Source organism: Lissotriton helveticus, chromosome 6 (genome assembly GCF_964261635.1).
Source record: "Lissotriton helveticus chromosome 6, aLisHel1.1, whole genome shotgun sequence".
Lineage (NCBI taxonomy): Eukaryota > Metazoa > Chordata > Amphibia > Caudata > Salamandridae > Lissotriton > Lissotriton helveticus.
Genome location: NC_136067.1, coordinates 721,581,162 through 721,653,250, shown reverse-complemented (window position 1 = coordinate 721,653,250; position 72,089 = coordinate 721,581,162). Strand labels below are relative to the sequence as shown.

The 72,089-nt window shown below is 44.8% G+C and overlaps 1 protein-coding gene across 1 annotated transcript; it reads left to right on the top strand.

Annotated features, from left to right (window-relative positions):
- The first annotated feature begins 37,581 nt into the window (after positions 1–37,581).
- POU3F2 (POU class 3 homeobox 2) lies at positions 37,582–38,751 on the top strand. The gene has a single exon (XM_078646841.1). It carries the CDS (start codon positions 37,597–37,599, stop codon positions 38,749–38,751), a length of 1,155 nt encoding a protein of 384 aa, XP_078502967.1. The 5' UTR covers positions 37,582–37,596.
- The last annotated feature ends 33,338 nt before the right edge of the window (positions 38,752–72,089 follow it).

Genomic DNA, 72,089 nt, shown 5'->3' with positions numbered 1-72,089 from the left:
ATTATAATTAAATTGCCTCGCACCCTATTCCCTAATAAACAAACAACCAGCTCAGGAACTAAAAAACACAAAATGTTATTAAAATAAAATTGATAACTACTAAAAATGTAAGTCATATATAAAAAAAACTTAAACAATTATTATACACAAATTTACATCACATACATTTAAAATATATACGTAACTACATAGCACTAATTACAAAATCGATATTTTAAACAACTATATTTTTGCAAAAGATAATAATGACTTCTATATTTTTTAATTCGATATTACTTACCTTCAAATCGATATTCCGGACAACGATATTCTTGCACTCCATATTTCCTCTCCATGATATTTCCAACTCGATATTCATGAAGTTTGAATTTTTGGGTCTCGATATTCTGTCTCATTACCAGCTTGAATGACGTCAGAGCTTCAAGCCAGTCATCAGGAAGTACTTCAAAGGGTGAAGAACGCCCATCCTAATGAGCATTTTGCAGCATGGGCATTGAATTGCCCAGCAATACTAGTTTGACTGCAGTGGTTGCAGGAGCCATTTCACATCTTGGAAAGCCCCTGGGGGTTGCTCCAGATGTAACCCCAGGGTGTTTTCAAATGTGTAGTTTGTACACCAATGCACTGGTGTTACTTGCATAACATACATTTTACAAAAGGACAAGATTCAGCTCTCACGTATTTCAAAAAGCCATGTATGTCCAAAATGGTGTGCTAAGGTTTTTCGGACACTTTTGCTCAGCTGGATATGTGTACTCCATGTTGTCTAGGAGATTGATACCCTCATTTGGTTAGAAGACAGATGCCAACATCACAGCATATTATTAGAAGGATGGTGGGAAATCCACCAAAAAGACTTAGGAACAGAGAGTGGTAAAACAAGGGGATCAGTCCAAACACATCTTTAAACCAAGTTACCAGGACAGATCCAATGTTCTTGAAAAAAGTGCACTGACAGGACTACAATCTCTTTAGTTCCCGAAACTGCACAGGAGCAGAACAACACAAAATTCCCAATGCCATTTTCAGAACGTTCCTGCTAGGTTATTAGTTTTCCTTCTCAGCTACAAATGAAATTGAGTTGCCCGTCTTATAGTCATCTTTTAAAAACAATGGCAGCACAATTACTTCCAGCACTGGCATACGGTTTGGAAATATGGCATGGTCGGGAATTCAGAATTTTAAATGATTTACAGACGAAAGTGTATAAAGCAGTGTCACCAGCACATATTTGCCTGGAATTTGGGCTATGAATGACTGAATGAATTTGGATTTATATTGCGCAACTTAACCCGAAGGCATCAAGGCGCATCTGATGGAAGCAGCTGAGAGACAGGTGAGACCCGACAGAGGGGGATTACAGATAGGACTGTGCGAAAAGCCATGTTTTGAGACCTTTACGAAAAAGGGTAAGGGACGGCTGGCCCTTAAGGTCAGCTGGAAGCGTGTTCCACAGTCTAGGTGCAAGGGAGAAAAAGGCCCTCCCACCCCACCTAGCCTTGACGGTTCGGGGAATGGACAGAAGGTTTTTATGGGCCGATCGCAGGGCCCTACCCGGGGTGTAAAAGGACACAAGAGCCGCAATGTCCTCGGCACCCTGGCCGTGTAGAGCACGGTAGGTAAGGACAAGAACCTTAAAATTAACAGGCTGCTGTGTTTTGGACTACTTGGAGGCGATGGATGAGTCTCCTACTTATGCCAAGGTAGAGGGCATTACAGTAGTCCAAACGAGGAGAGATGAGGGCCCCCGAGACCTGTTTCCGGGCGTCAGGGGAGAGATAGTGTACGAGTTTCCTAAGGGTCCTCAGTACACCACAGCAGGTGGAGACAATCCTATTAACTTGTTTATCAAAAGCAAGTGAGGTGTCGATGATGACTCCAAGATTCCGGACAGCCGGAGATGGTATAGGGCATGTTCCAAGGGCGGGCGGCCACCAGTCCTCCGACCAAAGATCTTGTTTGCCACCAAAAATGAGGACCTCAGTCTTATCCCCATTATGTTTGAGGAAATTTGAGGTCATCCAGCCTGCAACGGCTTCCATGCAGTTCTTAAAGTTTAAAGCCGTGGACTCCACAGATTGAGATAGGGAGACCATTATCTGGGTGTCGTCAGCGTACGACAAAACTTCCAGTCCATAAGATCTAATAAGTCTTGCAAGTGGGGCCACATATATGTTGAAAAGTGTGGGGCTCAAGGATGAGCCCTGTGGAACCCCACATTGCAGAGGCTTGGAGGAGGAGAGGAAGTCGCCCAGTTTGACCTTTTGAGCATGCTGGTTGAGGAAGGATGTTAGAAGATCCAGAACCGGTCATTCCACTCCAATCTCACCGAGACGCCTGGCCAAGATTGAGGGAGACAGGGTGCCAAAGGCGGCTGTAAGGTCGAGCAGGATCAGAAGGGTAGTCTGACCACTGTCGACCTTAGAACGGATGTTGTTGACCACCACTTTGAGGGCTGACTCTGTGTTGTGCGCCTTCCAAAAGCCATGCTGGGAGGAATCTAGCAGGCTAGCATTGTCCAGGAAGGCGCTAAGGTGGTGATTGAGGTGGGCCTCAAGCATCTTGGAAGGGGCAGGGAGAAGGGATATGGGACGGAGGTTTTTTAGGATCCCGGGATCCAGAGTTGGCTTTTTCAATAGGGGCTTGACAATGGCCAACTTCCAAGTTGCGGGAAAGACGCCATTCGAGATTGCCAAGTTCATTACTTCAAGATAGGGGGGGAGCAGGACCTCTCTGCAGTTTTCCAGAATTTTGAGGGGGCAGGGGTACAAGGGGGATCCCGATTTGAGGTTGTTGAGAAGCTTGTTTAGGACTTCATAGGTCAGTAGAGGAAAGTTGGACAGGTATCCTCAGGGGGCCGGGGGCAGACTAAGCCGAGAACGGGAGACCGATGGCAGGACGGGGTCCTGAATGGAGTTGAGGGCTTCTAGGGCGGTATAGATGTCCACGATTTTGGTGTGGAAGAACGTGGAGATCTGGTCGCAGAGAATTTGAGATGCGACAATAGGATCTGGTTGCTGAATGAGAGACAGAGAATCCACAATGTTAAAACGGTCTCTAGGGGAACTAAGGGAGGTGGTCAGCTTGGTAAAATATGACTGTTTGGCGGCTAAAAGTTTGGCCTTGTATCTTGTAATAAGGATTTTATGTTTGGTCCTTTCATCTGGATCAAGGTGGGCTCTCCAGAGTCTTTCTTGCCTCCTGCACTCCTGTCTACGTAGTCTGAGGGAATCTGAAAACCACGGAGCCGACGGACGTTTTCTGGCGCAATAGTGGGGCTTGGCGGGGGCAAAGCTGTTAACTGCCACTGAGATGGTTTTAAAAAGTTCCCGAGCTGCAGTATCCGTGTCAGTTACAAGAGAGGGCTTGAGGTTAGCGATGAAAGGGTTAAAGGCCTCGTTATTCAGTCCTCTGTAATTCCTTTTGAGATTCCAGATGTTATTGTCATTTGCAGGCGGGTCCCGAAGTCCAAATGTGAACTCAAAGGGGACTGCATTATGATCAGAGCATGAGAGGGGGATGGGGAGGCCTACTTCCAATCTACGATCATTAGTGAAGACCCCATCTAGTGTATGGCCCGCGGAGTGGGTGGAGCTTCCCACTTTTTGTGAAAGCCCACAGGAGGCCAGAGAATCCACCAGGGATATAGTGTCGGGCGAATTAAAATTTTCAAGATGAAAATTGAAGTCGCCAAGAATGGTAAAATTGGGTTTATCGATGAATGGTCCAAGAATTTCTAAGAGAGCAGCGGTAAAGGCCGGCCTGGGGCCAGGGGGTCTGTAAATTAAAATGCCCGTAAATGACACCGTGGGAGAGGGGCTAAGAGAGAAAATAGCGGCCTGGAAGGAGTTCTGAGGGGCAGGGAGGCATTCAACACGACAGGTAGATGAGGTCTTATGGAGAATGCCTATTCCCCAGAATTTCCAGAGGCAATCGGTTTTTGTGAAACTATGTTGAAAACTTCGCTTTTCGGAACCCGGCACCCTGAACAATCTATGCTGGACAGAAATAAGGGCCCAGTTTGAACCAAAAAAACAGAATCATGGGGTGAACATCTAAGATCAGCCCTGGTGGAGTTGGAAATACAAGAGGCATGGGACAGTAAGATGAAGTGGATGGCGTTCAATAGATTGTGCAATGGCGCAGCAAACAAATTATCTTTCTTAGACGACAAAAACACAGTGGCAAAAAGACGACATTCCTAGACAGTAATAAATTCCTATGTAAAACTAAAACCTCAAGATTATCTAGCAGCGCACTTTAGATTGTTTCTAATAGCAAAGTATATGCTGTATCAGTTTGGAGTATACGAAACCAAGGATTTGCAATCAAGTTGGATAGGGAAATATCATAACACAACTTGTAAACTATGTGGATGTCATAATAAATCCCTATGCCACGTGATGTGTTTCTGTACTACAGTCAGCGAAGCAAGAAGAAGCTTCTAAAACCAATCTTAAAAGTCCTTAACATTTGTACTTGTAGGCAGACTATTAGCCACTGGGCGGGTAGTTCATCAAATATTCTAATTTGTCGAGGGGTAACGTTTTAAACTTTGATTGACTCACTCTTTAAAAAAGCGGATTTTGAACCTGTGAACTTGGCTATTAATGAGTTGGAAAATCCTGCACATATCCAGACATAATGATGTACTTATCGTGAATTTGTTTTAACTTTACATTTTTATAATTTTGAGTGTTATATTTTATGGTTGTAAAAAACCAACAAAAGAATTCTTCTATTAGTTTCCTTCTCAAGTAAGTACCAAGGGGGAAAGGGATGAGGATGAGAAGAGACTGCCAAATCTCTCGTATTCTGCGTGTTCTTGTTTTTGCTTTCTTCTTCCTTCTAAGGTAGCTGAATTAAATCACACTTCTCAAAATACGTTCTTATATCATTATTAGCTCCTTAGGTATGAGCTCTAAAATAACTTGGTCTTACCAGAATAGTCTTTGGCCTTTGCCTCTCTTCTAAATCTTCTCTTGTATATACTAGGAATTTGTGTAGCTTGTAAAGTGAGATGAATAAGTAATTTAATCAACTCTTGTCTCTTGCAGGTCAAGCTATAAGCTGGAGCCCTTCAGCACGATTCTCTTCTCCAGGGAGATACTCAGGTAAGTGTCAGGATTTGCCTACTAAATTAGAATCATATTAGAGTGTGGAATTTTCTATGAGGGAGGGGCCTGAGGAAAGATTTAACTCCTGCAGAACTCTCTCCTGAAGAATATTGTATTTATTACCAACTAATCAGTAATAAGGCAGAAAATAGTACTCTAATTTTTGAATGGGATAGACTTTATTTCTTTTTCTAACAAGACTACTTATTGTGGTTCTATAGATTAAGCGTAAGCCAATTTAATCTTATAGATACTTATTACAGACCAATTGTGAAGAAAATACGATGTGAGGAAGCTTTCACGTCCGCACCCTCATCACCCAAGAATTTGCTCAGAACTAGGAACATTGCTCCTTAAACGAGCATGCGCTGAACTCAACAAGAAATGTTGGTTGTAGGCATGCGCAAACAGTAACCTCTAAAAAACAAGGAGTTCTGTGGAAACAGGATACCGGTGAAGCGAGACGTCGCCTGCCGACACTACCCTCACTGGCTGACACGATGGAGAAGGGAAGGTGAGCTCCTGACAGGGAAGAATCTCCGGTGTAGTGCGGAGTAAAATGTTGGCGCACGCTTCCCCAAACGGAAGATTCTAACAGAAACTAGGCTGCTGCTCAGCGATCGGGTTGGCGGCCATCTTGGAGTTCCAGTGACGCCAACTCATTAGCCAACTTGAACCACGCTGAGCTTTAGGGCTTGCCCTGTGGAGTCTTAAGGTGGAAATGCTGGCAACAATGGGTTCACAAGGAGGAAACCTCCTGGGATCCTTGACATGAACAATACCAATTTTACTGGATGCATTGAAGATTTTTTGCACAAAGTCTGTGCAATGAGTATGAAATAAATTGTGTTTGCACCAACCTTTGCACTTCAAAGGATGTTTATGCTGTTTGCAAGTCACACATTTCAGTCGCATATGTTAAAGACACCTCCTTTTGTAGTAAGAATGCAACAAGTTTACAAGCTTGTTAAAACAAATGCCCATTGTATCAATTCCTAAGCCTAGTGACACCGTTAATTACATGTTGAGACAAGGGATACAAGGTCATACCACAACATTGTATTGTTTTAGAAACTATAATCAAAGGTGGTTGGCCGAGTTTCCAACCCACAACAGTTGGTATTGTTTAACATTAAATACGCTGGACAGTGTTAGATAAACCTACAGCGCCCGCCTCTGTCCAAAACGTCTCAAAATCCCTCTTTGTCAAAGAACAACATTGGATTTTAAGATTACGGATCCATGTACATGGCTCAATGATGAGATACCATTGACTTCTATCCCCTGACATGTGTGTATAGATGTGTTGTGAATACAAATTATTAATGTATGTCTAAGCCAAATACCCACCTTTTGTCAGTTGCTTTCCTATCGACTGCACATCGCAACCCCCATTTTGATCCTTTGGACCATATCTTCAACATTACTAAACAGGTCCTGACTTACTTTCTATATTGTTCAATATTTCTTTATATTTGGTTAATTGTACTATACTTTGGTTGTTCCTGAATGTCTCGATGTGGCCAGTGGTTCCTCAATTTCTATCCCAAAGTCACACTGCCTAAATCCACTGACTATGGATTGCTGTAGCCATAGGGCTACTGCTCTTCAGAATTTCACAGATAATTGATTACTGATTGTTTTAATCACAGGGCTACTCTCTTTGATTGCAGTCTGGTGAGGACTACATTTTCCACGCTCCTTGCCAGACACACTGACTTTTATGTCACCCCCTGCTTTCCATTTCACATAAATTAACTGATCCTAGCCTCTACCAGCATCCTCAAACCACTCGAAGAGTTTGTAACGCCCAATGTATTTGTACTATGGTTTTTAATTGTGCCTAGACATGTTGTAAAAATCCTAAGGGCCCGATTACGACTTTGGAAGTGCAGTCCTGATTCTCCATTGGCACAGCACCACAAAAGCCACACAAGAACTGCCCGCCTGATCACGAGTTCAACTCATGCAGGAAGACGGTCCTTTTGCCTTTCCCCTGGCAGTGCCCTGAAAAAGGGCATCGCAATGGTAATGCCAAAAATGTTCCCCTTAGGAATAGAGTCCAGACTGATTTGCCCATGGCTGGGTCCAAACTGGGGTGGCATGGTGAGCAAAAGAACAATGGATTCAATCCAGATCTTTGTGACTGGGTGTGAATGTTTGCATTGTTCAGCATTCCATCCATCATTGGTTCCTTTTGCAAAAATGTTCCAGCACAGCATGGACTGTGAAACCAATTCCATGCTGGAACTGGGGGTGCAATACCCACCCTTAAGGCATCCCCATGGAGGGGGGCATGGAGGCCCTGTAGGGCACCCTTTGTTTCCCCACAGCTAGCCTTTTCATGGTGGGCTCCCTGCCATGAAAAGGCTGGTGATGGTAAAACTTTTAATATGCTCGGAGGGACTGCACCAGTCCCGCTCAGCATACCATTTTGCCCCTCCAGCGGCACTTACCCGGCGCAACCCGCGGTCCACTGCTGGATCGGCTCTGAGAGTTGTAATCCAGCAGACAGACCACCGCCAACATGACTCTAGCAGTCTATGGACTTCCAGACTCGTAATCAGGCCCCAAGACTTTATATTATTTAAAGAATACTTGCTTTTAGAGTATGTGTAAATGCCATTTTCTATAACATTCAAAACGGATTCCATATTTTCTATGCTCAATTGTTGAGTTCTTTCAGCAGCTTATTTTTCAAAATGTTTATTCAATTAATTGTAAATGGTTTATGTTTCTGTCACTTTAAACCATTTAGTTCCAGAGTGCATGACCCCAGGAGGAAATCTGAAAAATCTATATGCCTTTAGTTAGGGACAAATGCTCCTTCATGGCCGGTGCCAACCAACGTTGCCACAGCTTACCCATACTATAGATAGTAATGACTACAGGTATGCGTCTTTCATATCAGGTACCAGGTTGATTAGCTTTTTGACTGCAAGTGCTGGAAAGAAAACAGGGCATACATGTATTAGTGTCATGAGCCATAGGGCTAAACCTTTAGGAGATAAAAATTTAAGACATGTAAGTTCCATTTTGCATCATGTTATTTAACTAAGCATCTGGTATGTTTATTTTCAGTTGTCTATTGGTGAATTATGTTGAGTCAACCTTCAGTATAGAGCTCTTTCTTAGTTCCAAACCCCAAATAGATAGTCTGCTGGGTTGTTCCATTCAGAAAAAATCAATTTTCCTGGACTAATCCATGCTTGGAACAGGGTACCTTTACCTTGAACTTGACAATAGTTGTTTTCCACAAAATACTTTTTTCGTCAATATTTTTTTTCCAATACTCAAATCCTTGACTGCCCAGATGCTGATTTAAATCCTCTGAATAGATTAGTTCATTAGTAATAGTTATGTTTTTTAGCAGTTGTTTGGGATGTTGAGTAAAGTAGAAAGCTGAAGGATGGGACCTGACTTCACTGTGAAAATAAGGGAATTTCTGTGAGAAATTGTGATGTCTATTAAGGGGGGTGGTCAAAATGCTCCCACTGTGTATCATTGTATATCTCTCAGGGATAGCTAGGTTGATATATGTAAAAGTGTGCATAATGATGAAAACAAAACATATCTTTGTAGTTAAGAGAAATTAAACAGGGATCCTCATTATCAAGTATTGTAAATGCCTCTAAATTAGACATTGTGTGTTTGACAGTCTCAGTATCCCAGTCATCTGAAATACAACCAGGAACAACCATATAATTCATTGAAACTTTCAACACATATGGCAATTGCAATGTCTCAGTAGGTCCTATGAGCTGATGAGTAACCCTTTCCCAAACCATGCCCTCAAGGAAAGAATAAGTCATAATGTTTGCAGCAAAGATGTTAGAAATTGGGTTTCTGGTTGACAGAGGTATGCACCTTGCCCAAGCACAATCCTAGTCACAGGCAGTCAGAAAAACACTTTAGATTAACCTGTACTCACCTTCTGATAGCTTGTTACAGAACAGTCAGGCTTAATTTAAGAGGCAATGTGTAAAGTATTTGTGCAACACTTCAAGCAGTAACACAGTGAAAATACCAAAGAAAGATTCCTCACCAATTTAGAAAAACAGATAATAATTTTATAAATAAAAAAAGACCAAACCTACAAAAATCCAATCAGTGGAAGTCGAGAAGTGAATTTTTAAAGATTGAATACAAAAATAGTGCTTAGAAGCAGTAAGAGCTTAAAGATTTAATTGGTCGCACTGGACCGGGACGAAGTCAAGACTTCAGGCTGACCGTGATGGACCACTGGATACAGGACCACACAGGGCCCGCTGAACAAAAGTACCTTAATCCTGCTCACAAGCAACAAGATACATCAGTGATCACCATGCAGTTGGGGTGATGCACCGGATTTCCCCATGCAACAGCGGTGATGCACTGGGTGTGGGAGCAATGCGCCGGTTCCGAGGTGCGGTGGTTCTGAATGCGATACATCAGGTTTCTCCATGTTGTAGAGGCAATGCATTCATTTTCTCCATGCAGTGGCAGTGATGCAGTGGTTCCGGAGTTAATGCGGTGGTCCCAAGAGCGATGCATCGATCTGGTTCCCGCAACGGCGGGGATGTGTTGGTTCCGATCAAGGCAACAAGGTTGATGCATGAGTTCTGGCAGATATAGCACTTTGAGCTCACTTAGAAGGGCCCAGGACTGGATTGGCACTACTTGACAGAGCAGAATGTACAGCAGACTGAGTCCAAGTGCTGTTTGAGGTTGAAGAGAGAAGTACTTTATATCCCTGAGACTTTAGAAACAGGAGGCAAGCAAATAGGCCCCTGGAGATACTTTGGTTTTGGAATGTAGAGCTGCAGGTTCAGTCCATATCACTTCCAGGCAAGAAGAAGCAGGCAGCTGACCAATGCAGAAAGGAAGTTCAGCAAAGTGGCAGTCCCTTCAACAGCTCAGCAGTCCTTCTTCCTGGTAGAATGTCCTCTCTTCCAGAAGTGTTCTGATTTGGTGGTGTCAGAGGCCCAGTGCGTATACCCAGTTGGGCCTTTAAGTGGGGAGACTTTAAACAGGTGCTTTGAAGTGCATAGAGTCCCTTTCTTTCCTGCCGGTTTCAGACTCACTACAGGGTGGACAGAACACAGCCCTTTCAGGTGTAAGCTTCAACTCCTCCGCCCATACTGTTCAGGATGGCCCATCCACATGCAGATGACCACTCACTTACACATACCTTCCGTTGGGTGTGGCTGTCTAGAGATAATGAAGGAAGTCAGCTGCCACCCACCACAGACGTGTATTTCACAGACAGGCAGAAGGCACCAAATGGTTACTGTAAGAAAATACCAACTTTCTAAAAAGTTTTTTAACAAAGAGTGGGAAATCCAATTAACCCTTGACAGCTTGGGCAACAAATATTGGAGGGTAAACGAGCCTACAAGGGATTTATTTAATCAGATGTTTGTATACTTATTGCATTCAATGTTGGCAAGCTCTATCAAAGTAATTTGCACTTCAAATTTTCATAAACAAATTAAACGTATTTACATATGAACAAATCAAAGAACGGTTTGTCACACGGGGGTATATATTAAAAAATACATATTTTATATTAATCAAATTTAAAAATTAAAAAAGTGTACAAAGTCATAGAAGACACAAAGTAACCAGAAGTCACAATCATATATATCCTTCTTTGTTACAATTGTGGGCACCTTTTCACACACAATTATAAGGCAATATGGGTAACTTATTCAAACAACTTTGCCTTTGATACAATATTCAATCAAAATGGTGAAGTTGTTGACGTTTCAGTCTATCACTTTTTGCATCCACTAGACCATCTTCAGGACTTATTTTTTTTTAATTGCAGATGAATGACCCTTCAATAATGTTTATTATAATATCCAATCCCTCCATGAAATCTGTTGTTTGGTGTAAAGCTGGAACACAACAGGCTTGAATATACCCAGCTTGTGACTTAAGCTTTCAATGTTACTGCAATCTTCATGCAGCGTAGGGAGAGGCTGTGAGGCTCAACCCTGAAGTAACTTTGGTGTCGAAGAGGGTCTGCTGTGCAGGATGCGCTACATGGTGCTTCCTAATGTGTTCAATGGACACCTCTCCATTTTTCTTTGATTTTCTGTTCTTCAATGGAGGCAGGATTACAGTGTGTGTGCCTTTTAGCCTAGGATCTGGAACAGATGGTCTGTAGGATAACCCAAACACTTGTTTATAGGCGATCTTCTCTTGGACTGCTGGCAATACCTTTTCTTTGCCAGCGGTGGTTTCAGAACACTTAAAGTTAGTTAGCTTGTCTCTGACCTCTCAGACATTCTGTAAAGTCTTTACATTTTGGTCCACATCAAATATTTTTCTCTGCCACCTTCCCAGGATTATCTAGGTCAGGTGCATACATAGGTTCTCCAAAGAAAACCTTGTAAGGCTGGCCAATACTCTTCTAGGCACATTATGTAATGCTCTCTGATACCCATTCAGGTATGGTACCAAATATGTCCTGTAGTGAGCACCCTAGTGGTCAGGGCTTGCTTAATTGTGCCTTTACCTTGCTCTATTAACCCATTACTCTTTGCTCAAAATGGATTGCTGAATTTCAGACATACTCACCATGCTGACATAGCATTCCAATTAGCCTTTGAGATTAACATAGGACCCTCGTCTGAATGAAATGTATGAACTGTTCCCATGGCTATAAGGCACCTTTATGAATACTTGAGCATCAGCATTTCTGTGTGTCCAAACCCACGGGAATCAAGAGCATTAATCAATTACTACCAATTTGTACTACTGAATCAAAGAATGTATTGACCCAAAATGGACCAATTATAAAATTCTAAAGCGTAGTTTGGAGACAGTAAAAGGGCTGCTTTGGTTTTCTAACATTAGATACTTTAATCTGTTGCCAAACATTACATTTTCGAACATAATCTTTGATTTACTTAGGTAAAAGTGACCACCAGCAGCGTTGCTGTAGCATTGCAACTGTGGCACTCATCCCAGCATGAGCAGACACTAGACCTTCATGAGCTGGTTTCATTAAATCTAACAGCTTATTAGGTATAACCATATCTCTCACTCTGGATATTGAAACTACTCATAGTACCATCTGAATTGAGGCTGTAGGAGAATATGTGAGGAAAGACAGCTTGAGGTGTATCTCTCTTCCCTGTTGCCTGTATTGCTGATTGTATATTTGGGCTGATCTTTCTTTGAGATCTGGATATGACTGCTAATTTAACAATCTGCACTGCTGCCTTTGTGGCTTAGTTAGCTGCACAGTTCCCTTTGGCATATATCCCTTCACACTGATGGCCCACAGTGTGTGTCACATGAACCAGTGGAAGGTTGTCTTGTTAGACAGCTACTTTTCCCCGGTCTGTCTATTTTTTATTTGGTTTCCCTTTTTATTCTTTGAATCTGCTCATATGCCAATATTTTAAATCTACATTGTATCCTTGCGTGCAGAAGGATGAACTGGGCATTATCAGTGTGGGAACTGATGGATCAGCCTTCTGAAGGCTGTGTTGTGCTGTCACCTAAAATCTTTGTGTATGTATGTTGCAGGTGGCATTTTCTTTCTTTATTCACACCTTGCACTGCTACACAGGCTTTTGAGTATTTTTGTTTAGTAACAATCACAGGTTGTGTAGAACCACATGTACAAAACAAGATCTGATAAGACTCAGTGAGTAATACTTGCAGAGTCTGAGGTACATTTTGTTCATCTTGGAGAAATTCTGGAGTCCAGAAGGCCAGATCATACTCAGAGTTTACATCAACTGTACTTGATGAAGAGGCCCACTGCACCCATTTTGGGTGGGATGCATGACATTAGAAATGCTTGATTTAGTGACCGTTTCTAGTGTAGCAATGAGAGAAGCCACAATTAATAGTTTTCGCTGCACCAAAGTGTGCTTTCTTAAAATTGCTGTTTGCACAGCTGCTTTGAGTTTTCACTAAAGAAGCAAAGAATGCTTCAGCAGTAGATCACAAGTGTAACTTGAATACCATAAGAATTGTGTGTCTCCTCATTGTAGACTGCATAATTATAACCAGATGTGTGTGATACAATTCTAAGTCCTAGGTTCAGCTTGGTATCATTTGACTGTAAATAATTTGTCTCTAGCTTGTCTGCTTGTAGCACACGCAAGATATTACCGTGTTTTTCCATCCATTGTTTTGAAGGAAACATGGGAGAAATCAATTTGTACAAACAGCTTCACGTGCTCAGCATAATATGGCAAGTAAGTCAACCCAAAATCATATAATCCTTCTAGGGCTTGTTACTTCTTCCGTGTGTTTTGGGGCTACAAGGTAGCACATTTCTGAAGGGAATCTGGTAGCAGTTCCTTTCCTTCATTGGATAATTGATTCCCAAGATAAAGATAAATCACAGCTAGGTGAGCAATTCTACATTTTTTTAAGTTAATTTTGTAACCTTGTGATGTCAGTATTTTTGCTTTCTGGTCCACCCTAGTCAGGTGTGTGTTTGAGTCATTGCCTGTGCGGTAAATGTCATCAATGCAAGATAATGCCTCGGGTCTGGTAATACTTGCTGAAAGTAAACCAGAATTATTCTTATTCCTAATGGGTAGGCTCTTAAAGGAATGTTGAATTCCGCCTAATCTGAAGGTGGTTAGGTAATCGTTTTCAGGTACTATGCTTTGACTAAAAAAAATCATGCCCATAGCTGTTTTGTATTTTTTCTGTACCAGGTTTGTCATTAAACCAGTGCTGCATTTTTAACTGCATCTGTCCATGTATGGGAGGTCAGATTTCTAGTATCTAAAACGATTCTAATGGATCTATCTGGTTTTGTAACAAGAAAAAGAAGAGTATTCATTGGTAATTTACAAAGTGCAATAATCCCTAGATACTGTAGTTGATTTAATATTGCTTTTATTTTGTTCTTTGCTTCTGGCTTTATAGGATATGGGTCTCACTGGGGAAAGAAATAGTACTTGGAATAGAGTACTTATTCCACCCTACTTGGTTTCTGTATGAGGTTTGGGCTTGTTTTGGATCCCACTGTATTGAATACATTTTCCTAATATTCTCAGGTAGTTTGGAGGAAAAGGCTACTCGTATCACCTCCTTTCCTTGGGGTCTTTCTCTAATAAAGAACTGTCATCCTCTGCTAAAATAATGGCATAGGCTTCAGATAAATGTGGCCAGAAGACTGCATTAATTGTGCGCAGTATATGACCCTCAATTTCTAAGTCTAAACTATAAATCCCATCCACAGGACTTAAGTTTTTATCTGAAGGTTCATTTTGTGTGAGTTCATCATTTGGAAGCACCACCAGAAACTCCTGTAGAGTCTGATGCACTATTGTCACTTCCTCTGCATTGTCTGCCAGTTCTCTTGTCCAAGTCTTGTTCTGCAGAAGTATCCATAGCTGGCATGCCATGCGTCTTAAAACGTCCTGCCACTTTATTTATTTTTTAATGCGTCTTATGGTCAGACCCTTCTATTCTATATTCCCACTAACCGTATTCTCTCATCCTAATTCACTTTTCGGTTTGTTATATTTGTTTCTTCCTTGGTACTCAGTCCGACCAACTCTCGCAGTAAATTTATCGTCTGAGTGCAGAAAAGAACAGGAATAGAGGCTATTAGAATACTAATACCATTCTGGCCTTTTAATCTTATTGCGTTCCCTCAAATTGTAACTGCCTCACTGGATTCCTGGACTACCGGAGATCTAGTCTGTTTCTCTCTCACCTCTGTTTCTTCTTACCTTTAGTTGCAGGTTTTCTTTCTTTCTTTATTTATTTATAAAGTTTTATATAGCGTGAACTTAATGCCGAAGGATATCAGAGCGCTTTACAACTTAAGGGAATGAGGTAACATCAGTACGAGAGTCAAATAAGGAATATACATAGGCAATGCAAAAATCATGCACAAGAAAAGACCCGATATAGGCCTTGGCTAGGTGTATGAAGTGTTAGGCATTGAAAACATAACGGCAAGTGGAGCAAAAACAATAGAAAAATGCCAGAATGACATCCATTCTTGAAGTGTATCTGATGCGCTAAGAGCTGACAATCGCTCATCTTATGAAGGCAGGAATTTGTTCATGAGGAATCTTTTTGCTTCCAGTTTGAAAGCGACCTCGGAGGACATTCTCTGGATTTCCGGTGGAAGAGAGTTCCAAATTTTTGGAGCAGATCCCGAGAACGCTTGTTGACAAGTTTTCTTTTTGCGGAAGATCTGGGGTTTCAGGAGGAAGGAATTAGCACTCCTTGACGGTCTTCCCCCTCCGGATAGTTTTAATTTCTGCACCAGGTAATTTGGGGTTTTAAAGTGGAGGGCTTTGTGCGATGAGCAAGCAATCTTTAGTTGAATTCTAGCTTTGTAGGGCAGCCAGTTTAGAGAATTTAGGACCAGGGAGATGTGGGCATTTCGCTTGGTGCCCGTAATCAGTCTGGCCACAGCGTTCAATGAAGCCTTAAGCTGAGCCAGAGTGTATTTGGGGAGGCCACATAGCGGAGCACTGCCTTAGTCAAGCCTCGGTAGAACAAGCGCTTGGACCACCTGCTTGAAGTTGGCTTTAGGTTAGAAAGGTTTGAGGTTCCTGAGAGTAATCAGAAGGTGGTTAGCTCCCTTGGTTACGTTGCTGATATGGGTCTTCATATTCAGATGTTTGTCCAATGTGATTCCTAGCGATTTAGCTGAGTCAATAATGCGGGGGGAGCAGTTGAAGGCTGTGAGTTGGTTCATCCAGAGGTCAATATTAGGAGTGTGTTTCTGGGGAGAGATAAGGAGGAAATCTGTTTTGGTGGTGTTTAGCAGGAGGTGGTTCTCAGTTAGCCAAGTTTGAGTAGTCAGTAGGGTGGAGTTGAGTGATGTGATGTTGTCTGGGGAGGAGATTTTCAGGTAGAGTTGGGTGTCGTCTGCATACCTATGGAATCGAATGTCCAAGTATTTTAGTACATCAGTTAATGGTTCCAGAAACAAATTGAAGAGAATGGTATATAAGGAGGATCCTTGGGGAACCCCCATGGTGACTGGAGATGGGTGGGAGAGAGAGTGGTTCGCCTTAACTCTCTGGGATCTGTGCTGGAGGATGGACGAGAACTATTGCAACATCTGCCCAGAGAGGCCCATCCTATGCTCCAGGATATCTAGGAGGTTGTCGTGGTTGACAGTGTCAAAGGCAGAGGAAAGGTTGAGTAGGATAAGGAGGCAAGATTTATTTATGTCAAGCATTATTAGGATGTCATCCATGACATGAGTGAGAGCCGATTCAGTGCTGTGCCCACTATGAAAGCCCGATTGGTGTAGGTCCAGGAGGTGGAAGTTATTGACATGTGCGCATAGTTGAGACTGGGCGTATTTTCCCAAGAGTTTGGCTAGTGTGGGGATGCTGGAGATGGGGCGGAAGTTGTTGAGATCTGTACTGTCTGCTGTTGTTTTTTTTAGAATAGGTGTTACCTGGGCCTCTTTTAGAGAGAGAAGCAGTGACAATCTTTGTCCAGATGGGGGAGATAGCATATTTAATAGCTTTGTAGATGGTGGGTGGTAAAGGGTCATTGAAGTGATTAGATGGGTTGATACTCCTGAGGTCCTTATTGATTTCATTTTCATTTAGGATGGTAAAGGTGTCCAGAAAGCGTTGTGCTTGATACTTCTGCTAAGTGGAGCAGCCTTGTCTCGTGTGGCCAGGGAGGGTGCCGGTCCGTTGGATGTTAGTAGAGACCTCCTGGTTTCTAGATCAATGTTAATAAGTCTAGTTTTCTCAGTAAAAAAGTCCGCCAACTCAAAACATGAGGGAGGACTCACATCTGGACAGATCGGTTGAGGCTATGACAGATTGTTGTTTAACCAGTTCGAACAGTTTCTTGGGTCGATTGGCGGCGTGGTTAAGTTGGGATCTGATATATTCTTCCTTGGCTGTCTTGATTTGTTTGTTATAAGAGCTTCTAGCTGATCTAAGGTTTTTTAGATGATCCGCTGAAAGGGTGGATCTCCAGGAGCGCTCTAAGGCCCTAAGATTGCGATGTTACAAATTTAGGTTGCTATTGAACCAAGGTTTAGATATTTTTGAGGGTGCATTTTTTTGCTGGAGTGGAGCAATATTGTCCATGAAGCTAGAGCTAGAAGAGTTGTAGAAATCTGTGAGTGCATGTGCTTTGACTAAGTCTCTTTGAAGGGACAGGGCACGCTTACATTGGGTTGCTAGGTCAGCTGTGTTGATGTCTCTGAGGTCTCTTCTCCATATCTTTGGTTTAGTAGTTTGGAGTTTATTCTGAGATACCTTCAAGTTGATATGGAAGGAAATGACATGATGGTCAGACCAATCGCAGGGTATGATGGAGTTCAAAGTGATAGAATGACATTTGGAGATGATGAGGTCAGGAATTTCCCCATTCCTGTGGGTAGGCTGGTCACAATGTTGAACCAAATTGTGATCCTTCAAGAAGGAATTGAGGCATGCTACAGCTTGGTCGTTAGGATTTGACCAATGAAGGTTAAAGTCTCCCAAGTAGATTTGGGGCTGCAATTAATCCACGTTGTCAGCTATGATTTCCATTAATTGTTCAATGAATGGTAGGCTGTCACCCGGAGGGTGATAGAATGTATGCAGTTCGCAAACCAGCTGCTTGTTACTGGAAATGTTGAGGCAAAGGTACTGGCAGGTTAATGTGGAAGGGTAAACATCACTTACAACGAAACTTTTACAACGCACTACCATTACAACGCGGTCATTACAACGCAAACCATTACAACGCATTGCGCTGGGGGGCGCTCTAGGATAGGGAATATATTTAATTTACTATCCAACACCTTCCCTACTATCCACGGGGACTGGAGTTGGAATAGTAAATTAAATAAATCACTATCCAGCGCCTAAAAGCACTATGCGTTGTAAAGGTTTGCGATGTAAAAACCGTGTTGTAAAGGCAGGCGTTGTAATAGCCTGCGTTGTAACGTCATACATCCATGTGGAAGAGGATTCTGAGAGGGAGATCGCAAGAGTCCTTCTATGTATACAGGCTATGCCGCCTCCCGTTTTTGTAACTCTGTCCAGACGAATTATGTCATGGGTGGGGGCACCAAGAGGTCTAGAATTGGAGTGGACGAGGGGGTGAGCCAAGTTTCTGTAAGGATAATGATGTCTATTTCATTATGATGTATGAGGTCGAAGATCTCAGAGGCATGTTTGTTGGCAGATATGCAGTTGAGTAGTATGCATTTGAGTGTAGCCGGAATATGGGGGAAGGAGGCTGATTGATGTTCACTTTCTTGAGGTTGTCAGTATTTATGACTCTGCGGTTGTGGTGGGGTTCTCTGTTCGGGTTAGAGTGAATTGTTTGAATTATTCCCTTTGTACGCGAGATGGTGTCCGTGTTTGAGGAATAGGGCTTGAGGAGGCTATCAGTTTTGATGGATGCAGGCCCTGTCAACGGGTATCAAAAGAGAGAAGCTGTGTTATGAAGAGGTATTGTAGGAGGAGAAGAGGGATGGTCATGGGGAGCTATATCTGTTACACTGGCGGTGGTACTGGGCCAGTTTGGATGAGAGAGGAGGGGACTTAACAAGGGGAGATATTCAAGTGAGAGGGCTTTCAAAACATAGAATACTTTGGAGAGAAGGTGCAGTTGGGTGGAGATATCGTCCAAACGTGCCAGCACGTCTGGGTGGTGGAAGAGGGGCGGAAGTTGAGTGCGTAGATCCGGAGAGGGGAGAGGGAGTCTAGGTGTGTTAGAGAGATCTGCGGCTGTAAAGGGGAATTCTAGTGGAGAGGGTTGGTCATTGAGTGTGGGCGGAGTTCCAGAAAGCCTTGAATGAAATGTAGATTGGGTGTGAGGATCTGTAGAGAGGGGAGGGTGTCTATGAGTGATAGAGAGCTCATAGTCATTAGTATGAGAGTCCCATGTAGTAGGTTGTTCATTGGTTCTTAGTGGTGTTCTGTAAAGTGATGGTTCGGGGATTGATAGTGGTGATAGAGTTGATGGCCTTGTATAATTAGGTTCAGGTAGATCATCGGTCGACCCGGGTAATGGAAGAAAATTGGGTGATAGGGGAGGTAAATCTGAGGAGGTAGAGGGGGGTCGGTTTGTAAGGTGCTTGAGGTGGTTAGATCTAAATCTTTCTTATCAGGGCTCTCAATCTGGCCCTTAGGTCTGAGATGTGGTTTGATGTGGTACCTAAAGTATCACGACTCGCAGATGTATAAATGTCATACTATTTTTATATTTCCATGTCCCTGAACAGGAACTGCTGCTAACCTTTACATATAGCCAGAGCTAACACTTCTACACAAATTTTACTTAGGATAATTGAGGAAACTTTAGAAAAGTTTCCCGTTCATTTCATGCCTAGGGCCAGAGCCAGTGATTCCCCATGCTGATTTTGTATTGATTTTAATACTTCTGGAAGAACCATTTATAAGGGTGTACCGTGCATGATATTTTAGAGAAATGCAAATATACTTCCCCAGTTGTTGCACTTCCCTACGGATCGCACCACCCCAAAGGGTAGACTCATAGTCAGGGTTCTATGCTTGTCTTAGGGTGTTGTGTGACAGCAGAGTGCTTCCAACTGGTTGGTTTTACTCGAAATCCAGAAGGCAATTTCGTCATGCTTAATGGCCATCTTTCTCATGATAGCATTTTTGTCTATGGTCTGATTGCATGTAAAGCAATTTATCCCTATAATACTGGTCCTACTGGAGCATGTTTAGCATTCATTGTTTGTATACATTTCCTATATACGGACACTCCTACCAAGTCAGTAAACCATAGGTTTTCAGGATATGGCTATGGTGACTATCCAAGAAATTCAGGCAATTTTGCCCATTCATTAATTAGTGAACCCAATCTACCATTCCTCTATGTATGTGATAATTCACCAACAAACCAATTTTGGTGCTCTTGGTAAGTCAAAGGGGCCTCTAAGTAGTTGTACGCCCTATAATGTGTAGGTGGAGCTGCTGGTTTGTATGCATGAAATTGTCCTGAGGTGGTACCTATATCCTCAAACTCCACCCATGAGTAAAAAGTTACAAATGAAAGTGCGCTCTCTGCATTAAGGACACCTCTATTTTTAAAATATTGTGTAACTGGCTCTCCATAATTTACTCATTTCATGACAGGAGCCGCCAATATAATTGAACAGATTCAATAAAACACGAGATCCAAAACACAGATGGAGAAGAACCTTTTTAAGAGTCATGCTTGACTAGTATACAGTAAATAGGTGCTTCCTTATTTTTGCAGCAGAGGTACCATGATTACAACAGATGTCTCTATGTATTTGTAATAATGGTTCTTTTGGAAATGGAATTAGATAATGTTAGATAAAATATTACACACAAAAAAACGCAAAATTCAGAACATTTAATGTAAAAATAAGAACCAGTGATTACATGTTTTTTTTTAAATGTGTTGGCTGGGTTTGTTTTAAGTGTGAAAGAATTGGACACTTAATAAAAAGAACTTTATGGAAAATTTCCATAATGTTTGGAAATACATTGAAAAACGAAATATGGAAAGTAATTGAAAACAAAAGAGTGTTTACAGATACATGCAATTTGAATTCGAAAGTTCAATGTGAACAAGGAAATTAGGTTGCCCTCCTAATAATATGAAAACATCAAAAAAATTATAATGACAACATTTGGCACTGGGGTCTATGGCCCAGGTCTATAGAGTTTAAATTCCAAGCCTATGGGTGCAATGATTTAGTTCAGTGCATGATCATTGAGTAAGGAAGTCCAGGTTAACTGCAGCTCCACACAACCCAGTGAGCAATCCTGCAGGTGTGGCACTTGTGCTTTCTTGGTTACTAACGGTCCCTTAAAGAAGTAGTTCCCAAACTGTGCGTTGCAACCCACTGGTAGGTCAGAAGCTGATTTTTGGTGGGTCACGAAAATCCAAGCAATAAATAATTCCTTTTAATTCTTTAATTATCCTTCTCATATTTTCTGAGCTTTAATGACAGAGGTCAAATCTCAGGTTGTGTATTCTGACAAATTGCTTCATTTTTTTTAACATAGGGATCGGTGCTTACAAACTCATCTCACTATGCAGTCAGGAAAAAGTGTAAAGTGAATTATGTGACAATCTTGCATGGGTACAGGGAGTGTGAAAGGAATTGCTGTTGAGTGTCATTTTTTTGGTAACTCAACAAAACTTAAGATACCTGTAAATGAACTATACAAGTTCAGCATTTAGGAAAGCAAAAATTAAGCACTTTGTTTTGTGATTCTGAAGTGCGATGGAAGCAAACATTTTAACAGAATCAAAACAAATCAAAACATTTTACTTGGTGATGGACAAACGATAAATATTCACTGAAATCCAATTTCTACACTTAGGGTCAGATGTATGACAAGGAATTTGCGACTCGCAAATTGCGTCGCAATATCGACTTGCAATTTGCATCTCGCAAATTGGCATGTACAACAGTGTCTGCAACACTGATTGCTCTTCCAAATGGGGTCGCAAATTGCATGCCTCATGCATATTCATGAGGCACTCGCAATTTGCGACCCCATTTGGAATAGCCGGTCCTCCCAGGTATGGTGGCCTGCTGGGCTCAGCAGACCTCCATGTCTGGGACTGTTTTTCAATAAAGCAGTTTTTTTAAAATGCAGCCCGTTTCCCTTAAAGGAAAACGGGATGCATTTTAAAAAAAAATGTCTGTGCAAATGTGGTGGCCATTTCAATGGCAAATGTGCTGTCTGTAAATGTCTGTGTGCTACCACAGGATGATTTTTCTTCTCAGGGCGAAGTCACAAGCAAACCCTGCATCAACCTGTGCTCAATCTTCAGGTAGCATGGCACAGAGCAGTCGGGCTTAACACAGAGGCAATGTGTAGTATTAGTGTGACACTTTAAACAGTGAAACAGTGTAAACACACCTCAAAAAGAGCCCACAACAGGGTTAGAAAAATGGAGTGATTTTTTATAAATAAAACAATACGAAAATGACAAAAAGACACTTAGTAGAACCAGAGATATTGACCTTTGTAGCTTTTAGAGGAAATAGCACCAAAAGGCATACAGCACTAGCTGTGGATGTCTAGTTGTGCTGGACCAGGAGAAAGTCACAAGCTCAGACCGACTGTGATGGAGCACACGCCACTGAACAGAGTAGCTTAAATCCTAGTTTGCAGGACAGTGCGTGGATCCACTTCAAAGATGCGTCGCAGAGCCAAAGAGATTTGTTAGTTCTGAGATGCAGTAGGGCTGCGGTGTGAGGTCCAGCTGTATTGCTGTTGAGGATCCCTGTGACGAGGGCTTGTGATGTGAAGTCTGGAGTCAGGGATGAGTCATGCAGTTGGGGCAATGCATCGGGTCCAAGGAGCTGCAAGGCTGCGATGCGGAGTCCAGCATCCTTCTCAAAGCTGCTGTCCATGAGAGATGCTGGGGCCTGCACCGGGAATGCGTTGTCCAATGGCGATTCCAATGCAATGCGGGCTGCGGTGGCAATGTGAGTCTTTGCGATGCAGCAGTGGCGATGCTTTAGTTTTGCTCCGGGTTCCTCCATGCGGTAGAGGAGATGCACCAGTTCCACTGGATCCATGGAGGCTGGCAAAGCACCTTAAGCCCACTTCCAAGTGTCCTGGAATGGGGTGGCACCACTTGGCAGGGAGGACTTACATATGACAGAGTCCAGGTGCAGTTGCAAGGTTGTTAGAAGCCTGTTATTTCCCTGAAGCTTGAGATCAGGAGGTGAGCCAACTAGCCCTTGGAGTCACTCTGAGTTCTTGGTTTATGAGATGCAGGCCCGGTACTTTTCCCCCAGGCAAGAGGGTAGTAGGCACCAGGTCTGCTAAGCAAAGCAGGAATCCAGCAGAGTTGCAGTCCTTCAACAGCCCAGCAGTCCTTCTTCCTGGCAGAGTATCAACAGGTACAGAAGTGTATTGAAGTGTTGTTGTCTGAGCATGTTATTTTACACACAGGTGTGCCTTTGAAGTGGGCAGAAGCTTTTAGAGGCATGTCTGTGAGGTGTACAGATGCCCTGCCATCCTGGCCCTGGCTTCAGACTAGCTACAATATGTATGTAGCCCTTTGTGAGGAGGTAGGACACAGCCTATTCAAGTGTAAGTGGGGAGGTGCCCAGCTCCTCCTTCCCATCCTGCCAGTGATGGCCCATCCACAATCACACCTAAGCTATCATTGTGTGTGGCTGTCTAGGAGGAATACACAAAAGCCCAACTGTCAGTTACACCCAGTCATGTGACCCAGAGACAGGTTGCAGGCACCAAATGGCTAAGGCAAGAAAATGATAATGTCCTAAAAGTGGCTTTGTCAGAATTGCAATTTAAAATCCGACTTCGCCATTAGTTAGGATTTCAAACTAGGATACCAGAGACACCAAATAATGAACTGATATCTCTTCCCATTTGGAAATGACAATTATAAAATGTAATACAGCAACTACAATGTTATCCTAATGGAGAGATAGGCCTGCAGTAGTGAAAAATTTATTTAAGAGTGTTTCACTACACAGAAATGTAAAACTTAAAAGTACATGTTATAATTTTTAGTACATTGGATCCTGCCCTCTGGGATGTTCAGGATCTACTTAAGGGGTAATGTATATGTATTAAAAAGGAATGTGTGGGCTTGGCAGAAAATGGTTTGTTTTGCCAGGTTGAAATGGCAGCTTAAACTGCACACACACGCTCTGCAATGGCAGGTATCAGACATGCTTAAAGTGCTACTTAAGCGGGTGTCACAATCAGTGCTGCAGGCCCACTAGTAGCATTTAATTTACAGGCCCTGAGCACATGTGGTTCCACTTTACTAGGGACTTGCAAGTAAATTAAATATGCCAATTTAGTATGAGTCAATTCCACCATTTTTAGAGTAGCGAGCACAAGCACTTAACACTGGTTAGCAGTGATAAAGTGCACAGAGTCCTAAAGCCAACAAAAACGTATTCAGCAATCAGTGGAGGGCAAAGTCAAAATTTTGGGGGGACTAAAACCAGGTTCAGCAGGACTTCATTGTAGCGGTGCCCAAACTTGTGAAGCTACAACTTCTACCCTTGGCCTGGTAGAGGATTTTGAGAACCAAAAAGGTGACTAAGTATGAAGATATAGACTTGATCTGGTGAAAGGCGGCAAATATATCGAAGTGGTAAGCGACCATAGCAGCTGTAAAGTCTACCTTTGTGACGCTCATACTTTTTGGCACCAAAACCACCAGCTTTCCTCTGAGTTTAACAGCATGTATGACTTTGAATAAAATGTCACCTTCTTCAGGCTTGGACTTTGTCCCATTGGAAAATATTGACTTCCAAAATGCAAACTAAGTCAGGAGGTGAAACTTTTTAAGGGAGGACCCACTTGTTGTATCTGACCTCTGTTCCATTGTGGTCAGCCTGAAATAACACCTAGGTCTCAGTGAACCCCAAGCTGATACTTTGCATCGACAATTCACTTATTCCACGTGCTTGGTCACTTAGAACTTTGAAAAATCATATCTTTAGTTCCTCTTTTTCTATTTTAATAAGGTTAGTGGGTTTTTGCTTAATAAATTGTTCTCCACGTTTCTAAATTGTTTGGTAATTTTAGAGTGTGTTTTTTCTACTTTAAAATTGTTGGTACTGTTGAACTTAACCCCTTGGGTGCTCATGACGAGGTCAGCTCGTCATGAGCCACGGCGCTCCGGTACTCATGACGAGCTGAGCTCATCATGACCGCGCCCGTTACATGGAACGCTCGCATGCTGGGCTGATTCCCCTGCTGTGCTGAGCGTTCCATTGGAAGGGGCGTGGTCATGACGAGTTCAGCTGGTCATGAGCACCGGAGAGCCGTGGCTCATGACGAGCTGACCTCGTCATGAGCACCGGGGCGCTGTACGCACCCCCCGCCCCCCAGCACAGCTGGGGGTTAACAAGTATTTCTCTAAGGAATTGCCGGCTGCTTGCTCCAGAGCTACCTGGGTAAGATTCACTGAGACTTCAGATGTGGCCTAACGAAGGCATGTTTATCACGTTGGTAAGGTGTACTCCTTCGGAACTTAATAATCCAAATTCTGGTACATACCTTCTTTACTCACCTTTAAGACTGCTCAGAAAAAATGCCCCTCAACCTGCAGTTTCTTAAACATGAACAGAATGAATCCAATCAATGTTCGCCCCATGAGCACTAAGATAACATGTCTGCTGTATATATGATCTAATTTTAATTTTCAAATGTCCTCTCGACTGTAATTGTAGTTTCTAAAAATGCATTGTGATGGCATGCGTTGTAAAATCATGCGTTGTAATGGATGTTGCAATGTAAAATACGGCATTGTAAAGGCATGCATTGTGAAAGGTTGCATTGTAACGTGCCTAGTCATAATTTATGGGTTGGTAATAATGCTTTCACCAAAAATCAGCAGATGCTCCCTCTGTCTTCCTCTTGGTTCCCTGAGCTCGCTTACAGTTTTCAACAGCTAACGCTAAGCCATGTCTGTCATTTTAAACATTTTGCTGTTGGGCCATGAAATGAATTTGTACTCGTAAGGCACATTTATACCCCAACTGGGGTTTCCTGGTGCTGTACGCATACCGCTGTGGAACCCTTCCTGGCTTTTCCCTGTGAAATGTCCACTCCTGGGCACCCACAAGGTGAAGCCAGGCATCCCAGCGCTGTTGTGGAGATTAAGCAAGCTATTGCCCAGAGTTGCAGAGTGGGACCCATGATTAGAATAGGCACAGAGGCAAGAATTATCAGGTCTGAGGAAATTGAGCCCAAGACCCACCAAGGCGGGAATTGAACCCTGGTCCCGGGCTAGACCTCTGCATCAGAGTCTGCCGCTCTAACCATTGGGCCACACTTCTCCACAGCCACACTTCTCCACTAGCCAGCTGGCCAGCCACTAGGAAACCATCATTGTCATGGTATCAGAAGTCCCGCCCATTGAGGTCAGGGCTTTGATGTTGATTTTTTTCGCCTAGGACTGTCATAGAAAACAAGGCGAGCCCAAGAAGAACAACTTCCAGCACAGCCGGAGAAAACTCAAAGCACATCATGGACATTGCTTTTTTGGTATCCAGCTAAAATCCCCACTTGAGAATTAGGGGTTGCTTTTGAAAATAAAAAAAATGCTTACAAGGCTACCATGACATGATGGCCCAGCCAATGTTCCTGTTACACTGAAAGTGCTCTCACCATGTCAGTGGAAGCTCTATGGGCAAACATTTACACCAGACCAGGCTGGGAGATCTCAACTTTGTGGACAAGTCTGGCACTGCTGCTGCACCCCAGCAGTTTGGCGTTCCCCCTCAACTAACACTAAATGACCCCCTAAGTTTACAAAGCTGCACGGGCAGCCTATCTTCCATAGCACATGGAACTTGTGATGCTCTATATTCTTGCATGCAAAGCATTAGCCTTAGTGTTTGGAATTTCCATGGAAATACAATGCACAAGATTAATATTTATCATGGCCGCAGCGACAAACTATGGATTTTACTGAGAAATGTGGGCTTATCTCTGCCCTAAATTGATCAGTTTGAGCTCTTGCATGCATTTACTGCTCATTCCCAATGAGTAAGGGGGTGATAATATCAGTGGAGAATACCATCAAATAAGGACAGGTTATAATGGAAAGTTTTCCTATTCAGTTTCAATTCCAAAGTAATGTTTCTGAATCAGCTATGCTGCGATGACATAGAAAGTTGGTAATTAAAATAATCTTCAACTAATATATGCCCAGCCCAGGCGTGTGTGCAAGTGCCGGTACCTCTGATTGTTGCTTCAAATAACAAGCTAATACTGAAAGTTTTGTTCCCTGGTTCGTGGTACCATAGATATTGGGTCAAATCCTTAAATGGCGGCTTTCAACGTGTGTGTGGATAGTCCATATTAGCATGTGGGTTGTAGATTTACTTTTGCATGATGGGTGTACATTTCTTATTGCACCTTGTAGTGGACGTGTTCAATGTTTGTTTCGCGTGGTATTTTGCTGTGGTTGTTTGCTATCAGTCGCAGATTGACCGTAATGCATGTTAAATACACCACACTGACGAATCTCATGCAGAGAAAAACATGCCCAAGTGCCTTTCGTTGACAAAGTCACATTTGCAATGACTTTGCCTTTAGAATATGACAATGTTGTGTATCCTTTGCCCCTCCTCTATGAAGCAAAAACAAGGGTTTCCCAGTAAAATGTGTGTGTTTCATATCCTCATATTGTTCTTGTGCATTGAATGCCGAGTGCATTAATAGCCAGAAAAAGGCCACAAGTGATGCACTCATAATTGAGGATAATGCTTATTTTGTATTATATGTATATACGGTTACCATTAAGTTGAAATAAAATTGACTGAAGTACACAGTAGTTTACACTTTTATTTAACAGTATTGATGTGGGGCACAGGACAAATATTCTATCCGCACAAACTTGCTAAGTCAGTCAACTCTGACACCTTGAATTAACTAGCTTTGGCTGCTAAATCATCCTAGAAACCATTCTCAATGGCTGAGATAACTATGCTGGTCAATGTGAAGCCCCTTTATTCTCTTCACACCACTCCCTGTCCGCCATCTTGTTTCTGGGAAACCAACTGGCAATTATGACCCAGCTATTACTCTATCAATTCAATGATTTTAAAATGTTAATATCAATGAGATTTATAACAATGTTGAGCTAATGAAGGGGGTCTATGGAAGGAGGGATCATAGGCTGTCCAGCCCAGCAAACAGCCCTTCAGGAACGCACACCATTTCCTTGCAGACACATACTTAATTTGTGCCACCTCCAAATCGTCCTGAGAAATCAGATTCACTGTGTACATTCCCTTGGAACATCATGGGGCAGGTATGGATACGTCTGTTGGGTTGATTTTAATTCCCTGTCCATCACTGACTGCAGCTGTGCCTGCAGAAAAGATGTAGGTCCAAATTTAGGATCTTGTCAGACAATGCAGTCATGTAACAGGGAGAGAGCTGGAAAGTGTTATATCTGCAGAGATATGGTGCTTTCCTGTTCTCTCCCCACCGCTGGCACACAATCAGGCTGCCTAGCTCCTTGCACATTCATTAGCACCATAGTGCAAATGTGTCTGCGTGAGTCCAGCATAGGTGTTGCACTGGAAGACTAGCCTTCCAGTACAAAATATGACGCTTAGACTAACTTTAAAACTTTCCCTACTTTGTAGTGTGCTGCACAGTGCAGCAAACATTTGAAGCGGGAAAAGTTAGGAGAAATAAAAACATTTATCCTTTTTGATGCCTGTTCCAAGTGGCGTTAATTTTTGGTGCAAACCCTTGTCTATTAATGTTAGTTAGGATTTTTGCATCGAAAAATGTGGGTAGTTATAGACGAACACCCATGTACCACCCATAGAATGCCCCCTGGGTGAAGAGTAGGGTTGGTTTGAGTTACTTTTTCTTACAAATCAGCACAAACACCAATTTGTGTTGATTTGTAAATCCTGAACAAGATTTTACATCAGGTCTGTGTTATAAATTAACGCAAACCCAATGCAAAACCTTTGTAAATTCAGCTCCCAGTGTGTCATTTCTATTTTTCCAAAACACATTTGTGTAGGTAATCCAATCATCAAAAGGCTCCCTGTGCTTGTTTGGTGTGACAGGAATCTGGAGTCCCACTGTTTTCCAAGGGTGTGTCTGGTTCCCGGTTCAGAATGTAGCAGTTGACAAGGAAAAAAGTCTTTCAATTTCACTAGTCTTCGTGTAGTGTCAAATTGCTTTGTATTTCCATCATCTCCAACCGTTCCTCATCACGATTAGAGAGTCCTACCTCTAATGGAAAGCAGATGGTTTTCCCAGATGCTGATTAGGATATGTGTGTTCTGTACTCACCTTTTTTTTTTTTTAAGTTCAAAAGAATTTTATTAAAGATAATGAATCAACATAACATAAAGAGTGAGAGTATCATATGATTAGTGCACAGTATACAATATAAAAATTGTGAAAACATCAAAACAAATATGGTTCAAAGTGTAGAAAAAGTAAAATAAAAGGAGAGAACAGTAACTAAACAGAATAATGGCATTTGAAAAATATACAAAAATAGAAAAGAGTACATGGTGGTATGCAGTCTGTACTCACCTTTTAAACTCAAAATATAACGTTTCCAGGATCCTCCAAAACAATGCATGTATTTATTTATTAAGGGCCATATGTACAAACACATTTTCCCACAGATACAGAATGGACGAAACTGTTTGTTACATCTGGCCCTAAGTGCTGTATTATATGGTGAAAACTGAACCCCACCAGGTTTAAGAGCATTGTACTGAATGTCTTCATTAAAACATGTTGATCAAATACAGGAAGTGGTTTAAGAATAGCTTCAGAGGAGCAATGCATCAATAATGCATGTCAAGAAGTGTACAGAAACCTAGATATGGATGCAAATGTCTGGTGATATTTAGGAAATGTATTTATTTCAATCTAAAAGTCAGTTTGCATCATAGATTCAAACACTTGATATAATGTGGACATTCAAAAGAGGGAGGAGTAGTGGCAGGTAGTGACAGGTAGAAGGATGCAACCTGGCCCATTTTTAGTGCAATTCTGTATGACTTAGCAAGAAATCACATGTCTTCAAAATATGAACCATTGAGTGAGAATGAGGGACTGGCAGTAACGCTGTGCAATGCATTGAGCAGAACAAATAGCCAAGAAGGGCTGAGAGAAAAACTAAAACAAATGTTTGCTACAGGCTTGGATAAGAGGTTTCCCTTCAGAGGCGGTGTCACTGCATTTCTTCCACTTCTCCCAAGTAAAGCAGCAGTATTTTGGACATGTCCCCATCTTTGGAACATGACCTCTTTGAAGAGCTGCAAGAGAGGCTTGCCCAGGACTGAGACTACGTTATTTAAAGTCGTACTGCCTTTAGGTCATGATATTGTCGGTGCTTGTGCCTTGAAGTAGTGAGCGGGCTCACTCACTCAGTATTTGCATCTCCAGGCCTCCTGTTGGGTGTTTTTACTTCCGGTGGCAGGGTGGGTGTAGGTGATCAGGGAACTGCTTGGTTTCCACGTGGAGCCCAGTAATCACATTGAAGAGCCACAGAGGAGACAGGGAGTGCAGAGATAGCCCTCCCCGCCCACAGGTGCAGTTTAGTGTCCAATCATATACTAATGTGAATTGTAGCGTAAAAAAAAACAGAGCGAGGGCAAATGCAAGTGCTAAATATTGGCTTTTTTTCCTCCACAGGGGAAATTCTGTTTCTTTTGGCATGTGGCAAAGGTTAGGGAAATGATTTATGAATACAAACCATCCTGTAATTTTGTTGATGTTTACAAACTTCTCAGACATTCCTGCCCGTGAACGTCCACCCACAGCAGGAAATGTACTCACACAAAACTCCAAGTGAGTATATCATTCTAAAAGTTCAGAACCAACTTTTGTAAATTGCAAACTTGCTTTTGGGCTCCTACTAGCCACATTTACTTTAGTTTAAAAAAAGGATTGTTTTTATATGTATATTGTTACGGTTTTTATTAACTAATAACAATAAACTCTTAGTTGATGACCTTTACTTGATCAATGTTTTATTTGCATCGATGACTTTTAACCGTCACACAAAAGTCACAAAGCAGAAGCACACTCACCTGGCCAAGGCTCTGCGGCCACAAACACATGGCACATAATAAACGAAAGTAGGTGTTCTCTTTAACTTTATGATTTAATGTACAAAGCATCTGCTAGATTGATTTTATTTTGATACCTGAACAATAACAGCATGTAACTAAACAGGCAAGGGCGTGCGATTGCACTAAATAATGAACACCAGTTGTTGCAGGTACACCACTGTGCCAGCTTTTCACGTGAGTCTATAACAAGCTACCAAAACAAAAAGTATTGTCTGGTCCCTAAGTGTGACTCAAACAAGAAAAAAACAGATGGTGGTTGTAACGATTTCCTAGAGGACCTCAATTACATTTGTCTGATTTCAAACCTTCCATCCTTTTAAGTGTAAAAAGTCACTCGCTCGGAGTTAATGAATCCCTGTAGACATCAGTGTGCAGTGCATTGCCCTGTCAGGCTTCTTTGTTGATCACTGGAAATACCAACTTCATTTTGTGGTTTTCCTTATATTAATCTGTTCACTTTTGTATGTAGTTGTGTTGCCGTTTACTTCACGTTCTCAAGTGTGTCAGCACCTTCCTTTAAAGCAGTAATAAGTAGATGTAAAGTGACCTTATATGTTCCCCAAAACAGGTATGTATTTATTTATGTATTTATTACCAGTGCTTCACCTAGGAACATGTTACCAATGGCAGGTTATAAGAGGAGAACAGCATACAAGACTACAGTGTATGCTGCAATAGAAACTGATGCACACAGCTACATGGTTGTGTGTTATAAAAAAATAAACCTCGTAAGTAAAAAGGATCTCACCTTTTCATTGCAGTCTTCAACATACTGTGTGATCCTCTATATATTGCAGACCGTACGTACCATCCAGCGGGTATCTATGTGTCTTCATTACAGCATCAACGACTTTCCATCCTCGTTGCGTACGGTGGCGTTACCACAGCAGATGCTTATTTTCTCCTCAAGGTGTCATAAGATGGTATTGTCCAGATGTCTGGGTGGGGGAGGGGGAAATAGAGCTCCATCCCCAGGGGTGCTTATGGGGAAGGATTGCTCTGGTGCTTTTGTCTTTTTCAATGGTGGGATTAGCACCACAAAGGACAAAACCTGCACTCAACAGTTGCCACTTGCCACCTGAGAAGTTACATTTCTGTGCTAGACAAGCTAGAGATTTGGATTTAAGAACCTTGTGAGTAATGTATGCATTTTATAGATCATGCTTGCCTCAGTAGGTAGCCAGCTCAATTTTAATTTCAATATTTCATTCGATTTTATTATAAAATTATAAAAGTGCAATACATTACATTGTAAGATCTTAGTACACAGTATAGTAAAAGCACTTCATAAAGCAAATAATGTATTTAAAAACAATGCCCACTGCTAATCAAGAGCAATTTAAAATGTTCTTTCTAGCATAAAATACAGCTTACAAGAAACTTGACACACTACAGAATACCTCCACGGTAGACAAAGATTGTAAGTAAAGATATGCAGGGCGGCATTGTGTGAAGTTGAGTGGTCTTAAAATAAATAAAATATGTTTTCTCAAATTGCTATCAAATTTGCAGAAAAGAACTACGTGCATCCTACTTTGTGCCTTCAGAGTATCACAAGGGTAATTTGTTCGTTTTGCAGACCAATCATTCATAGTATCATACATGGGTAGCCAGTTCAATGCGCTCAGAATTGGAAACTATTATACACTGCAATCCCTGTAAAAAAAATCTGCCTCTAATGTCCATATTACAGGGAACTACTGCCGTCTCTTATCAACTGTAATAAAGAAATGGTGCAGCTGCTCAACTATAATAACTTAGTGCAGTTGACTTCTGATGTCACAATACCTGCTACACCAACCAGCAACCAAGGTGAAAGGCAGGTCATGAAGCATAATTAAAACTGCTCTTTAAAGAACATAAACAAAAGGCTGTGTTTTATTATTCTGCTCTGATTTTCTAAATGAGCATGGATAAGCATGTAAGCAGAAAGGATATATTTATAGCAATATTTTTATTTTTACCATGCTTTAGGTAATTATAGGAAATGTAAAATCTCTCTGAAGGTTTCTATACATTCCAAGCTACAACATTTATTTTAAATCTCATTGGTATTAATATGATTCTAATGCCTTTTTGCAACAAATATCTAACTGCTTTTTGATGTGATTGATGTTGCACTAGAAGTTCTAATGTTATTCTTCATGTTTGCAAACATACTATCTCTTCCACATGAAAGAGCACCAGACCAAGGACTTAAGGGGTTTGTAATTGTGTGATGGTGTGACCATGTATTATAAGGAAACAAATACCCCCTGCTGTAGATTATAATGACATTGCAACTCACCTCAGGCTTAAGCCTTGTTCCTCTATTAGTCACAGAACACCTCCGTGACTTGCAATATCCTAGTAATGTAGGTCAGGGTGTACTTTATCCCATATATAATATTACACATATAGAATACAGGGCAACCTGTAACTCCTGTATAAAACCAGCATATCATTTCCATATTGGTATCTAGTTTTCTACCAGCCAAACAATGCTATTAGAAGCTCGCTGGGCAGAAGACTTGTAGAAACTTCATCATTTAAAGTGATAGCCCGCTGTTCAGCTCCCTTCGTCTCCTTAAAATTCACTTTAGAAGCCACAGAACTACGCCAAGTAGACTATTATTCGCCCCCTATAGTTTTGTACGGACGAGGAGAACCCTAACTGCAATTACCAGCACTTACACACAACGCTGGCTTTGGCACTGATGACATTAAACTTGCATAAAATAATTACATACAAGAAAAATTACAAGTTGCTTGTGTGTTCATTTGCAGTAAATGTCGGCAACCTAAGAATCTCTTTCACTGAAGGAGCAAAATACAAATATCGAAGAGGGGTGTATGAGGAATATTTAATGCTTTATCATGAATTAAAGAGCCCCCTGCCATAGGTAGGAAAGAAATGCCAAGTGACCTCAGATTTCCTTGTCTTTTTCCATGCCTTTATTGACCCAGAACCCTTCAATGACTAACAATAATTTTGCTGAGTACTTTATCTCACAAAATAAAAAATCCTAAAACTGAATTGATTCCCTATTTTTGGTGGGGACACATGTTTATCACTATTTTGCTATGGCTGCTGTCAAGCCTAGCTCTGTCTCAGGGTAACAACAATCTAGACATCCACCATTAATGTTGTTCTTAACGTATAGACTCCATGCATAAGTTATGTGTCACACGTTTGCACCAGGACATCTTTATGCTCTCCAAACCACTGAGCCCTGTTCTGTCCTTGGTAGAGGTCACGACCTTCCCTAATTATGCGTCATTAGCACGTGTAATAACAGGAGTATGGACCCCTGGCGCGAGACTGTGCATGACTTGACCCCTGAGACACTTGACATTTCCTCATCCTTGGCAGGACATGCTCATTTGGCCTTTGACCTCTGACTACAGTCTTTAAGTCGCAGCATCATTTCCATACCAGTGGCTCCAGTTGGATGACTACTGCGTCTTGTGGTTCAGTATCAAACCTTTTAAGAAGATTGGCAGGGCCAAGTTAAATGCATTCCTTAGGTCTGAACGTAGGCATAATCTTATACAAGGTGGTAATCTGATTATTTTGTAGATAGATTGTTGTCAGGGAGAGGACATGGTTAACACTTGTGCAGAAGGCACTTGCTTCAGCCTTACATTGAAATGGACTGAGTTAAATGGATTCAAGGAGAGCCGAACAGGAACAATTGCCACAAAATAGAAATGCTCAGATCCTGGAACCTGGACTGGTGTTCCAAAGAAGGCGGAGCCACAGGGCGGCTTCATAGGAGAAGGCCCCAAGAGGAAGAACCCGCCTCCCCGCCCTGAATTTGTGGGGGTAGGGACTTATAACAAGCGGTTTCATGATAATAGCCTGCCTAGCGCCACCTCTCCTGGGGTACAGAGCTACCCTGCACTCAAACATGACAGTGAGGTCAGAGGGAGCCACTCCCTGCTGCCTGTGTACAACATGAAACACCAGCAAGCCTTACACTGAAAACTGTGTGGGTTTTTGGAGTAGGTGTTAGGGCACGAGTGGGCCCTTGAGTCGTTCACTTATTTAACTGTGAAACTGGCTGTCACACCCCACCCTCTGCTGATGCCTCAGTTGTTAAAGTCACAAAGATCCAGAGAGTTCGTTGTGTTGTTATAAATGTACGACTGCCCTGAGTATCAAGGGCTGTGATAGGCCAGCTTATGGCATCTTCATGCCAGCTATGAAGTCGACCACCTCCCTTTACTGAGCAGTGAAAATGACACTTCCACCCACAGGGCTGATATCAGCTGAATGCATGTGGGCGTGTCTGCATATGTGTGTGTATGTGGATAATATGCATTGCACGCCTGCACGTGTCATGTTTGCAGTATAAATGTCTACAGAGACCTCACGGGGTTCACGTTTCTGACGCTAACCCAAAAGATATGTGAAGTTCCTTCATTTTTAAAACATTTATATTACCTACTTTATGGTCTTTGTAACGCGTCTCTGCCGGAAGGCCGCCTCCATCGTTATAAGGAATGAGGCTGGGAGGAAAGGAAAGGGTTACATGAGGAAGGCGGTGACGCAGTTGATTTGAGCAAACACGTTTCGTTTCTGGGTCCTTCCTGAGTTCGAGGGGGGGTCATGGTTGATTCGGTCTGTCCGAGGGAGGTAAGAGGAAGTTCGAGTTATTCGTGAATTGTGGTCTGGTGGCTTCAGACTTTGTGAAATGGGATCACAAGTCATGGGTTCAGAGAAACAAGTAGTAATTCTGCGTAAATTCACGCTTTTGACGTTTCTGCAATTGGATATTGCTTTACCTTGACCCGACGGTATTGGCGCCCTCCATAGGTAACAGTTACAGTGCACCAACGTCGCTCATATTCGTTTTGGTATGCACGGAGATGAGAGACATGCTCAGACTCACGGGATGGTGAGCAGGCGCCGAGACTCCAAGGTGCTTCCCTCCGTTCCAAAGTCGGTAGCTCTAGCCGTTACGCCACAACCTCTCTCACACTAACCCATTTTCAATATTCTGTTCAATTTAAAGCCATGTGTAGACAAGAAATGTGTGTGTGCGCGCGCTGCACATATGAAAAAGTAGTACCACTGCTGTGAGTGAAGTCAATGTGGCCGGAGATGGTCACGGTAAAAGAAAGGGGACCGTCCCTCACCCCCATTTACGTACGGATTCTCGAGTACAGGGACTAATAAACACACGAACATTACCTGCGTTCATTTTCTCACTTTGCGATCGTGGCTTTCGGTCAGAATGTAAACTCCTCAGTTATTCAGCCAGACAAAGCTTCCGTCCTGAAAAAACTGTGGCCCGAGAAACTGCCCCAAAATTAGCAACATTCTCTTTATTGCTAACGCTAATTGAAACAGCAGGTTAGTAAGCAGGCAGAGGACAACTGCACTTCGTGTTACAGGGCAGTGACTGCCGCTTTAAATCAAGGTGCCAGCTTCTGGCACAGAAGCATCGTCTCGGTGAGAGCACCTGATGCCTGGCCAGAAATTGTGATACACGCACAACTAGAACAGTGTGAATGAGTTATACGCAGCCTCCTCCTGTGGAGCCTGTAGAGACCGCCCGGCAGTGTGCACTGGCAGCGCCGTGAAGCTGCGCCCATTCGCCTGCCCTCTGGCTGCACCAGACGCGTCGCCCGAGGTGAAAAGACATCCTCGCAACCTAAACTACACCCGAGGGTATAGTCAACATGCCCCCCTCTTATCGACGCGGCAAAAGAAGGTGTAAGTAAAATATTGGGACTCGCTCTGTCTCTAGCGTGACCCCCACGGGAGCGGTTCCACGCACGGTCCCTTCTGAGTCTGAACTCGGGAGGAATGGATGGGTACCAGAGAGACCTGCCTCCACCCCGAGAAATGCTGCGCTTCAGGGGCTTGATGTGGGAGGCAGGAATCACGGTGGGCACCAGAGCATCCTTCCGGTATCTGAAGGATGTCGCCCATCTAGGACTGAGCACGAAAAGCAAGGGCCAACATGAGTACCGGAGCATCCTTTCTCCATTCCTGGGATGCCTCACTCGCTTCGGAGGCAGGAGCGGGCCCGGGTGGATGCTGCACTGCAAGGGCTCGACTTCGAAGTGGGTACCAGAGCATCATCCCTCATCTTAGGGATGTGGTACTTCTAGGACTGAGCATGAAAAGCAGCGTCCACTGTGGGTACCAGAGCGTCCTTCCTCCAGTCCTGGGATGCTGCACTCGCTTAGGATGCCGGAGCCAGTCTGAGCATCAGAACATCCTTTCAGCGCCCCGTGGATGTTGCTGTTCACGGGAAGAGCTTGGCAGGTAGGAGCCGAAGGCGATACCAGAGCATTCTTGCAGCATCTGACGGATACTGCGCCTGACGAGCTGGAGTTGGGAGAGAGGTGTCGGAGCGGATAACACCATAGCACCCTTCCTTCATTTGAGGGATGTTGAGATTGCGAAGCAGGAGCCGGAATATGTGCCAAAGCATCCTTCCTTCATCCCGGGGTCTGGTCACCTGCTGTTATCAGAGACCCCTATATTCCACTGAGCTTCAAGCTGCGAGTGAAGTGCCACTCCGCATGAGCTAAGAAGCGCCCCTTCGGCTCCCCCAGTCCTAGCTGCGCAAGGTGTCCTTATCCAGTATGGGGCACCCCGGCTGCACACAGCAACGGTATGCACCTTGCTCCCTGTCACTCCATGTGGCATCACTGAGCTGCTGTGGCTCCAGCACGGCGGTGGGCGGAGCCGAATTTCGACAGCCTATTGGCTCTTGAGTGGGGGGGGCTCTACACTGATGGGGGCGGGATACCCGTGCCCATCAAAGCCTTTCCCAGCCAATGAGCGTGAGGCCTGAGCCGAGGCGTGCCCCTGCGCTCTGCCAAGCAGGGGAGGGAGGAGGGGAGGCCGGGGGCCCCCGAGGCGGGCGAGGGAGCGAGCTGGGGGGAGCTGTCAAATGCGCGGCGGCCGGGAGGCGGTGGATCAGTGCAGCTCCGAGAGCCATGGCGACCACAGCGTCCAGTCACTACAGCCTGCTGGGCAGCGCCGGCCCCATGGTGCCGCACTCCGAGGCGGGCAGCATGCAGCAGCAGCAGGGCTACCGGGACGTGCAGAGCGACTACTCCCTGCAGAGCCACGCGCACCAGTGGATCGCCGCCCTCTCGCACGGGGGCGACGGGGGCAGCCCGTGGGCCAGCAACAGCCCCCTGGGCCAGCAGCAGGACATCAAGCCCTCGGTGGTGCAGGTGCAGCAGCAGCAGGCGGTGCGAGAGGAGCTGCACGGGGGCGGGGGGCTGCAGCAGCAGCAGCACCAGCAGAGGGCCACGCACCTGCTGCACCAGACGCACGGCACCCACCACAGCGCCTGGAGGCCCAGCACGCAGCACCTGGGCGGCATGGCGGGCTCCGGGGGCCAGGGCTCGCTGCTCTACCCCCAGGCTGGCACCGGCTTCACCGTCAACGGCATGCTGGGATCGGGGGGCATGCACCACCACAGCGGGCTCCGGGAGGCGCACGAGGACCACCACGAGCTCACGCACCCCCAGCACCAGCACCCCTCCCAGCAGCAGCACCCCTCCCAGCAGAGCCACCACGACCCGCACTCGGACGAGGACACCCCGACCTCGGACGACCTGGAGCAGTTCGCCAAGCAGTTCAAGCAGCGCAGGATCAAACTGGGCTTCACGCAGGCCGACGTGGGGCTGGCGCTGGGGACGCTATACGGCAACGTTTTCTCTCAGACCACGATCTGCCGCTTCGAGGCGCTGCAGCTCAGCTTCAAGAACATGTGCAAACTCAAGCCGCTGCTGAACAAGTGGCTGGAGGAGGCCGACTCGTCGTCGGGCTCCCCCACCAGCATCGACAAGATCGCCGCGCAGGGCCGCAAGCGCAAGAAGCGCACCTCCATCGAGGTGAGCGTCAAGGGGGCGCTGGAGAGCCACTTCCTCAAGTGCCCCAAGCCCTCGGCGCAGGAGATCACGGCGCTGGCCGACTCCCTGCAGCTGGAGAAGGAGGTGGTGCGGGTCTGGTTCTGTAACCGGAGACAGAAGGAGAAGCGCATGACCCCCCCGGGCGGGCCCATGCCGGGGCCCGAGGACGTGTACGGGGCCGGCAGGGACACGCCGCCGCACCTCGGGGTGCAGACTCCGGTGCAGTGAGCCCCGCTCTCGCCGCGGATTCTCTTTTTGTATCTTCTTCTCTCTCGTGAAAGACAGGGCACCGGACCCTCCGGGGGCGGCGGCAGGCGCCGCCCCGTGCGCGCCGGGTGTACTGGCCGCCGGCTCCCGGCTGGCGCCGGAGAGGAGGAGTGAGCGCCGTGGGGCGGCGAGGCGCAGCGCCCCGCAGACAGATAGCGCCTTGGGCGGGCGCGGGGCAGCGCGCTCCTGACGGGCGCAGCCTGTGGGGTACCACCGCTCAGAGCCCCGCGGGGATTCAGAACCAGAAACTGTCGAGAGAGCAGGATGGAACCGTACGAATTTGCACTGCAAGAAAACTGAGGTTTACATGAAGCAGTTCATGGAGATTAGCGCTCTTTTTTCCTACCTTCGTTTTTAAAAAATGGACTTGCAATTTTACACAGGGAGTGTTAGCCAATGGGGCGCCTTCAGAATGTTGAAGTGATATCCTTTCAGTTATTTTCGTAAATGTGTATGTGAACTTTCAGAACGATGCAGAACCCACACTCACAGATGTACACACTGTACTATATATTATGTATGCACACGTGTGCCACACCCATGTATATGGGTGTGTGTTTGTATATATGAGATGTGTACACACGGTCATATACATGTGTGTGTGCTATGTGTGAGTGCACTCATATATACGCACACGTGTGTGTGTGTGGCACGTGTATACATTAAAATATGTTAGCAGTCCACCAAAATGCATCTCCTATCACAGGTTATACTTCGCGGCTGGGGTGGGAGCAGGCATTACATTTGCCTGTTTGGCTCAGTTGCAGCAAAAGCAGGCATCGTTTGCCTATCAGGGGAGGCTGTGAATGTATAGGCGCCCTGACTGCTTTATTCCAAAAGGTAAAGTGCGCTACTTCTCTGGGTCCCCCCATCCCATGTCTGTGCCCCGGAAGGACACTGGCACCTTGGAGAGGGTCAGAGAACAGAGGCGCGCGAGCAGCTTCAGACGCACATGCGAGGCCCCGTCACTACCTGCTTACACCCTCATCTCACAGAAAAAGTCCAGGCCACGCAACCTCGTGTGCCCACGTCACCCCTTAAACTGAGATTAATTATAAAAAGGGGGAGGGGTTCTCAAGCATAAACATTGTTTGAATATGTTTCCCTAGTTGCTTCTATTTATTTCTGCTCTGTTTCGCTGGTGATGAAACTCCTGCAGGGCGTATCATAGTTTTATAGCCCCTTCCTTAGAGAAATGACTGGGACAAGGAAAATTAGCTTTTGGTTTCATGTTACACTTTTGGCCCTATATCAATTCCACGTCCAAACTTCTAATCGCAAAATACAGTGTCCTAAATAAGTAATCTCCAAATTTCTTAGGTATTATTTTACACACAGTTCGACCTGTAGTTTGTCTCATTCCACCCAAACCCACTTGTTTTAGGGCCAGGTTAATGTTCTGCTGGAACTCAAGTGCTGGCACATAATGGGGGAAAGGGCTTGACGGCGCTTTGGGTGCAGGTCATTTTTTTTGTGGCAACCTACTGATGTTAAGATCAAGGTTTTGAGAGCCCATGTTTTTGAAAAACATCTTGCCAAATATGCTTTTACATACTACTTCCGGTTCTGTAAAAAAAACATTTCTGGGCCTTAAGTAGAAGTGAAAACCCAAGCAGACAAAGAGGGGCGTGATGTTTCCACATACCAAAACAGACAAAAAAAAGTAAACACACGCTTTCATTCTAGGTATTTATTTTTCCAACCTTCCGGCTATTATTTTTATTTGGGGAAATGTTTTTAAACATTTAGCAAAACAAAAAAAGATGATTGGTGGATTGCTCAAACTACTCTCGCCCGCTTGTTATTACTCGGGGGAACATTCCATTCCACCGTTTCTGCTCACTGTAGTACCCGGTCAGAGACCAGCCATTTGCATATCAGATTTTAGCCATGCCTGTGGACACACACACTGATTGTAGACTCGCTCCTAATACTAAAAGTATTGTAGGTTGCCCCTTCAACACTGGAGTCTTGCTGCGCCATCGCAGTTCTCACCTCCCATCTCTTTCCTCAGACACAGCCGCGCCTCCAGACCCGCTGTCCGCGAGATGCTGCTCTTGTAAACACGGGCACGAGCTCCCGGATATGCGTCATATCTCTGGCCAGGTCTAGTGCCCATCTACCCACGTTCATACCCTCTAATAGACGGGGATACAGATCAGAGCCGTACCCTGCAGACCCCACTGCTTCTATCCCCTCTCTCAGAAGTTTAAAAACACACACACATAAAAAATAAAAAATGAGAACTATGTACATATGTTTAATAATTGTCTTAAAAAAACAAACGTTTTCACTATTTTTCTTTTGTCTATTTTATTTTTTTTAATCGCTTCCCAGGGAAACATTTGCATATCATTTTCAAATGTCCTGTCTCCCTCAGTGTATATTTATTTACGTTCAAGCGAAAAATTGTCCCAGAAACATATTTTTCCCTTTAGCTTTAAATGAATAGGTGAACAAATTCTATGTGGTGCAATTTTATGTTTTCATTTGTGTTCGTTCTCTTTAGAATCTTTTTTAGGAGGAGGGGGTTCCATTCGGATGTATTTGTGGGCGGAAAGGGATATAAAACACAGAGATCCTTATATATTTATGTTAAAGTAATATTTTATTATCTGCATAAAAGAGAAATGCACAAGGCCTTCATAGTTTCTTCGAATTATTCGGACGCCATTATTTTATTTTCAGAGTAGTCGTGCTGAGGTGCATTAGTCTTGCAGTTTCAATTTTGTGCATTTGCAAATCGTTTGCTAACGTGTAAAAACCGAATCCTCATACTTTCTAATGAATTTTTAAAATAAATTTTATGCATTCTGACGGTTTTCCTGTTTATAACTTCTGGTCTGTTGGCGCGGCCCGAGGAGCCGATGTGGGTAAATAATGTGTAACCGTTTGCACCCGTGATTTTTCAAAGAGGGTTGGTTAGCGGGGGTATTTGGGGGTATCCGTCTTTTGTTTTCATCGAAGTGTCGCTCCACATTCTTCCTGGTTTGTGCCTCTGCGTGCTGGGAAGCGCCTTGGCGCCCCTCCCCCGCCTTTGCCCCTTGTTCCTCAGAGGGTCGGTTTTAATAGGAACCGTGAAAGGCCACATTATGGCGGGTGAGGGGCCCGACCCATGTTAGGGGCACCCCGCCCGCAGAGGGGGTTCAGGGACACCAGGCGCGGGGTACGCTGCCTTCTCAGGGGCCGAATTGCACCTCCCTCCACCCTCGTGCCCTGGTCCGGATGACATTTGTGTATTTTCGGAAACGCATTTAATTAACGGGGCATTTAAAAACCTAAACTCAGTTGAAAGGCTTTCAGTGGTCTGGTTTACCCTCTGTTTGGTGATGCATGTATTTAAAAAAAATATATATTACTAAGTGTTTTTGATGAAATGTTTTTAATTAATTGATAATAAATAAACCCAAGGCGTCCTCTGTTTGGTGACGCGCATTGATGACGTTCTGAACACAAGGACATTAAGGCCTTGTTTCTGGCCTTGACGGGTTATATCCTGTAAAAGTCACCTGATCTAATGAGGTGGGGTGACGGCGGGGAGGGGCGTGCTTAAAGCGGGTCTGGGATCTGGTCCATAAGTATGTAAATGATGTGTGTTTGGTGGGCATGAGTCCTCTGCAGGAGGTATCCTTAGACAGAGAGGGGGCGGGGCTGTCACATGTTAGTCTGTGTGTGAATTGGACGAATTACTATTTTCAGCCCCCCTCCCTTCCCCCTGTAAGAGTGGGTGAAGTTCTCAGCACCCTGTCTGCAGGCGAGTGCCCATGCCAGCAGGCCCTGGCTGAGCAGTGTGCACCGGCTGTGCTGCTCTCAGGCTGCCATAGCCGTGGCCAAGTTGGTGTTAGGCTGGCATGTCAGAGGCTGGGTGGCATAGCCTAGTTACTGATGTCAAACAATGGTCAGGGTGGTGCAACCTAACCTGGTTGCTGGTGTTCGGGACCTGTTGAAATGGTGTCAGGCAAGGAATGGCCTATGCTGGGTGGGGTGGTCTGCCTGAGGCTGGTGGGCAATGAGCGGTTTAGGCTGAGCGGCGTGGTTTGGCTTTTGGGTCCAGGCAGGCAAAGGAAGGCCCAGGCTGGGGTGCTTGGCCTGGCTGCTGGGTTGAGGCAGGCAAGGGACGGCCCAGGCTGGGGTGCTTGGCCTGGCTGCTGGGTTGAGGCAGGCAAGGGACGGCCCAGGCTGGGGTGCTTGGCCTGGCTGCTGGGTTGAGGCAGGCAAGGGACGGCCCAGGCTGGGGTGCTTGGCCTGGCTGCTGGGTTGAGGCAGGCAAGGGACGGCCCAGGCTGGGGTGCCTGGCTGCTGGGTTGAGGCAGGCAAGGGACGGCCCAGGCTGGGGTGCCTGGCTGCTGGGTTGAGGCAGGCAAGGTATGGCCTAGGCTGGGGTGCCTGGCTGCTGGGTTGAGGCAGGCAAGGTATGGCCTAGGCTGGGGTGCCTGGCTGCTGGGTTGAGGCAGGCAAGGTATGGCCTAGGCTGGGGTGCTTGGCTTAGCTGCTGGGTTGAGGCAGACGAGAGATGGCCTAGGCTGGGGTGCTTGGCCTAGTTGCTTGGTTGAGGCAGGCAATGGTTAGTCCAGGCTGGGCTGCTTGGCCTAACTGCTGGGTTGAGGAAGAAAAGGGGTGGTCTAGGCTGGGTTGCTTGGCTTAGCTGCTGGGTTGAGGCAGATGAGAGACGGCCTAGGCTGGGGTGCTTGGCCTAGTTGCTTGGTTGAGGCAGGCAATGGTTAGTCCAGGCTGGGCTGCTTGGCCTAACTGCTGGGTTGAGGAAGAAAAGGGGTGGTCTAGGCTGGGGTGCTTGGCCTGGCTGCTGGGTTGAGGCAGGCAAGGTATGGCCTAGGCTGGGGTGCTTGGCTTAGCTGCTGGGTTGAGGCAGACGAGAGACGGCCTAGGCTGGGGTGCTTTGCTTAGCTGCTGGGTTGAGGCAGACGAGAGACGGCCTAGGCTGGGGTGCTTGGCCTAGTTGCTTGGTTGAGGCAGGCAATGGTTAGTCCAGGCTGGGCTGCTTGGCCTAACTGCTGGGTTGAGGAAGAAAAGGGGTGGTCTAGGCTGGGTTGCTTGGCTTAGCTGCTGGGTTGAGGCAGGCAAGGGATGGTCCAGGCTGAGGGGGGTGCCTGGCTCCCGGGTCCAAGCAGGCAATGAATAGTCCACATTGAGTGTGGCAGTCTGGCTGCTGGGTTCAAGCGGACAATGACCAGTCCAGGCTTTAATAGAGTGGCTTGGATGCTGGGATAGGCTGGGCTCTCCCTGTGATAACAGCCGCTACACCGACACATCTTCCATTTCACCCTGACCAGAATATTGGTACAGTATCTGGGATAGGCAACGCCGGGCAGTCTGCACGCAAAAGAGGGCAGAGACACAAACGAACCGCTGCCCCCTCAGCCTAATTTGACTCCTGTCTCAAGCTGGCCAGGAAGCCCCTCTGTGCGCGCTGCCCCCTGTGTGCTGTGCACACAGCCGGCATCTGCTCGCTTTGCATATGTATGGGGAGGCTCCCGGGCCAGTGTGGCCTGCTGAGGCCCCCACTGCGCACTGCCCGTGTCCCCTCGGCCCTTCTGGCAGGCTGCACACTGGCCGCCTGCTCCCGCCTCGGTGCCTCCTGTTTATGGAGCCGGGGACGACGGGTGATCGATCACAGGGCCTCGCCCGAGCACCAGGCTGCGTGAACCGTAAAAGCCTTCACCCCCACAACCCCGTGGAGCCATCCACTGCTAACACACCGCGTCGTGGCCGCACGGGCTGCGCCCGCCTCTTCCGTTCTGATCCTATAGAGTACCTGTCAGTTCAGATAGCCCCTTCCGGGGTTCAGAGGCAAGGGGATGGGGTCACTGGTCCTTTCAGAGGGAACAAACCAGGATTACCGACAGGAGGTTAGATATTGGAGAAGCAGGCAGTGTGTTACCTGCAGAGAATGCAACTTTCTCCGAGGAGGACTTGTTACTTTAACAAACGGTTGATCTCACCAAAATAGACACGAAGTACATCAAAACCATCAAAACACCTGTAGAAAAAAATCAGCTTAAACAGGCTTGCTATTTACAAGGCACACAAATTACATTAAAAAGTGCTTTTAGACGGCCTCCGTTCGGTGGCCCAGAATTATCATTTTCTGATTGAGCCTTTGATGATTGCTTTTCAATGCATGTTTTAAGGTTGCAGGGGCATGAGTATCTCTGTGTTTGTTTCTTTAAATGTGTTTGCATCTTTATTTGTGTCTATGTTTGTGCGTGTGGTCGTCCGTGCGTGTGTGTATGTGCATCTATCTGAATAATGTGTGTGCTCGCGAGTCTGCCTGCATAGGTCCAGAGATATTTTCTGTGATAAACTTTCCTGGTTTGCTTTTAATTATACACTGTTTGCACTTTATTATACACTTTAATGCTGCAGGAACACCTGCGCCTTTGCATTTGTGCTTCTTTTTATGTCAGTATTTCTGTGTATGGCCAGGTTGTGTGAGTTATTTTCGTGGTGCATGTCTTTCGGTGTATATATCATACACATGCATGACTGTTTTCCTGTACTTACATATGAAGTGAGCGGGTGCTTGTGTGAGAGAGGATGATGTTAATGTATGTTGGTCTATAAGTTTTAGGTGTCAGTGCGGGTGTGTACTTTATGTGCATGCTTCTGTGTGTGCCTGCGTGTTTATGCATGTGTCTGCCTCTGTATACATAGACAGGCCTATATTCTTGGATTACAGTGTCTTATTTGTTCGCTGTTAAAACTCTAAACCCCTGTGTAGAAGTTGTCGACTTTTATCCTGTTTTGCCTATGTTGTCGTACTTTCTAGCGCCAAGAGGTAGCGTGTGTGTAACAACGCTCCATATATCCCTCTCAGATAGACAGGTGTATTTTATTGATGGTCTGCAGATGTTACATGAAAGCTGAAGTACTTTAACATCTGAACACGTTTTTTGTGGCTTGAAAGGCGCTATTTCGCAGTTAACTTCCCCGGGGTGGGTTCTCTGTCGCATAACACTTCAACGCCTTTTCAGGGGTAATAAGCCCTAATTTCACATTTAATACATGTATAGGAAGAGAAAAAAGACTAGGTAAACTTTTTGAACAGGTTAGACCGTGTACTGACGCAGAATGAGGAATCAGTCCTTACACAGGCAGGAGTACGACATCGGTCCCTGGCTGCGGTACTTTCCCCAAATAACTATATTTAAACATGGCGTCCTTCTCCACCGCCGCCTCACGGGCGTCTTCCGGCGTGTTTGCCCCCTGGGCCAGCCGTCCCTGCAGGGAATTTACCAAAAACGAACAATCCCCGAGGCTCGCCAACCTCAGGACATGCCGTGCCCTCCCACCTCGAGCGCAGACTCCGTTTATAAAACTCTGAGGTGCGCGGAACCACTGCGTCTTGTGGCGTCTGCTCATCACGGAAAATAGAAAATGAAAAGAACTGGATCTAAAAAAAACCCTCTCAGCATCAAGGCTCCCCTGTGAAGCAGCCCCTTGGGTTGACCGGCCCCCGCACATTGACTGCTTTCCGCCTCCCTCGGTGTTTGTATTTCACAAATGGACAGCGCTGCCCTGTTTACATGTCACATTTACAAGCATTGATCCCCGGGTGAACGTGGCGCCGATACCAATAATGCAGGAACATAAACGCTTTTGTTGAGAACGAAAACAATACTGCAAGGCAGAAGAAAAGGGTGTTCCTTACGGGGGAGACATCTGATTCTATTCACAGACAATTAAAGAGGGGCAAACCAACAGACGATAGCACTGCTTATAGTAGTAGGTGGGCAGAGCAAGCAGAGACACAGAAGTCCACTTCTAACTGCTGTATGTTAGGTTTGGTGAAAAGCAAGCAAGAGACAGAAAGTAAGTCAACCAAAAATAAATGATTCGATAGAAAGTCTGAAAGAGAAAGAAGGCAGCAAACATGAAACAAAAAAAAAGAAAAATAATAGTGATATAGAAAGAAACAAAATAAATACAAACGGGAGAAATATTAGAGGAAAGAAAGAAAAAAGAAAGAAAGAAAGAAGCAGCAAGGTTAAAGAAAAAAGATAAATCCGAAACAAAAGAAAGAGGAAGTAAAAAAAATGACATAAAAAGTAAGTGAAGAAAGTAAGAAAACAAAGTCGGAAATATGAAATAAAAAAATTAACGGCAGTTAAAAAAAAAAGGAATAGAATCTATTTTGCAACTGCCGATTAGATGCATGATATGTGGTCTCCAGTTGGCGCAGTCTTACGCGGGGTTTTTCTGGGCACCTTCGTGTTGAGAAGAGACCCCCAGCGTGGTCTCGTCTAGGCTGTTCGGACTGTTCTTGTCCTCCTGATTTATGTCCACTGAGGGTCAGTGTGTGGAAGTGCGAGCCGTGCACGCGGCATCGGAGAGACAGCGCGCGAGGCGACGCTTGAAGGAGCAATGAAGGAGACAGGAAATTGTGTTTTTTCTCCTCTTGCGCCTATAAGACTGGTTGCGTTGCGGAAATCTGTATTTTAAAGTGTTTTATAACATGACATAATGTTTATCTTCCAATTGTATGTGTTGCAATGTTTTCAAGCAATAATTGAGGTTTCATTCGATTTAAAAAACAAAACGCATTCCCACTGCAGAAGTCGAGCATCCTCTGTTTGGGGTGGGAGAACAATCACGTGGACTGCAGGCCCACTTTTGTATTATGTGGTATGCTGACCCGGGGACGGCAGGCAGAGTTATAGCATTAATGAGTCTATCGGGAGGGCCGCCATGTTGGGACAGTGGGGCAAGCAAACCTGTGGCAAAATATTTTAAAGGTGTCTAAAAAGTGGTTCAGTATACGCACGAACGCGGCTCTTTTAAAAACGTTAGATGCAGAAAGTACTTCACGCATACAGTTTTTGCTTAGTGTCTACCGCAGAAAAATAACCCCAAACAGTACCAGACCAGCAACACAACCTGCACAACAACAAAGCTAGGGGCTGCCCGGCAACATTGACATGGTCTAACAAGCAACACAGCCACTGCTTGCCCAATGTTACAGCGAGAGGCTAAACAGCAACACCGACGAGCCTGGCCAGCAACATAAACAATCACGCACCGCATGGGAACACTCCCACGTTAGATAAAACAACAAAGACAACACCCTTCGATCCACACACCCATTAAGGCGTCGCGTGCTGCCAATGCAAGCAAGCGACCCACTGCAACCATACAACACATCACCACTGCCGGACAGAAGCACAGCGAGGGTGTGTGCAGCACCATGGCCAGGGCTCGCGCAGGGTATGCCCAGCTACATAAACGCTGTCTGACAACCAACAAGAGCAGCACACCCAGGGTCAGCTCATACTACCAATGCGTGCCAGCATCGCTAATTCGCAACCACGTTCTGCCCGCCAACACAGTCCACGCATGACAACTGACACAACCCGGTGCTGTCCAGCAATACATGTTCTTATCAGCAACACTACCAGGCGTTATACAAGAGCGCGACAAACGCTGTCTGTCCAGAAAAAAGACTAACCAAGCACTGTCTGGGGGTTACCAGACAGGTACCGAGGACACATGGGGAACACACTACTTCCGCCTGTGCAAAGCAACACACCAGTGTACTCTGGTAAGCTCGGCGCCCCAGCCAGGACCAGGGCACGCGCACACACCCACATTACTTTAATCCTACACTTCCAGCGCAGTGAGACGCATCTCCTTAACTTTGGTCAGCGACACAAACACACACCATATTCTTCTTTTCACAGCTCTCTGTCTTGGGTCAGTCACACCACAGCTCTCTGGCCTAGGTCACTGACAGCCCAGCTCACCGGCTTGGGTCACTCACACTTACACCCAATTTATTTTCACCTCTGCAGCCTCCTGGCCTGGGTGAGTGACACTGGTACACGCACTGTATTCTCCCACAGCCCACTGGTCTGGGGTAGGAGGCACACTGTGTTCTACACTCCATGCTGTCTGGCCCAGGTCAGTGACACACACGCTGCATTATGTACACAGTCCCCTGGCCTGGTGAGGGGTGTGCGTGAGTGTGTGTGTTGGGGGGGGTCTGGGGGGTTGTTTCCACACTCCATGTCCTCTGGCCTGGTGCGTCGGGAGGGGTGGCAGTAACTTCCACACTCCATGCCTTCTGGCCTGGGTCGGTGACACATACACACATTGCATTCTGTCCACAGCCCCACATTGTATTATTGTATTTTCCTCTCCACAGCTCCCTGACCTGGGTGAGTGAGCGTCTAGTACACGCACTGTATCAGGACACAAGTCCTAAAAAAAGGAAGTGGGGGGACTAACCTAAATAATCAGTATGCAAGAGGCATCACAGCGCGTGACCTCGTGGGGCATGACATCACAGGAAGTGGCATCACAAGAAGTGACATCAGATCTTAAGCCCTCATATATATGTTTAGCAGGTCTATCATGAGTACATTTGAGCAGATTTCGAGTATACTTGCAAACCCTTCTGATTTGGGCAGAAGATTCACACTTTTGTAAGCTTCACATAAACCAATGTTGCCTTTTGTCAGCGTAAAGATTCCTCTACCCATAGTGCATCAAAAGCAAAAATAGTGATATGTAAATTATTACAACGCCTCCTCAGGGGTATGCGCTACATAAATTCTATTTATTTTGTGCAAATACTGGGAAAGATCAACACATCTGACTTCTTACAGTGCATGCACATCTCCTAAACAGAGCCTGAACAAAGTGAAAAGCTGCCTCTCCTAAGTATGTGTAAAGTGCTACCAAGGTGTGAGCCTTTCTTTCCCCTCTGCTGCATTCTAGGTTTGAGGCTCCTGACTGCTGCCAGCTAGGAGACTCAAACAAAAGGAGGCCTGAGGACCTCTCAAATTTGGCCTTTGTTATGGGTGCAGCAGGAGCCAGAAAAAAGACAGCCCCATCCCTTCCTCGCTTGCGGACGGATCTAAAGCAGATAACAACGTGCAGGTACTGCTGAAAGTGTCCCGGTGTTTGCCAGGACGAATTCAGCATCTTTATCAGTGGGGCCCAACTTCTTGGCAGGGTGGACGGTGTCCACCCTTCTGAAAAAAGTGGGTGGACACCATCCACCTGCATGTACCCCCGACTTGTGCCCTGCACTGTATTCTCCCCACACCCTCTTGGCCTGAGGTGGTGGGGTGGGCGGGGGGGCACATTGTGTTCTACACTCCATGCTGTCCGGCCTGGGTCTGTGACACATACACATGCTGCATTATCTTCGCAGTCCACTGTCTTGTGTTGGGTGGGTGGGGGATAGGGAGAGTTAGGGGCAGAGGGATGGGGGGGGCACATTATGTTCCACACTCCATGCCCTCTGGCCTGGTCAGTGACACATACACACATTCTCTACACAGTCTACTGCCCCGGGACACACTTTTTTATTATTGTATTCTCTCCACAGCTCCCTACGCTAGATGAGGGGCATCTGCACACTTTGTATCTTCTCCTGAGCCCACAAGGCTTCATTTTGGGGGGGGGTCATATCTTATCTTCCCTCCTCACCCACCAGCCTATGTCAGTGGTGCACACACATACTGGATTAATACTAACACAGCCCCCTGTACGACTCTGATCCCTCACAAGTGTCCACGACAAACACATGCGGTATGCTTTCCTTCACATCTCCCTGGCCGGGTTACACATGTTATATTAATACTTCTACCCAGCCCAGGGAGTACTCTGGTTCTTGGCCTGCGTTACTCTCCCCTTAACCCCTTTGCAGACAGCCTTGCTCCCCTAAACAGGGCCAAGGTCACACAGATTTGCTAGCGCTATGTGCAGGGTCTGCATTACTTTATGTGAAGCAAATCCTGAACAAAGCCCTGTGGTGATATTTACTTTCCAATGCATAGAAGTATTGGCATGGGAATGTTGGTTAAAGTGAAGCAAAGTAGCTCTTTGCACTGCCTTGAGCCAAGGGGGCATTTCATGGGCGGTACAGTGGGATTCCCATGCAATCACCCCCAAGGGTCATAATACATAGTGTTTGTACTGGAAGGCTCCCCGTCCAGCAAAAAACAACACCCATACCCTTGCATCCTAAAGCGCACCAGCACTGGTGGGAAAAAAACAGGCCATTTCCTAGCAGATGTGACTTGTTTTTCAGTCTCCCTTTGGTCCAACATAGCACAGTGCCACAACTTTTGCTGCCGGGTCGTTACCTCACATTGTACATTTCCCCCTGTATTATTCCCCCCACAGCCCCCTGGAAGGCCAGGCCCGCACGCACACAAGGCCTCGCAGTGAGCCACCTCCTCCCGGCGCCTCTCCGCCGCGGCCTCACTCATTAAGAACCTCATTTGTGCCGGATTGTTTGGGCGGACGGAGGTTGGTTTTATTGCGCCGAGCAGCCCTGCGAACACGCACCACTGATTAACTGTACATATTAAATAAAGTTGTTTGTACACACTGTCTTGCCCCGTATAGGCAGAGGCGTATTATTCTAATTACTCTAATTAGAGCATTGAAATGTCTCCCCTTCATGTGGAGAGGCCGTGATTAGTTCTGTTGCTTCTGGGGGCCTTTTTCCGGGGGAAGGAGTTGATGTATGTGCAAATGCCTTTTATTAATTTATGGAACAGGAAACGCACCCACCCGGCGTGACGGCCAGCCCTGAAATCCAGGTACCGGATAGCTGTCTCAGAGGGCCCTGTGACGCAGTTAAAAAAAACTGTGACGCAGATAAAAAAAAACTGTGACGCAGATAAAAAAACGACCACATCCCTCCCTCCAAACTCGAGAGAACCCCTCACACCTGCACGTGGTCTCGTTTATCTTCCCCCTCGCCCCTCCTAACGTCATCGATACCCAAAGAGTGTTTTCTGTACACCTCACGTCAAGAGCTGCGAATGAATGTTACTATTAATTGATAATATCAGCCTCAGCTCGATTGAGGGTGTACTTCGATAAGAGCTCCTAATTAAAACCTTAACCCCCCTTGATATTTTCTCCTAGCGTCCTTTTTTCAGTAGTCGGGAGAAGTTCAAAGTTCGATGCAAAACGTATTACATCGCGGACTATTAACGCGTTATCTTAATAACCATCTTCGCTATTGATCGAACTTACTTTTCTTTCGCTCTGCCCGCGCTGTTTATCTGCGCTGTACTCAAGTAATTAAACAACATATTACAGGAAGGAAAGGGGGTCCCTTCGCACCTTGTCCACAGAAGTTCCTGATTATATATTTCTTTCTGAGAGTCTTAACCACCTTTCTCCGCGATGGCCGAACTCCCGGCTTCAATTCTTTTTAATTGGACTGAAACATGGTGTAGCGCAGCGTTCGATGGAAATCGCTTCTGGGAGCTTTCATTTTTAGCCCAGCCTTGGAACAAAACACATTTGCGTGGGCATATTGTCCTTGGAAATGTCAGCCAAATCTAAGATGGTTTAACATATCTTGCATGTGGCGTTTTTGTCTGGTTTCAACTTTGCTGCTGCTTTTAGCAGAATATTAATTGGCCACGAGGCGATGGTGCACTGTTCTGCTCTCTTGTGTCCTGAGTGTGTTTCAAGCACATCTGCAAAATGATATCATGAAGCTGAGGAGGGAGGAACGACAACCAGAGGGAAGAGGAAAGAGGCACCTAACTAGGGCTTGTTGAAAATAACCCAAAAACATGAGAACCCCCCCCCCCCCTCCCCTCGCCCCCATTAAAGAGCACCCTTCCCTTTAAAAAGCACAGCCACAGCAGCAAAGAAACCATAGCCAATCTGGAAACCACATATGCATGGCTAAGGGGAAACATGAGAAGTAAGGGCCGCAAAAAACGAATCTCCAAAGTTTCTCCCGAAAACAACCTGATAAAGTAAGACTTTTAATTAATGTTTTATATCGTTTTGCGAGGCTTCTACATGGGTCTAAGGGACAATATAGGGCACATCAAGTTCCGACAGAACGCTTTATTTGTGCTGATGTTATTGCGTCTATTTATTAAACCAGGCCTTCTCTGATTTTTTATAAATTCATTTTTTGCATGGATGTGTAAACATTTATGATTGAGAAAGCACCTTTGTATTATACATTTATTGTTCAGCTACAATGCAATGGCTTCTGAAATACATAAGGAGCCCCATAACAATTTAATTTGAAAGAGAGGAGATATTCACTAATGTATTGATAGTGGCTTCACCATAAAAGACTAAGAAATTCCCAAGTTTAGGTGCTATATTCACTTTATGATCCAACCCAAATGTACTAAGTCAAGCTTATCTCTCACTCCTGGTATTACCTGAGAAAACCTGGCAATAGCATGTTTTACAAGCTAATTCTGGCCACTTTATAGGTACATTGAAAATTGTATGATGGGCTGATTTAGTGAAGCAACCCTCCAGAGCATGGGTACTCGCAAACATTTCCCCAGAGGCCACAACATATGGTCTGTGGTGTGACCAAGGGCCACACTGATGCCAGCAGGGTGGCAGTAGGGTCTGGGTGTGGCAGTGATTGTGTAAGGAGGTGTACATTTTTTTAAATTAACGGACAAGCATTTATTTGCAAGATAACTAAAGTTGAGTGGTGCAGGACACCACCATAGTTACTTCATAACATCATTTAATCAGCAAATAAATGCTTGTCTGTTTATTGAACATTTTTTTCTCAATATTAGTGCTCAGGAAGTAAACAGCAGCTTTGCCGCTGTTCACTGGGGAGGGGGGGGAGCTGCATTTTAAGTCGACAGGTCCGTACTTTGAGTATCACTGCTCTAGATCTTTGTTAAACAGCAGCAGGGTGGGTGCATGATGGTTGTTGTGTTGGCATTGACTAGCAGGTGTATCGTGTAGGTGTGTAATTGTTGTGTAAATGGAGTCCATATATATATATATATATATATATATATATATATATATATATATATATATATATATATATATATATATATGTATATACAGCCACGGCCCGTGGCGGGAGTACTGCCACGGGCCGCTGCATCGCAAAATGCGATGCAGCGCGCGCTACGAAATTTGTTTTATTAATTACATTGTTTACTTACCTCCAATTATCCATATTCCGGTTTTATGCACCCCCCACCCTGCCCCTCCCCCGCCCCGCATTTCTGCCCCACCGGAACTCCTTCCACGGCCCACGGCTGTATATATATATTTATATAGCTATGAAATGCACAGTGTCATTATTTCACAATTACAAATACACACATGTATATATATATATATATATATATATATATATATATATATATATATATATATATATATATATAAATATATATACACACACACGCCATGGCAGTGAAAATATCTGTGTTCTCCATACAACTGCACTAATAAATGCGCAGTCACACATCTATTATTACAGTAATACATTTAACACAACTGCATTAATAAATGCATATTCACACATCTATTACTACAGTGTAAAGTTCAGATGGCAGTTTATTACTATAGTACAGCAAACTGACAGCGATACAGTTGCCTGCATTCCAGATGGCACATTACAATTACGTAACACATGAAAATAATTCTAACAGTGTAAACAAGGCCTCTTCAATGTGATGTTACCTCACTGCTCAGTTTGAACCACTTGCTTCCTTGTTTTGGTTAAATATCTTATTTGAAAAATAAATACATAAAAGGACGTGCCCAAAAATGATGTGCACAGATGTCCAGAATGTAATACGCTATTTATTACACTTGTTGAGGGATTGGAGGAGCATCATCGGCCACTGGAGGCTTTGTCTCTGGTGAATCATGACCCCCTGAGTTATGGTGAGTATCTATCTATCTATCTATCTACACCCAAAAACGCAGTTAAAGTGCAGTTATGGTTGAACATTAAAGCAGAAAAAACCATTACATTTGCAAGTTGTACTATCATTATTTGGATTGAATATGTGTTGTTGTTTAATTACATTTTACTTTTAGGTGTTGTTATTTATTGGTAAAAAATACATTGTGGGGCCTTAAACATTGCATCTGGTGTGGGAGTTACTGTTTGCACAGCTGCTGTATGAGTTACAGACTGTGCTCCCCACCCCAATTTGCTAATTCAGTGTTTTTAGTTTTTAATTCACAACCATAACTGGGCCTTAACTGTGTTTTTTTGAATGAATGTTTGAGTTTTTTTTTAAACACGTTAATGTAGTATGACAAAAGATAGTCATAACTTCACTTCACCCTTTGACAATTTTTCAGTAAATATTTGTTTTTTTTATCATATCTCACATCCAAAGGTTCCCTGTGCCAAAACCATCTGTGGACAGCCAATCCCTGTTGGGTATGGCCTTCCGCATCACACAGCAGGATTGGGCATGTTTATTCTACACAAAACGGCATACAATGTGCATGATCTACTTGAATATGAGGGGAGTCCAATGTGTGACAAGTGCGCCTGATCTGTGTCAGATTTTCCAGATACATCATAGAATGTCTACACTCTTTCCATTTAGATTAAGTCTATGTGCATTTTCCTGATTTTGATAACTTGAAATGCTGGCACAGACCTCCTTCCTCCCACTGACATACATTGTCCACTCTGCAGTAGGCAGAGTAGTATCGTGTATAAACACATTTATTTTTTAATCTGACCATATTGTGTGAGCGTACTTTAAATTATTCTGTAACAGCTTTCTACAGATTAATGCTAAATATTTGTATCGGGTTCTTTTCGCTGCCTATGAAATCACATGACCACCTTGAACGTCGCCCGTGGTTGCATTTTAAGCCTCTCGTGCTTCTGTGTCTGGGAACCCGTCAGTGTCACTCCTGAGAAGGCCCGAGGGACAGAGCTATTGGTTACTTAGCTAAGATTCTTTTCCTGGCGCATCTTTCTTGGCCCTTGAGGTCAAAGGTACAAAGAGGTCAGGGCCAGTAACTGCTTCCAGTGGCTCCTGTTAATTCACGCCCCTATGTCACCGGATGTGAGGACACTTCCCGTAAGTGTAGGCATTAGGCATCTCTGCGTGTGTTTTAACCCCCGGAAGTGCAGGAGTTTAAAGATGCTGCAGGCCTTGCCTGTCAGTGAGAGAGCTACCACCGCACAAAGCACAGAGGGAGCCCGTGTTCAGTCAGGAGTGCACTTCTAAACACTGTTCGTTTGGAGATTTGGGGGTACAGAGATTGCTCCCGGGAAGTGTTTTCATATATCTAGTATTGTGTACACGCCACTTCTAAAATGATAAATAAAAGGCTTTGCAGCCTCGTTGAAAACATAAACAGTAAGCGTCTGCCCCCAGAGGCACGGAACAGTACTGTTAGCAGTTGTCAATGGCACGACTTTTGTCCTGTTGTGTTACTGTTTCTGGATCAAACGCATACAAAGAATAGGCCAGAGGTATCACACACAGGAGCCTGATATAATGAAGGGGAGAGCCTTATCCTCTTTCCTTTTACACTCCTAGATCTCAGGTGAAAACAGAGAATACTACTTGCTAACAAGCAGCCATAGGGAATAGATGTACCCCAAAGTGACCAATCACACCTATTATAGACACCCTGTGACATGCCACGGTATCTTGATTGTGTACAGCACACTTGTGCTTGAAGAGGCCTGATCTGTTTTCAACAAAACAATAAATACTAGAAAAAATATAAACCCGCAGCAATCATCAAAAGGGTCTGAGTGTACACCTTACCTGGAGCGCTTAGCCGTTTGTCAGTATATGGTTACTTTTAAAATCTCCAGAATAACTTTAAAATGACGGATGGGTGGTGGTGGTGTTTGTGTGTGGGGGGGGGGGGGCGGGAGCAGGTGTATGCCCCACCTCCGTGCTTCCTCTCTCTGTCCTGACTATTCTGCTTGCCTTATCCCGAGCACACCTTTGCCACAGTAACAGCTACTAGAAGGGAAGAGGCAGGGCTGAAAAGATGTGGCAGTGGAGGAGAAGAGAACGGCCAGGTAGATTATATGCATCCCCCAACAAACGAATAATTTAATATGTCTCATAAAGAGGATCCAGAGTCCAATTGTGTTTAGAAATATGGCTATAATTAAGTGTGCGTGTTTAAATGGGCAGACACACCAATGGATTCACTGTGATTACCATCAAGGTGGGACAAAATGTCTGCCTCGAAAACCTGGACGTGCAACTTGTGCAGCAGAAACATTGAAGACAGAGTTGTAGTAGAGATAATAGTTAAATGAATGTCAGAAGGAGAAATTACATTAGTAACCAGGAAATATATACCATACTATACTACATGGAGAGTAATAGAAGTTCACATCCTAATTAAAGCCGGAGGCACACAGTAGCTCGATTTGAATTGGAGCTACTTGTGATGTCATCAAGTGCACCATTATGGTACCATTAAAGGCCACATGTAAAGTTGCCAACAAATTAAGTACAATAGGAAATACTAGTGGTTTGATAACTATGCATTTAAAAAAGAATACTAGGATGCTTGAATTCAGTAAATGCCTACATTCCTTTTTTTACATTTACTTTATAATCTTCGTGTAGCCCTTTTAAGTTCATCATGGACGATATACAGCTAACAGAAAGCAATATTAAAATCTACTCTCATATTTGCCAAGCTCCTATTTTAAAGCGACGATTGCAGAAACCATATGCTTTCAAACCACATTATGGCATTTCACAAGTCTATATAAACAAGTGCGGTTGAATCACACATCTCAAAGGTCTCAAGATGAAATAAAAAATATCATGTCATCCTCAACTGTCCCTGACTCTCATTTTAAGAAAGCTGGTGTAGCACTGCAGGGTACTGAAAACATTCTACAATTTGGAATATATTAATAGTAGGGAGCTCTGTCTCAAACAGATCTTCATTACCCTCATATTTCTACAACTCATTAGCCACAGTTTCGCAAGTCCTTTTTTAAACCAATTTAATAGCTGACTAATTCTACATTTCAATAATTCTGTTATCAGTGGTTTATATCTCGCATACATGAAGTGTAATTGTTTTACAGTCTGACTGGGATTAACAGTGTACTCAAAGGCTACATTTAAAATAAATATATCCTCAGCCCCTTCTGTGACGTGTTAATGCGAGTTTCTGATTCACGTGTGTGTTAAGTTGTCTTTGTCAAACTCATTTTTTTTTTAAAAAATAAGCCCTATCTTCAACACAGTTCAGCAGCTTTTTAACAGTACTATTCCAACTCCTTGACATCGCTTCTTCGAGGCACCTTTTACTGCTGGTAAAGTGGTTAAATTAACTAATGTTAACTAAATTCGGTGCTCCATTGTGGAGCGCCGGTATAGGTCTGCTTGTAAGTCCTAGGCTCAGTGCTACCATAGCCATGGCTTCACTACTTGTCACAGAAACATGATTCCTTTATGTATTTATGTAAATATTTGAAACAGGTCTATTGATTACCTTCATGTGCTGTCTCCAAGCCTTGCGAAGCACTGCCTGTGCAAAGTGACTGCATGAGACGCCCTGCATGTAACCTGGCTCTGCAGTCATCTCAAGCCCCTTTCCATTCACCCAGAGGTGGCCTTTGGACAGATAGCGCCCTGGACAAAACCACATTCAGAGTGTTGAGCAAGTGGGAGGGGTGGGGGGAACGTTAGCGGGATATGAGAAAGTAAAGCCATGAGGAGAAAACAGATAATGTGGATACAGGAGCCAGGGTTTAACACACTTTTCTTTGCAGTCAAGTCAGAGGGAAACTGCTGCAGTCAAGCCCTGTGACCCTCTGAAGGTCAGTTCCCTGGGCGTCAGTCCAGCTCGCCCACGTTAAAGGCCCTGCATCCATACTTTGGGCGGTTTAAACGCGCCTCCATTTTGCCTGAGCAAGATTTCTAATCTGTTTTTTTTATGTTTAGAGTATTAAGAGCTATTTGTTTTAGGGCAAAATGTAATCTTGCTGACTGTGCTTACTTCTGAGTCCATTAGGAAGTGGATGTGCGAATGATTCTACACATTTGTTATGCAGGAGTCTGAAATGTTTCGCTGGGCTTAGTGGTCTAGGGCTCTTAACTAGACAGATTTCACGCAAAGATTAACATTCACAATACCATGTCTAACTGCTATTCAAATGTAGTAAATATCATAAGGTTACCTTAAAAAACTTGGATAAAAAATACCATTTTATTGTATTCATTGCTACCTAATGAATCACATTTTGCTGGAACAGATACTTGAGTACTTTGTGATTTGAAAACTTCTGTAGGAGTCAAAGTCAGCCCCACCAATCAAGGCTTAGATACAATAAGCATTAATGAAAGTCAAACGTAATAGTTTCAGGGTTTGCCTGAGTGAAATTTGAACTCTACTGTTTCATTGAAATGAGGTAACTTCACAAAAAAGTTCAGTATTTAATGCTGAAGTTAAGACCCCCCAAAAAAATGCATCTAGGTTGAGTGTACATTTTTCATATCAATAAATGTGAACAAATACTAGTTCATGGAACAAAAATAAATGCGGATAAACAGAGATACATTGAGAAATAATTAAAAGAGGACAGATAAGATAGAAATACCAGCAAAATAAATATGGTATAACAACAAGCCATAACCTTAATTTATCTGAACATATTGGCCTTTATTGGTGCATCACTAGAGGAGAGCTATGTTGGTGCATTGCAATACCTTCTGGTGCTATGGAAAACTGACCACAAACCACACGGACAAAGAATCAACCACAGAAGAAGAAAGTTTCACATTTCCTATCGTTTTTTTTAAACAACGATAACTTTCCAGGTCGACCCGGGAGAGTCCCTTTATAAAGCATCTTCAATTCTGAAAGTTCTGCCACCACATCTAGCAAAATTAAATCCGACTTTGGGCCCTCTTTTAGGGTCTAATTTGGCCAGTGGTAACAATGAAAAGTCAGCAAAAAATAGTAAATCCACTAAGGCCTGCTCAAGAGAAATTTAATTCCTTCCTCATGTCTCAATATGTTCCATCTTATTTCCGTGTTTTTGTAAATACCACCCCAAAAAAAGTAGAAGGCGAAACAAATTCTAAGCCCTATCAGGTCTGTGCGAAGTTGCACTGAGCTCATCCTTATAAAGTATTAGGGTTTTTGTGGATTTGACAAGTGAGTTGTCGTGTTTCCAAATACCCCCACTGGGCCCAATGGTCTCTGCAGTCCAGTGGCAGTCTGATACATCAATATCTATCCAGGAGCTTGCAGTGAGGAGCCCAGGCACATGTTCCCCTCAGATTCTGCTGCACGGTCCAGTTGTGTGTGCAACAAGACAGACCTCAGGCTGGGATGCAGCATTGTCACTGCAGTGGCAGGTCATACCAAGGTCGTTAAACTGACATCACACTGATTGTTGTAATACTCAAAGCATCACAGAAACTAACCACAAGTGAGTATAATTAGTAGGCACCTCAGTACTGTGGTAAATGTAGGCCTTGAGCTTTTCATTTATTTTTCAGCCTTCATTTAAACAGCGAAAAGCTGTTCAATTATCAACGAGGCAATCTCTTTTCATTTACATTTCAAATGGTAAAATATCCCAGCACCAGCTAAAACAGGGCCTGCCACATGTGTCCAACACATCACTGCAGATGACGGCTTTGAGTGAAAACACAATCTCAAGAGATATCTTTGAAACGCGCCAGAGGTCGGCACAGGCAGGCTGCCCCCTTGCTGGAACAGATACTTGGGTACTCTGTGATTTGAAAACTTCTGCAGGAGTTAAAGTCCACTCCACCAATCAAAGCTTAGGTTCTATAAGCATTAATGAAAGTCAAACGTCATGGTTTCAGGGGATTGCCTGCGTGAAAATGGAACTGTACTGTTTAATTGAAATGAGGTAACTACTTAAAATGTTCAGTATTTAATGCTAAAGTTAAGACTGAAAAAAAGAAATGAAAGTGCTATGGGACCTGGTGAATGCATATGCCTGTGATATTGCCTGTCCTGCTTCATCTGATTGTTGTCAGAAACGGTGCCTTAGTGCAGGTTGTTACACTGTTAACACTGAGCAGTACAGCTGGGATTCAGTGCTGGCTGAGTTAAGTCTCTTACTGAATCTATACAAAATGTGACTTAAATGTGTTTATCTGCACCTTTTCCATATCTTTTTATTTAAAAAAATAAATGTAAACATAGATGCAACAACCATGCAAACAAGATGCAAACTCATCAGTTATAAATATAGAAAGCAGCCTACCATATAACCCTTAGAAGAATAAAGGGAAATTTTAGATATGCCGGGTAAGAGTACCAAATCCAAAATTATAAATGGTGTGCATAGAATAATTTTAAGCATTCACCTTCCTTCACTATGTACAGTCCTGAATAGATTACAGTCTTTTAGAAGGGTTGTCAGTGAAACTTGTCCCAAACCTACGCAGCCATCTGTTTCCCCTTTTTACCTGTGCCACGATATATAGCACCTTTCCTAATTCAACTTGAAATCTGCAAAGGCAAAGAAATGCACATTATTAATCTGACAGAAGAACAAAGGAAAAAACACGTTTCGTAGCGACGTCATCAAGGTAAAAATGATCAAAGTTTCTTCGGGACCGACATGAAAAACTAAAACATATTCCTCAGTAAATAAACTGTAATAGCCTTCCACCAAGTAATTATGCTGTTATCACAAACGTAGCTTTCAATATGGACTCAAGTGGAGAAAGAGTGTTTTCTAGATTCTAGGATGTAGTTAGCAGCAGCTGTTTACTAGTGGTAATAGGCTCAGTTTGCCTGTGTTGCATGGTGATAATACCACGTTTTTTTGAGGCAGCACCTCATTTCTTTAAAGTACCCAAAATGGGTGCTTGTGTGTTAAAATACTTGCTGGCCATTTAGCATTTCTTCTGCTCTGGATTGACCAACTCTGTTTGAGAAAAGTATTAATGGTATGAAGACGGGGGCGGGGTGGGGGGGACTAAAAATCTTACATCCAGACAGACCTAAACAGCAGATACTTAGAAAAGCATCTCATCCCACACATAACAAGTCCTTCTAATTCTACCTTACCTTTGGGCATCCATTTCTTTCTCTCTTCCTCTCTATGGGCTGTCTTCCATCCATCCCCTTTATGACCACCTCTGTTGATATGTAGTTGTTGCGAGCTTCACTTTTCTTTATTGACGCTGAACTGGATTGGTTGGGCCATCCTTTATGCAATGACCTTGACATCCTGCTGTACTCCCTCCCTCATACACATTTTAGCACAGTCACTTCTGATGAGTTTGCGTCCTCTGGTCCTATTTAACTGGGCGGTAGTCACTCTCTTTATTAGCCCAATTTGAAAGCAGAAATATGTTTTAATGGTGTTTGTGTTTAGGTATATAAAGAGAGTTAGGGTTAACCGTACTCATCTATTTTTCCTCAATCTCAAAATCCCCTGACTTGAAGTTTCTATGTGGTGTGAAAAAGTGTTAAAAATACTGTAGGTGCAATTTATTTCTTAACTTTCGATTTTATATAAAGGTTTTTTTCTTACGCGTACGAGTGATTCACATGGGCTCAAAAGAATGGACCATTATGCTCATGGAGGAGTACAGGGTTGGTCACAAGTCAAGGTGCTCTCTGAAAAAATGACAGGATCCTGCTAGCAGACATGAAGCTCCTGATTAAATAATGTTATGTTCAGGACGACTGAAAAATGTGATTTTAGAGTGGCAGATTTTTCAGCGTAAATACAAATTTTTCTGTTTTTACTACTTATTCCACCATCTGCTGAATCATTTGCAGGGTGTCGAAAATATGTTTTCAGATGAAAGAGATCAAAGGTTATTTAAATTGCTACACACAGGATTCCATGCTGTGCATGACACTCTGCTAAATGTTACTTATCACCTCTGAGGTTTTGATTGATTTATTAATTTACTGAGATTAGGATTTTGCCCAGATAATATAACTATCCCCAGTCGATGAGACTTCAATAAAGACAAATGTCTGCAGCACAAAACAAAAAAATCAAGGACCTAGATGTAATTCAAACCGGATTGAAAGGATAAGGTTTTCTTGTCCATGAACATGTATTGTTAACTAGACTGCGGTAAAGTGCGGGCAAGTCAGAAAAAAAAGCAGAATAAAAAAATAATATTTTGTCCCTGTGGTGGACTATTGATCCACAATTGTGCACAATGATGGCCTCTTGAACACCAACTGCAAATGTGGAGGCCACTGAATTGTAGATAAATTAGTAACACGTTTTTGACTTTTTCTGAATTGCCAATTCGATAGAAATTTCAAATTTAGAGGGACTAATCCAGCTCTCCGTATTTATTAGGCCAGAAGAGGAAAGTGTGTGATTTAGACAAAAATCTTGAAGCACAATTCAAAATGTTTTTATTTAAAATTGAGACTTTTATACAAAAGTTGTAAGTAATGTAGTGTAACCTACTGGTGAATTCACAAAGACAGAAATGTGTATGGTGCACCTGCAGATAAGTCATCTATGACTTGAGGCTTAGTGCAGTGGTGGTGCGTCCACTGGGGCGCTGCCCCACTAATGCCACGGCCCCATTCATCGTTTAAATACTTAGAAATAACAAGTTCTTCGTTTTACTTCTGACGCTAATTCCAATCAGGATTCCTGATTGGAATTAGCGCCAGAAGTAGAACGAGGGACGCCGAAGGGGGTGGGGCTGCAGCAGCACTCAGGGTTTGAGTGACAGCGCACTAGACAGCACTAGTGCGCATGTTCGGTTTTGGGCTGGTCATTTTTACGACCAGACTGAACATGCGCACTAGCCTTCCCTCTCTTGAGATTGGTGGTAAGCTGATTTACAAAGCGACTAAATGCATCCACTGTAGGGGTCTGTGTTTGACCTCATGGTCACAAGTTCAAATCCTGGGGTAAGTCCACTCAGTCTTTTATCCTTCTGAGGTCGATACGAGTACGGTTGGGTAGCAATAAACATCTGTTATTCAGTGCTAAGATACCCTTCTGGGTGAACGTGTGCCTTACAAATACACATTATGTTATGAGTGTATAATTTACTGAAAGTATGCAAAAAAATTGTGCTGTTGTGCATTCCTTGTAGATGTGTAGCAGCAGGCATTCCCCAGGGTTGGTGGTGAGGTGAAAGGGAAATGCAATCCAATGGGGTGAACACATAGACAATCATAACTTTGCAGGTATTCACACACGTTGCCCAATGAACGCCCCACACGTATCGGCACCACTTGTGCTGCAGAACAAATAGAAAATATATTTTCCTACGATGTGTAACAATAAAATACATCACATGTGAAAATATCAATCGTGGAGTTTAAATAATTAAACAGAAAAATGTAACATATCACAAATTTCCTGAACTTGCACACTACCGAGAATCCACTCACATGGGCTAGAAAATCAGTTGTGAGACAATATTATTTGTAAATACCACATCCTGAAGCCATTTATATCAATAGAAGGTTGCACAAGCATTTAAAGTTTTGTGAATCAGGTAAGCAGTCAAAAACTTCAGCAACACATAAGCATGTTTGGCCCATTGTGTCAGTTATTCGTTTCTTTTTAAATGGGCCTCGTGCAACCTTAGTATTATAAATAATGATGGATTAAAAATAAGGAAGAGGGTGACAGGGGTTTCTCAGATGGATGAGATCGTGTGGGCCACGAGAAAATTGATTTTGTTTTTAAATTATTCAGAAGTAGATGACATGCAACTGGAAAAGCCTTGCCATGTAACAGGTGTCTCGGGATAATGGAACAGAGTCCTTGCTGTGAACCGCTCCTTCTCACACAATGAGCTCTTCTACCCATGCTCTCATTGAACTTCTTCCATCCATTCATTCGTACCCCCCAATTGAGTTGAGTTTAGAGCATTTAGTTGCGCACTGAACAAAATCAGCAGCACGGGTTATTTTTCTTCCACAGATAGATGAGCAGACAGGAATATCGATTTATTTATGGATAGAAAGATAAACAGACAATCAAAGTGAGAAGAAATAACCGAATGCAGCCGCAGCGTCAATTCAGGCAAACGCAAACATGAAGTAGAAAATACTTCACTTTAAGTGGAAAGTAAATGCGAGTGAAATTCTATCACCCGCAGCCATTTCCGTGCCTACTTGGCTCTACACACACGACACTAGACCGTCTTTCCAACTATGCTGAGCGGTCCACGTCACGTCGCAGGCTGTAACGTGACGTCTTTTTCCGTACGCGTTGTGACGTCATTCCGCTGCACGCATTGAGAACTCTCACACTGCTCCCTTCAGATGACCTTTGGAGACCCAGCAATATCCATTCAAACCTTACGTCCTCAGTAAGCCTATCTTATTAGCGGTTATTGTGACAACTACACATGAAAAGGTTCGTTTTAATTGTGCACCGATTTCTCACGGTCCTGCTAAGACTCGTGTCCTTAAACTCGACCTGCTTGACCACAGAAGGCGTCGTTCCCCCGGTCTCACCACCAACCCATCGCACCATCCTAAGGGAAGCTTTCATCGCCATAAGTTTGGTAGCTGCAGAACTATCTAACCGACACTGGAGGCCCAGGTACACATTGTACCCTTTCAAGTCCCAAGAAAACACGTGCATGCTCGGCCATATGCATATATATATATATACTTTACAACTTTTAATGACAGCCACCCCTATTTCTACAAGAAACATGCACTGTCAGATGTATTGGGGAAGCTTTCTGTAACACTCTGCGCCTACAGATGCTGATGGAGTGAATGCTCCTTGACGACAAGGTTATTGTGGACGTGTTTTCGAGTTAAGTGGGACAGCTAAACCACATACTATTTTTTCTTTTTGAAAGCTGACCATCATGGTTTGCTTTGCATTCTTTGTAAATCAATTTACCACCAATCTCAAGACAGGGGAGCTCCGTTTCGGCGTAAATAACCAATTTTATCTTTTTTGTCTTCAAGAGTTTCGAAGGAAGAAACGGCGATGCCTCAAAATCAGCCTGCAGCAGCTCGAAGTAACATCCACAACGGATCTTTAGCTCCCCCACGTGTCTTTCTCTTGGAACTGTCAGTTTAGCATTACGGTCAATGTAGAGAGGAAAAACACCCCCGTGTGTGTAAATCATATAACCTCTTTTCAAACAGACTTTCGACAAGATAAATCGCTTAACAAAAATATAATAGTACATGAACGACGACAGCCTTTCAGCGGAGGTTAAAATGCTGTACAGATTAGAATAAAAATCCGGAATTCAATTTAGTTCGGACTTTTTTAGTCAAACCAAATATTGGGTAGTAGAGTGCTCTAAAACTATGTAAGACCCTGTCGCTTCACTTGGTTATATATCGGACATGAAACCAGGACCAGAAAGTCCTGAGTAGTTTTAGGTTGAACAGTCATTGTGGGACACTGAGTAAATAGTATAGTAGCTAAACTAGAGGTTTACTTCCTTTTTAGAGGCTAAGCGGATCAAGGTTGGCGAGAACTGGGTTTAGCGCTCTAGTCAGGGTGTTTAGAGGTGGGCTGGAAAAAGGCGGCGTTATTGACTTTATTTATTTTGTTGAATTTTAGTAGCACCTAAAACCAACACAAATATCCTAAGTACAATATTCACGGCAACAAAAAAACAGCAGAAGGCCATCGGATTAGTCAAGTTGAGGCGTTTTCGTTGCCTTCCTAATTTCTCTTGTGAAGCGGCTGAATACTTAGAGTGCTTGTTTCACAAATGAGGTACAGAGGGAGCTAGGTTCACAACATTATTGGGGGGTGGGGCCTCGGTCACATTATAAATACAAATTGGGAAGAATTGCAGGTGGGGCTGGAGTGCAGTTATCTTTCCACTTCGATATTATGCAATTTGGTCTATTTTGAAGACTGTACAATATTATAAATTCAATTGTCAGATCTGTGTCCTTGTCTCCCCTGTACACAGTTAGCCTCTGCTCATGCACTGCCCTCTGCTCCCTGCCCCTTATGCTTTCACACCAGCAGCTCTGCGGGCTCCGAGCACTTACTACCCTCTACAGGGCACACTGTCCTATCTCACTGCCCCCTCTACTTTCTGCAGGCTCTAGACCAGGGGTACTCATAGTACGGCCCGCGGGCCGGATGCGGCCCGGCAAGCCTTCCTTGGCGGCCCTCGGACCTTCGAGACAATCGTACCTGTGCTTAAAAAAATAATTTATTAGTGTTGGCAAACACCGCCGCAGCAGTGCTGGGCACGGAGACCTTGATAATCACCGCTCCCCCGGCCCCCACAGAGCAGAGGCTTTGTTGTATTTCACCCCTTAGCGCCTCTGCTCTGTGGAGCCAAGGGCGAGATGATTGTCAGAGTGGAGATGCAGGGGCACTACAACAAAGCCTCAATAATATGTAAATGGTCTTTTAACGACCTGCTAAGTACTTTGGTGCGACTGATGGACGGCTGTCTCTTTGCCCCCCACCCCCCCTTAATCACCCTGATGAGGTGTCCATTCACTCACAGTCACGTGGACACTCCTGTAATTATCAGAAGGGCGCGCGCAAACTGCATTTTAGTCATGAGAAACTTCTTGCCAGATAGGGATCTTTCTGTGTGTGCGCGCTGAGGAAGCTGTATCAGCCCGGGCTGAAGGCTGACACAGACAGACACACACAGTGAGATGACAGAGGGGGAGGGAGAGGGAGAGCTGGATGGAAAGAGATGGAGAGGGAGGGCAGGAGGGAGAGAGAGGGAGAGAGAGGGCAGGAGGGAGGGAGGGCGGGAGAGGGAGGGCAGGAGGGAGATGGGGGGCAGGAGGGAGATGGAGGGCAGGAGGGAGATGGAGGGCAGGAGGGAGAGGGAGGGCAGGAGGGAGAGTGAGGGCAGGAGGGAGAGGGAGGGCAGGAGGGAGATGGAGGGCAGGAGGGAGATGGAGGGCAGGAGGGAGAGGGAGGGAGAGGGAAGGCGAGAGAGGGCAGGAGGGAGAGAGAGGGCAGGAGGAGAGAGAGGGAGAGAGAGGGCAGGAGGGAGGGAGGGCGGGAGAGGGAGGGCAGGAGGGAGAGGAAGGGCAGGAGGGAGATGGAGGGCAGGAGGGAGAGGGCAGGAGGGAGAGGGCAGGAGGGAGAGGGCAGGAGGGAGAGGGCAGGAGGGAGAGGGAGGGCAGGAGGGAGAGAGAGGGCAGGAGGGAGAGGGAGGGCAGGAGGGAGAGGGAGGGCAGGAGGGAGGTGGAGGGCAGGAGGGAGAGGGAGGGAGAGGGAAGGAGAGAGAGGGCAGGAGGGAGAGAGAGGGCAGGAGGAGAGAGAGGGAGAGAGAGGGCAGGAGGGAGGGAGGGCGGGAGAGGGAGGGCAGGAGGGAGAGGAAGGGCAGGAGGGAGATGGAGGGCAGGAGGGAGAGGGCAGGAGGGAGAGGGAGGGCAGGAGGGAGAGTGAGGGCAGGAGGGAGAGGGAGGGCAGGAGGGAGATGGAGGGCAGGAGGGAGGTGGAGGGCAGGAGGGAGAGGGCAGGAGGGAGAGAGAGGGCAGGAGGGAGGGAGGGCGGGAGAGGGAGGGCAGGAGGGAGAGGAAGGGCAGGAGGGAGAGGGAGGGCAGGAGGGAGAGAGAGGGCAGGAGGGAGAGGGAGGGCAGGAGGGAGATGGAGGGCAGGAGGGAGATGGAGGGCAGGAGGGAGAGGGAGGGAGAGGGAAGGAGAGAGGGCAGGAGGGAGAGAGAGGGCAGGAGGAGAGAGAGGGAGAGAGAGGACAGGAGGGAGGGAGGGCGGGAGAGGGAGGGCAGGAGGGAGAGGAAGGGCAGGAGGGAGAGGGAGGGAGAGAGAGGGCAGGAGGGAGAGAGAGGGCAAGAGGGAGAGGGAGGGCAGGAGGGAGAGGGAGGGCAGGAGGGAGAGGAAGGGAGAGATAGGGCAGGAGGGAGGGCAGGAGGGAGAGAGAGGGCAGGAGGGAGGGCAGGAGGGAGAGAGAGGGCAGGATGGAGGGCAGGAGGGAGAGAGAGGGAGAGAGAGAGCAGGAGGGCGGGAGAGGGAGGGCAGGAGGGAGAGGGAGGGAGAGGGAGGGCAGGAGGGAGAGAGAGGGCAGGAGGGACAGGGAGGGCAGGATGGACAGGGAGGGCAGGAGGGAGAGGGAGGGCAGGAGGGAGAGAGAGGGTAGGAGGGAGGGCAGGAGGGAGAGGGAGGGCAGGAGGGAGAGGGAGGACAGGAGGGAGAGAGAGAGATGGAGGGCAGGAGGGAGAGAGAGATGTATGTATGCTGGGTCTGGTGGCTCAGTGGATGAAGGCATCTGCTGCAGGGACCTGTGTGCAACCTCATGGTCACAAGTTTTCTTTTTGTTTTAGCCCCGCCCCCTCCCCCTCTGACCCCGCCCCCACCGGTGCGGCCCTCGGCCACAAACCACACTGTAAATTTGGCCCCCGAGAGAAAGTTTGTGAGTACCCATGCTCTAGACACACTCTAATGACTCTGCTTCCTGCCCCTTCAGCTCATTCTAGCCGCTCTGCTGCAGCATCCTCTGAACACTCACCACCCTTCCTCCTCTCTTCCCATTCAAGTCACTGTTCATCCAATTGTGACAAGAATTTTCAATTCTATTAAGGACACGAAGGCGAGGATTATGCTTCTCATTTTCTTTACTGCAAACTCAGCAGCCTTTGAAAGTAAAGTAAACAAAACACTACAATATCCATGAACACTTGAAAATCACACGAGCAACCATAGAGTATGTCCCTTATATAAATTCTGCGCAAGGAAACAGCATCCTCTTTCTTTGAATGAAATCACCAGTTAAGTCCATAACTAGAAATTTGCTCTTGAAAACCATTATACTGAGATGAAAAAAGTTCACCAAAAACGACAACCAGAAGCCCAACGAGGCCTGAACTCTTCATCTGGAACCTGAACCAGCACGATTTCAAAGCTTCCTTGGAAGACGCAAACCTTCAAATGATCCATAGTGACTCCTTTGCTATCTGCACCTACCGCAACACCATTCTCCATACCTAATATTGTCTCAAATCAACAGAAACAAGAGAAGGGAAAAAAGGAAACATATATGTAATATAAAATATTATACATGTATCAATGTGAACACATAATGCAGAATGCTTGATAACTTGGGTGGGATAATCCTCGCCTCCGTGTCCTTAATAGAATTGAAAATTCTTGTCACAAATGTTGGCAAATTTTTTATTCTATGTCAGGACCGGAGGCTCCGATTATGCTTGTTTAAAGCTTAGCCACCACTACTGATGCTACATTCACAATCGGTTTATAATTAAAGGATTTGAAAGGAGACTCTGCTGACCAATCAGATGCATTCAGAATGTCAGTCAAACTGACCCCCAATGAGAAAGACTTAGAAGCCATTGCTCCAAGAGCTGAATGATCTCCAAATTTCGATATGTCAATACCAGACTCCCCCATGAGCCCGCGCACCCACCTGGACAGAGTAGCTGGAGTAACTGGGGGAAATGTTTTTTGCAATGCAATCAAAACATGACCAGATATATCTGAACGAAATTCAGCCGTACATACCTCATAATCTTCCAGGCATTGAACAACACACAGTTTTGGGTTATTAGGAAAAGCTGGATAAGATACCAAAGAGGTATTACATTAAGTCCATCTAGTGATGTTAAAAGTTACCCCCTCCGGGGAGAATTTGCGTCCAGCGAGATCTAATGCCCTAACTTCTGAAACTCTCTTGCATGACACTAAGCATAGCAACATAGTCAATTTGGCTGACAATTGCTTTCTGGATAAGTATTTGCTAGAAGGCGAGGCTTCAAGAAATCTTAGAACAGATGAGACATCCCATAATTCAGAATATTTCGGACAATGGGGTTTTACCATTCTGATGCCCCTAAGCAGTTTACATACCAGTGGATGTTCACCGACTGGTTTATCATCCACTGTTATGTGGCCCGCTGAAATGGCCGATCTAAAATTGTTGACAGTCCTGTAAGCCAATACTGAGGCAGCAAGGGAAGCCAAAAAGTTCACGACTAAAGAGATATGTGCCTTAACGGGATCCACCTCCTGTTGAGAGCACCAGCTACACCATTGTTTCCAGGGAGAGGAATATCTCTTATGCGTGTTAGCTGACCAGACCTCATTAATAAATCTGTCAGCGTCTCCTGAAAGGCCCAGGACATTCCATCTGTCCCTGAAACCCGCCCGGCTGCCAGAGGAAGAAGCCCCGCCTCTAACAGCGGGTGAGGGGCTTTTTGAGGGTCCAACAATAGGTTCCATCTCGGTGGAGGAATGTTTGGAACCGCACAAAGCATTTCCAAAATCACAGGAAACCATGGTTGAGCTCTCCAAAGTGGGGTGATTAAAATTAATTCAGAGTGCTGGTGTCTGGTGAGAGCCAGGACTCAGGGGATCATCGCAAATGGAGAGAAGGCATACCAGAGGGTTTCTGGCTAGACCTGCAGAAACGCATCCATGGCCAACGCATCCGGATGCCAACTAAAGAAAGTCAGAACTGTCTGTTCAGGCAAGATGCAAATATATCTATCTTGCACTGGCCCCAGAGACAAGTCAATAATTGGAAGACTCTGGGATCCACCTCCTGTTGAGAGCACCAGCTACACCATTGTTTCCAGGGAGAGGAATATCTCTTATGCGTGTTAGCTGACCAGACCTCATTAATAAATCTGTCAGCGTCTCCTGAAAGGCCCAGGACATTCCATCTGTCCCTGAAACCTGCCCGGCTGCCAGAGGAAGAAGCCCCGCCTCTAACAGCGGGTGAGAGGCTTTTTGAGGGTCCAACAATAGGATCCATCTCGGTGGAGGAATGTTTGGAACCGCACAAAGCATTTCCAAAATCACAGGAAACCACGGTTGAGCTCTCCAAAGTGGGGTGATTAAAATTAATTCAGAGTGCTGGTGTCTGGTGAGAGCCAGGACTCTGGGGATCATCGCAAATGGAGAGAAGGCATAACAGAGGGTTTCTGGCTAGACCTGCAGAAACGCATCCATGGCCAACGCGTCCGGATGCCAACTAAAGAAAGTCAGAACTGTCTGTTCAGGCAAGATGCAAATATATCTATCTTGCACTGGCCCCAGAGACAAGTCAATAATTGGAAGACTCTGGGATCCACCTCCTGTTGAGAGCACCAGCTACACCATCGTTTCCAGGGAGAGGAATATCTCTTATGCGTGTTAACTGACCAGGCCTCATTAATAAATCTGTCAGTGTCTCTTGAAAGGCGCAGGACATTCCATCTGTCCCTGAAACCCACCAGGCTGCCAGAGGAAGAAGCCCCGCCTCTAACAGTGGGTGAGGGGCTTTTTGAGGGTCCAACAATAGGTTCCATCTCGGTGGAGGAATGTTTGGAACCGCACAAAGCATTTCCAAAATCACAGGAAACCACGGTTGAGCTCTCCAAAGTGGGGTGATTGAAATTAATTCAGAGTGCTGGCGTCTGGTGAGAGCTAGGACTCTGGGGATCATCGCAAATGGAGAGAAGGCATAACAGAGGGTTTCTGGCTAGACCTGCAGAAACGCATCCATGGCCAACGCGTCCGGATGCCAACTAAAGAAAGTCAGAACTGTCTGTTCAGGCAAGATGCAAATAGATCTATCTTACACTGGCCCCAGAGACAAGTCAATAATTGGAAGACTCTGGGATGGAGT

Coding starts and splice junctions, on each gene's coding strand:
- POU3F2 (XM_078646841.1), top strand. CDS start 37,597: ATGGCGACCACAGCGTCCAGTCACTACAGCCTGCTGGGCAGCGCCGGC.